The sequence below is a fragment of the Pogoniulus pusillus genome, chromosome 8, assembly GCF_015220805.1.
Source record: "Pogoniulus pusillus isolate bPogPus1 chromosome 8, bPogPus1.pri, whole genome shotgun sequence".
NCBI lineage: Eukaryota > Metazoa > Chordata > Aves > Piciformes > Lybiidae > Pogoniulus > Pogoniulus pusillus.
The window spans coordinates 13,627,826-13,699,348 of NC_087271.1; the positions used below are offsets into that span (position 1 = coordinate 13,627,826).

The window sequence follows — 71,523 nt, forward strand, 5'->3', positions numbered from 1 at the left end:
AGAGGAGGCAGTCCAGAAGATTTCTAGAGCGCATGGAGGACAGCTTCATGACGCAGCTGTTAAGTGAGCCTCCTAGGGGTCAAGCTCCGCTAGACCTGCTGTTCTCCAACAGAGAAGGGCTGGTGGGAGATGCGACAGTGGGAGGCTGCCTGGGGTGTAGTGATCATGAGATAGTGGAGTTTTCAATATGCAGGGAAATAGGGAGGAACTATAACAGAACCCTCACCTTGGACTTCTGGAGGGCAAACTTCAATTTCTTCAAGAAACTTATTTGCAAAGTCCCCTGGGGAGCAGTCCTTGGGAACAAAGGGGTCCGGGATGGTTGGACCTACTTTAAACTGGAGCTCTTGAAGGCACGGGAGCTGGCAGTTCCCATGTGCCGAAAGATGAGCCGGCGGGGAAGGCGACCAGCCCGGATGAGCAAACAGCTCCTGAAGGAATTGGGGGAAAAAAAGAGGGTGTATCACCTTTGGAAGAAGGGGTAGGCTTCTCCTGACATATTTAAGGATGTAGCCAGATTATGCAGGAGAAAAATTAGAGAGGCTAAGGCCCAGCTAGAACTTAGGCTGCCACCTCTGTGAAGGATAATAAAAAGCACTTTTATAAATTTATCAATTCTAAAAAGAAGGGCAAGAAGAGCCTCCACTCCTTACTGGACCAGAAGGGGAGCATTATAACTGATGACAAAGAAAAGGCTGAGGTCCTGAATGCCTTCTTCGCTTCAATTTTCCACAGTAAGGAGGGAGGAGTTCAGGGCAAGTGGCCTCTCGAACTGGGGGATGGGGTCGGGGAGCGGTGTGTTGCCCTGGAAATTCATGAGGAATTAGTTCAGGACCTGCTGAGCCACCTGGACACCCACAAGTCCATGGGACCAGATGGGATCCATCCCAGGGTGCTGAGAGAGCTGGCAGATGAGCTGGCCAAGCCACTCTCCACCATTTTCCAGCAGTCCTGGCTCACCAGAGAGGTCCCAGGAGACTGGAAACTGGTCAACGTGATCCCCATCCACACGAAGGGGAGGATGGAGGAACTCGGGAACTACAGCCCTGTCAGCCTGACCTCAGTGCCAGGGAAACTGATGGAGCAGGTTATCTTGGGGGCAATAACTGTGCACCTGAGGGATGGCCAAGGGCTCAGGTCCAGCCAACATGGATTTAGGAAGGGCAGATCCTGCCTCTCCAACCTGATCTCCTTCTATGATCAGGTGACCTGCTTGGTGGATGTGGGGAGGCCTGTGGATGTGGTCTATCTGGACTTCAGCAAGGCCTTTGACACTGTCCCCCACAGCAAACTGCTGGCTAAGCTGTCAGCCCATGGCTTGGATGGCAACACTCTGTGCTGGGTTAGGAACTGGCTGGAGGGCCGAGCCCACAGAGTGGTGGTGAATGGTGCCACATCTAGCTGGCGGACGGTCACTAGCGGTGTCCCTCAAGGATCAGTGCTGGGCCCCATCCTCTTTAACATCTTCATAGATGATCTGGATGAGGGCATCGAGTCAGTCATCAGCAAGTTTGCAGATGACACTAAGTGGGGGGCAGATGTGGCTGGGTTGGAGGGCAGAAGGGCTCTGCAGCGGGACCTTGACCTCCTGGACAGATGGGCAGAGTCCAATGGGATGGCGTTCAATAGCTCCAAGTGCCGGGTGCTGCACTTTGGCCACAACAACCCCATGCAGAGATACAGGCTGGGGTCGGAGTGGCTGGAGAGCAGCCAAACAGAAAGGGGTCTGGGGGTGCTGACTGATACCCGCCTGAACATGAGCCAGCAGTGTGCCCAGGTGGCCAAGAGAGCCAGTGGCATACTGGCCTGAATCAGGAATGGTGTGGTCAGCAGGAGCAGGGAGGTCATTCTGCCCCTGTACTCTGCACTGGTTAGACCACACCTCGAGAACTGTGTTCTGGGCCCCCTAGTTTAGGAGGGACATTGAGATGTTTGAGCGTGCCCAGAGAATTGCGACGAGGCTGGGGAGAGGCCTTGAGCGCAGCCCTACGAGGAGAGGCTGAGGGAGCTGGGGTTGTTTAGCCTGGAGAAGAGGAGGATCAGGGGAGACCTTATTGTTGTCTGCAACTACCTGAGGGGAGGTTGTAGCCAGGAGGAGGTTGCTCTCTTCTCTCAGGTGGCCAGCACCAGAATGAGAGGACACAGTCTCAAGCTACGCCAGGGGAAATTTAGGCTTGAGGTGAGGAGAAAGTTCTTCACTGAGAGAGTCATTGGACACTGGAATGGGCTGCCCGGGCAGGTGGTGGAGTCGCCGTCCCTGGAGCTGTTCAAGGCAGGATTGGACGTGGCACTTGGTGCCATGGTTTAGCCTTGAGCTCTATGGTAAAGTGTTGGACTTGATGATCTATGAGGTCTCTTCCAACCTTGGTGATACTGTGATTCCCCCGGTCACTACCTGACACTCTAAAAAGTCCCTCCCCAGCTTTCTCATATGCCCCCTTCAGATTCTGGAAGGCCACAAGAAGGTCTCCTTGAAACCTTCTCTTCTCCAAACTAAATAACCCCAACTCTCTCACCCTGTCCCCATAGCAGAGCAGCTCCAGCCCTCTGATCATCTTTGTGGCCCTTCACTGGACATCTTCCAGCACATCCAGATCTTTCCTCTGACAAGGGCTCCAGAATTGAATGCAGTGCTCCAGGTGGAGTCTCACCAGAGTGGATTATTGGTAAAGGTAGGGGATGAGTGCCTTAGCAATCTGCCACTTTGCAGAAACTGCTTGTGACTACTTCGTATCACTCCTCTACTCTATCACTTGTTGGTGTATCCTGTTAAGGACCTTTGAGAAGGTGTAAAAAAAAAGAAAACAGAAAAAAAGAAACATAAATAAAAGAGTTAAGTAACTGCTGCTCTTAGCACCGTAACTGCAGACCAATTAAAAACAAACAAACAAACAAACAAACAAAAAATCCCAACAACAACAAAAAAACAAACCAAACAAAACCCCAAAAAAAACCCCAAAACCCAAAGGCAACAACAACAAATCCAGAATAGACACAGAGAAAGTGTAATACAGTCAGATTTATTTGTTCTTATCCACATTTCCACTCTCCAGGTGACCATCTTTGACAAGTCCTAAAATTTGAGCTTATTACCCATTTCAGACTAGGAGCCATCAAATGTTTAGAGGCTACAAGTCAGCTGATTACTACCATCATGACTCTCTATGAGGTAGTAACTACACTTTCTTGCTTGAAACCAGGAAGGCCAGCAGGACTTGTGGTTGTTTTCTGCTGGTGGATAACTGGAGTCAGTTATACTAGAATGACAACCTGAGCTTTATCTGTTTAGTGATTCAAACCAGGTAAAGACCTTGCAAAAAAAAAGCTATCCTACTGATTTGGATTTAAGGACTTAGTGCTATGAGGCACTTTCTCCTGCCAGGAATTATGTCCTTGAAAAAATCTGACTTGCATGTGAGATTTCCAGGTGCAATTGTACCTTAGAGAAGTCTTAGAGGCCCTTAGCTCCTTCCTCAGGTGAAAATAATTGGTCTGTTGCTTGGTGGGAGCCTTGGACATTTCTGGAGAGCTGTGCCCAGCAGTGGCAACACTTACAGCAGACCTTCTAATGTAGGTGTAGGGTAAGCCATCAACAGCTCAGTATTTCTAATGGGTGGGTTGCACTGATTTTAATACCTTGGGCAATTGAAACCTTTTTGACAGTTGATGTCTCTTGGTGGGTTGGCGTTTCCCTGCTGGACAGGCACAACTGATTTGATAACCAGTTTCCTGGGAAAGCAGGGCTGGCTGAGAAGGCTTGGAGATGGAAGCATGCTTGGGAAGTCAGGCTGTTTGTAGTGTTATGCATAGGATTGCTTTGTGAGGCTGTTGGTGGGCAGCATCTATGTGTCATGTGGAACAGTACACCGTCTGAGGATGGCTGTGCTGTCATGTGTGAATTAGGAGGCTGAGTGGACTGTGGAGCTGTAGAGGTGGTTAGATATCTAAATCCTGGCTTAGCCATTTTTAGTTTGTTTTACTGTCACTACAGAAGGAACACTAAATTTTGGGCAAGTTGGTGTGCTTGGAAACTAGCTTTTATATTTACGTTTGGTTCTGCTCCTCTTTCTCATGTATAGTTTTTATTAACCAGTGCTTTTACCAGAATAATTCTGGATGACATCTTCAATCAATATCAGGTAGACTGTCAGACTTTGAAGTGAAACACTGTTCTGTGAAGTTCCATGGATATGAGTGTTTATCTGGTCTGTTTCTACAGCAACATACTGCTCGTTATGGGGACCAGGTGTGCCTGTGTCTTCATGCTTATGTTCTTAGGGACCTTTCCATTACTCTTAGCAAAGTCCAGAAGGTGTTTTGTGTATTTGTGGCAGCTAGTCAAACCTAAAAGTCTGCTAAAGTCCATTGGCTTATGCAGAGGGCAAAATAACCCAGATGCATAAAAAGAGGAGCAAAGCAAACGTGATCCATGTTGAAGAACTCTTCTCAGCTTTGTTCTGCTTTGAGCAGCAAAATTTATGTCTGTGTCATTACAGCTGTTTAAATCACCTTTTTCCCCAGCTTGGCCATTCTCATCCGTAGAGCTGAAAGAAGAAAACAAAGCAGGCCATTGTGTTTTCTTTCTGATGCAAAATCTTCATCTTTAGGAAAATGAGAAATGCACACACCTCCAGTGGTTAATCCAATAGAATAAGCATTGGTTTAGTGTTATGGAAAGAAATCAGTAGCAGGTATTAGTTGTGTAATTGTGCAACAAGGGAGTAATTAAGAAATTTCATAGTTTATCAGGGCTTGAAAATTAGTACAGCTCTTTCAATTGGTTTGTTTTCACTACTTTCACTAAGGCATTGCAGACAGGTGGACTTGTCCCTAACTAGATACTGGCAGATTAAAAGGATGCATGAATAATTGCACAAAATCTTTGTTTCAGCTCCTAGGTGGGAGCGGTAACTGTTTGGAAGTCTCCTTCTTTTGTGTTAATGTTAACAGAAAGCTTTATTCTCTTCCTGGTGAGTCAGTGTCACGTTCCTGATTGAAGTGTGACAGTAACTTGGTATCTCTATAAACAAAGCACAGCTATTGCCTGTAACTGAGTCTAATGTAAGCACGTTTGAAAGTGACAGCACAGGGCAGATGAAGAAATGTTACAGTTATTTTTAGAATGGAATATAGTGCTGCCGTTTGATATGTAAGAGCTTCCCCCTACCATGTAGCTGATCTGAGAATGCAGTAGGAATAATCTCCAGCCCTCTGACCTCCTAGTTTGAAGACTCAACCGAAATAGCACGTCCTTTCAGCCCTATGCAGGGACAGGGGGTCAGAGCAGCTGTTTACATGATGCTTGATATTAGCAAGATGTCTCACTCGAGTTAGGTTTTGAATGCTGGGGTTCTTGCGAACTGTATAAGCATGTGAAGCTTTGTATCACAGAGCCACTAATACCCAGCATAACTCTCCCAAAGCTTCTACATACTATGTACTTCTATGTACTAAGGACTAGGTACTTCTACGGCCTATGCAGATGAAGGAATTCTGAGGGATTCCAGTCCCAATTGTGGTTGGAGGGAACGATCCTTCTGAAGCTTTGCTTATAGCCAGTGGTCGGGTTTGGCAGGCTATGGTGTAGGACCATCTTGCCTGTATAAGTCCTTCTCTGTTAAAAAGGATTGCTCTCCCTTCCTCTCTTCAACACCGAAGGAGCAGAGCCTTCATTGTGGTTGTGCAGCTTCCAATAGTAAGGACAAAAATCAGATCATCTAGACTAGCTACTTGCCAAGTGCCTTGGACTTCACGTCCCACCAGAGCTTATTCCACACTGTCACTAGATTTTACTGTCTATTAAACTTCAATTTTCTTTCCTTGCTCATCCCACGATGTCTAACCTTTCTTCCCCTGAAGGTCCTTTAATTGCCCTGATAAGTGCTGAACCCTCAAAACATTTGCAGGCTGATTCATTTGACTGAAATTTCAAGGAGAAAACAAGCTCTAGTAATACAAACCCTGCTGGCCTAATTACAGCACTGTCATCCTGCTCTCTAGATGCTTTTTCTCAGATCACATAATTTGAGATATTGGTCCCCCACTGAGCTTATGTGGAAGGGAGAACTGCCTATATGGGGAAAAGAGTTGTGTCTTATGTCTGTTCAGGGGCATGCTGAAAGCTCCTACTTTCATATGGTATTTCTCTATATAGATGAAACAATTCCTCTGCTTTCTACTTGTCCTTCACAATCACCAATCATTGTTTTTGGTGTTGTTTTTTTTTCGGTCACTTGCTCTGAAGATTCAGTTCTTTCCCCAAACCAGATTTTTACATAAGGTACTGTCCCAATGGTCTGTCTTGTGCTTCCCACTTTCCATTCTCTCTGAAAGAGTCCTCGCTGCCTGATTGAGAGGCAATTGCAGCATTTAAACATTAAAAAAAAATCATTTCAGAGAAGACTTTTTTCCCCTGTTGTACTGTTTAGTACTGAATGACGAGGTACTGAAAAATAGTCCCCTCTTTCTCTGGTGGCGTTTAGGGTGAACCTGCGAGGCTGGCCATCAGTGCCTGCTTTAGAACATTTTCTTCTCCTAAGAAACAGCTCCATGTGATACATCGTTCTAGGTTTAAGAGGCTTCCCTGGTTTTGTTTCCTTTTTAGAAGTCACAGTAGGTTTGCTTGGGAAAAATTGAGTCACTTCCTGGCTTTTTCTGCTGATTAAAATGTCCCAGAGAGTGGCAATAAATAAGTGGAGAGGTAAAGACAAATGCGGCTTAGTTCCAAATTTTGCTGGACCCTTAAGACATTTGGAGGCAGTGCTGACTGTTGGAGTGTGTTTCTGAGGCAGCTGCAAATCTGCCTTAATTGGTACAATTTGTTTGGGTTTCTTTCCCCCTTCTACTGACCTTATTGTGACCTTTCAGTATCTTAAGGGGGCCTACAAGAAATCTGGGGAGGGGGTGGAACTGGATGCTCCTCGTGGTCCCTTGCAACCCTGACTGATTCTATGATTTTATTTTCAACTTGGTAGAATACTTTTAAGTAAATGAATGGGACCAAATGCACATTAACAGAATAGATTCTCAAATGTCTTTGCTAGACTTTTATCTCTTCCTCTTCCCTGGCAGTCAGTGTTTTTCACTAATCTCAAAAGAGGAGAGCCCAGATTGATTGGAGAATGCCTATGAGTTGCAGGGAAAAAAGACGACATTTCAGATTCTTCTTTTGGGAGACCAAAGTAAGCCAAGATTGTTACAGATATGTAGCTCACATCTCATGGCCTGTATATGATGCCCCCTGAATGGTACTGCTAGCTTGTAGTTGTTTCTTGGAAACCCCTTTCCCAGGATCTGTTCAGTGACAGCCACGTGGTGGGCTGGAGGATGAGTTAATGGTGGGTAGGTGGGTGAGAGTTTCCTTTCCATTATATACCTAGACACATGGAAGAATTGAGGTATTAGCCTCAAAATATAATAGGCTGGAGCAGCTGCTGGAATGGTTTATCTTGCCTCTACCAGCTACTTCTGCTTTCAGTTTCTGGCAGGAGCCTTTAGTCCTGGAGAACACATGGAAGAGTGCAGATGACAGGATTGGTGCTTGAGAGAAGCAAAGCTCCTATCAAGTGATAGAAAAATGCAGTGGCCTCATTAGTCAGAAAGGCTGGGCAGCGCTGCTGGAATATTGCAAGCTGCTGTGTGTGTGACTGCATGAGATGGACACTCCTGTAAACTGAGAGTATTACTTACTGAACAGCTCTCCCCACTCAGTACATATGGATGATTACTGAATGTCCTGAAGTCCTGTATACCCCAAAATTCCTCTCCCTCTGCAGTTTGAATGGGAGAGGAAAGGCACGAAAAACCCATGTGTGTCCCCCCCCCCAAGCCTGCAGGCATGAAGGGGGGGAGCAAAGGGTCCTTCTGGCACAATGGGTACCCCATGCCAATGTTGGCGCTGGAATCAGGCTGGTGATTGGTTGTGGTCTTTGTGTCTAGGAAGTGGTAACTTGGCTCTTTGTCTAGGAAGAGCATAAATATTGGGGGACTTTCTGCCTTGGGGTTCCTGCCTTTGAGTTCTCTCCTGCCTGCATAGTTCCTGCAGAAGGAGTCCCCTGGTGCTCTGAAGGACAAGCTCCTGCGGGATAGGACTGCCTCTGCTTTGGATGGCTTCCCACCATAAGCACCCCCTTTATGCAGCTTGATAGGCCTTAACTAGCCTCGGAGGTCTTTTGAAAGAGAGTGAGCGGACAAGCATCTGGACCATCCTTTCTCTCAGCCAGCCTGACTCACCTGTGAGTAAACTTTAGGCTCAGACTGATTGATAGTGGGGAATGCTATATTTAGTAGCTTAGCGTTTTCCAACTCCTGACTTCCAAAATAGGCAAATTTACCTATGGTATCCTTGTAAGATCTTCTCAATCTAACTGAATCTGCTAATTAGAACTAAATTAGTTTCTGTATATAGTTTTGGGGGCAAGTTTTCGGGAAAATCAAATAACTCTATTTTTCTGTATGTTCCTGACTCAGCCACATTAATTCCCTGCCTCCACAACACCAACCCCGCACCTTGCTTTACTACTGTTGTGAAGAAGAGCTGAGCTGCCAGTGCAGCTTTAGACAGGGCCCAGAATGCAAAACAGTAGTCTGGAAGAGGACCAAAGAGAGAACGTGGGGTTGGGACTCCAGTCTTCCTGTAATTCAAGCACAGTGTCCGTTACTTGCAGTGGAATGTAGCTGCTGTTTGAAATCTGGTGCTCTGCAAATATACTTGAACTCATACAATTAAAACTTCATGTAAGAGCAGCATGATCACAAAGAGCAGCTGAGTTTCTGGATGATCTTGTTATTGTTCTTTCACCCTTTTTATTATAAAACCTGACTAAAGAGACATTTTGAATGTTACTAGAAATGTAAAAAAAGTTTTAAATAGCAGTGGTCTACAGGCAATAACCACACATAGTGATAAAAACTCTTTCATTGTCTTTCAAAGGTTTTAAAAGGTAAACAAAAAACTGTTAAAATTTGCATAAACATTATCAAGGCAAGATTGGCAATGCTGATTCCAGAAAAAATAGAAAAGTAAAGCTGGATATTAAAGAGCCTTTATGATTTAAGGAGCAATTTGGATTATCTGGGAAGTAGTTAAAATGCAGTGAGGCACAGAAACATTCCAGTGAGGAGACAGTTTTAAGAAGCAATACTTTTAGTTACCTGGTAGAGATAAAAACCCAATTCTGCTAATTTAGGTAGCACTAATGAACTTGAAAGAGAGCTACTTTTAGTCTTTGCAGGTTACAGAAATGGCTTTTGTAAGATTTTTCCAAGTTTTGCTGTGGTAACTAGTGCATTGGTGAAGAAGGAATGATCCTACGGGACCAAAATGCAGATGGGCATTTGGTAACAAAGGGGAGCAAAGACAAGATTAATACTTGCATATTAGTCCATAGTGCAGTCTAAATAGTACAAAGTGAAGCAGTTGCTAGCAGACAAGAGTAGCATCAGTTTGATACGTGAGTGAGCAGCAGTGAAATGATTTTCCTTGTGTGTTACCTGTTAGTGAGGGATCTTCAGTACCATCTCCAGATACCTGTGGGTGAAGATGAGCAGGGCGTGTCGGCAAATTTAAGTGTTCCTCTTGCTCTTGCAAAGAGATGGAGTTTTTGTGGGGTGAGCTGGTCAGGCTTGTATCCAGACTGCTCACAAGGTTTGTCTGTGGGACTTCTGTGACTTTCTTACTTGGTGGCTGATACACCTGACTGTAGTGGCCTATGGGATGATATGCTGGTTTCTCAGATTTGCTGTTGTCTTCCTCATCATCATCAATGATAACTAATTCTGCACGGATAACCCCATCATATCGTGACACATTCTGGTCACCCTCTGGATAATCATCATCATCAATGTGCTGATAACCCATGAAAATCATTGTTACTGGTTCAGAATCATCCACATAACATGGTACAGCTTGGGCAATGCTGTACTGAGTGTCTTCCTTATCTTGAGGTGCAGCTGATGTTTCATGTATATGGGATGGACCCCAAACCCCTGTCTCATTATGTCTTTCTATTGTATTCTGATAGGGTTTTAATTCCTCAAGTGCAGCTTTTCTTTCTTCACTAGGTATCATCCTGATTTCAGGATTAGTGTGCTCTTTATTCTCTGAATGGGGAAGTGCCAGAGAGGGAGATTTTGGCTGTGTTACCTTTGAAGGGCCAAGCCCATTCTCTTCAAGTTGCTGCAGAAAGGGCTGTGTTTTGGAAGAGAATTCTGTCTGATGATTGCTAAATCCATTGATCTCTCTTCTGTGAGTGTCTTCCAGTTTTGGTCCAGAGACTAATTTGTCTTTGTGAGGAGTAACCGGCCTGCAAAATTTGTTTGCAAACACAGGCTCGTGGTACTCTGTGGGAGACTGGGAATTCTTCTCAGTTGCCTGTCGTAGCAGATCTTCCACCTCAACAGGAGCAAGTTCATCCATCTCATTTTGTGTTGTGCTGCCATTTGAGGATACTGCATAGACTGACTTCCTACCATCATCGTAGACTTTAACTCCTGTCTCTTTAAACTCCTTTGAGGGAAGAGGTATTGTTGATAATACTGTATTTCCTCCCGTCTTCATGTCCTTTTCAACTTTAATTTCCATGGCAAACAATGCTGTTAAAATAAATGAGTGCTTAAACTGATAAAGCAGTGGTGGCAAGAAATACAGAAGAGTTCTGACAGTGTTCTGAGTATCAGAGGATGACTGTCAAAATGAATCATCAGATATATGGAATTATCATATAAATACCCAACATATAGGACTTAAGTTTCAGATGCTACCTTCCATCCCATCAACTTCAAGTAGAAAAAAAAAAAAGTTTTCATTTGTATCTAATTCTATGAAGGAAAAAACCCTGTCAAGGAGCATCTTTTCATTATGTGATTGAGGGCCAGATTTAGTCTTGGCTTCTGGTGTGCTGGGCAACAGAAGCTGAAAGAGCTCAATGTGCTGTAAGACTAAAGAGTCTTGAGCACTCAGAAGCATTAGGAGGCTTTGTAGTAGTTGGGAAATAATGAGGTTACTGCTGTCTTCCCAGTAGGTGTGTGGATAGAAGAACTACTTCAGGTTGTGTCAGGTAGAGGAGTGAAGTGCTGGGAAGAAGTGACAGTGCTGAAAACACATACCTTACACCAGTATCCCAGCTTGACTACCTCACTGATAACACAACTTCAATAAGAGCAGCATAGTCCTATACCTGTAATGGGTATCATTCTCTTAAAGTGTGTTAGATTCAGTTTATAGGTTGTCGTGGGAGGTGGTTGGGCCCTATCCTCAGAGATATTCAAGGTGAGGCTGGACATGGCTGTGAGCAATCTGAGGGTCGCTTCTAACCCAGTCCATTCTGTAATTTTTTTGAAGCCTTTGTGCATATTGACACCCTTAGCAGTTTTGATAACCAGTACCTCTTCTCCTTTCTTCCTCCTTGTTGACGGCATGTGCTGCATTTCTCAGTGCAGAAGGCCTGAAATTTTTGGGAAGGTCAGGTATATTGGCATATATGTAGTCTGCTGCCTCTGAGTAAAGAAGAGCCACATAGCATTTAGTACATTTTTACTGACTTCTACAAGAGTCTTCTGAAAAAGTATTTTCTTGTTAAACATACCTTTTTCAACTGCTGCTTTTTCAGTCTTCACAGACTAGGAAAGAGAGCCATTGACAATGAATGCAATTAGTCAGCTTTAAGGTGTTTACTAGAGAGTGCTTTGTCGTACCTAAGAATTTGATTCCAAAGCACACAGGGAAGGACAGCTCATCACTGTTAATCGTGACACCCCCTGGTCACTGTGGCCCAGACTGGTTGGCTTTGAAGATTTTTAAAGTCCTGTTTGGCTTTCTCGTTGTGCTTATCTCCCTGCATCTCTGGAGAGGGAGGGACAGTGCGTTTGAGAACAGCTGGAGAACTGAACTCTAGTTTAATTGCTATGGTTTTTGTAGGCAATTTAAGATGATTTTCTGTTATCAAAATGACAAAAGCTGACAACTGATCATAATTAAGTCACGCTTCACTATAACCTCTCTCAGGCACTTGGGGCAAAACATGATGCAGTTGAGCTGGGCAGGTCGCTGAGAGACTGAACTCAGCAGTCTCTGTACCTGTTACATCTGTCCCTGTCTGAGTCGCTGGTCGTTGGCAGTGGCAGTGGTGATTTTTTTTTTCTTTGAGATGTGCTGCAGATGAGTAATGATAAGAATTGCTTCGCCACCTCTATGAATAAGCAAATGGAGACATTTGGGCACTTGAAGAGAAAAGCATCTTGACCCCTCTTTTATTCAAAGTACCGTCACTTTAAACAAAAGCTAATGACCACTCACAGGGTAATTCCCCTTTCCCTGGTTGCTGTGATGAGCGAGTAATGAATTCTACTTTAGGAGTAATTTGGTGCTAACCTTTATTATGTCTTCAGTTGTTTTCTCAACAGACTTCAGTTTCTTTAAAATTGCTTCTTCCTTAGTTGAGACTTCCATCTCCTCTCTTTCCAGAGCCTCAATTTCCTTCTCCAGTCTGCAATCACAATTCTCTTTTGATTTAATACCATGCAGAGAACAATATTACACATTCAGTACATTCAGTATATTATGCAGATGGACATTAGTGGGCCTGGTTGTACTTACCCTAACAAATTTTGCTCTAATGAGACCAACTCACAACTTTGCAATCCTCAGAAAATACCATGAAACAGTGCTATCAGTTTTCATATTAAGCAAAAAATCATCTGCCATAGATTCCTTCAGAGAAAAACAGTGGCTGAAATTAACTAATTTTTCACAATCACAGGATGTTAGAGGTTGGAAGGGATCTCCAGAGATCATCCAGTCCAACTTCCCTGCCAAGGCAGGGTCATTCAGGATAGTCCAAATAGGAATGCATGCAGGCAGGTTTGGAAAGTCTCCAGAGGAGTCCACAATCTCTCTGGGCAGTCTGCTCCAGGGCTCTGTCATCCTCACTGTAAAGAAATTCCTCATCATGTTGAGGTGAAACTTTCTCGGTTCTGGTTTGTAACCACTGTTCCTCGCCTTATTGCTGCTGACCACCCAAAAAAGCTTAGCCCCCTTCACTTGACCCTCACCCCTCAGATATTTATGGACATTAATCAGATCTCCTCTCAGCCTTTTTTTCTCCAGACTAACAGCCCCAGGGCTCTCAGTCTCTCTTCATACAGGAGATGCAGTGACTGTTAGATTCACATAATAGTTGGAAGGGACTTCTAAGATTGAGTCCAACTGCTGACCTAACACCAATGTGGCCATTAAATTCTGTCCCAGAGTGCTGTGTCTACATATTTTTTGAATGTATCCAGGGACAGTGACTCCATCACCTCTCTGGGCAACCTGTTCCCATGTTTGCCTACTCTTTAAGTAAAGGAATTTTTCCTAATACTCAATTGACACCTCCCCAGATCCAACTTGAGGCCATTTCCTCTCACTGTATCACTTTTCTTGGGAGAAGAGACCAATACCCACCTCACTACAATCTCCTTTCAGGTAGTTGCAGAGAGCAATTAAGTCTTCCCTCATCTTCCTCTTCTCCAAGCTAAATCACCCCAGTTCCCTAAGCTGTTCCTTATAAGACCTGTTCTCCAGAACAAAAGTATCTAGTATAGAGACACTGGGGTTATGACTTCAATTTGGTTTTGTGTGTGTACTTGTTCACATGAGAGAAAGAAGCAAATTCTTTTGTTGTAAGACAGTCAGAAGGATGTTCATGTACCTGGTAGAGCTAGAGTACATTACCTAATACATTGCATTTTATTACATGCAGCCAAATTGCATTTAGGAGAATCTCCTGTGGAGGAAAGGTCTAGTCAATTAAAAACTGGAAGGTACTGTTTGAGAACAACTCTCTCTATCAGTGGAAATCAAATTGCATTGCAGTAGAACTGAAATCACTTTCTAATACAAAATTATGTTGATCTAAAGTACTTTTTGTAGATCAAACAGCACTTAACTAATTTTCCAGTATGACAAATAATACAGCTAGAAGTCACAATAATGATGTAATTTGCAGGTTACTTTGTGTGGGTTTCGAAAACCAAGCAACCAGCATAGTGAGAGGATGCTTAGAGACTAAAGCCTGGAGCTTTGTTTTCAGCCCTGTCTGGGATAGAGAATGAAGAATTTACAAACAGCCTGGATAATGAAGGGGCTTTCTGAGGAGGGACATGTATGCATAACTCCAGAATTCCAAGTTCTTCACAATTTTGCAGATGTGAATGTGGCTTCAAAATTCATTGCTATGATAAAACAGAAGTAATAGCATGTGACTGACAGAGTGAAGCTTGATTCTTCAGTGGAGGAAAACAATGCTGATTAGAAATGCAGGGCATTGCTGATGTGAAGTGAGTGTTGTAAGCATCCCTGATGGGCAAGGCCAGAGCTTGTGTACCTGCAGGCTTAAAAATACTAGTCAATTTTTAGGGCTTGTGTTTGAGGCTGTATACTACATACATGTTTCCTTCTTAAGCACTCGGTGGCATTTCATGTACTTAATACTCTGGGACAAGTGCTGAAATCTTGTTTCTGGAAAGCATTCCCTTATTTTTTCATTTTCACAGAATCACAGAATTAACTAGGTTGGAAAAGACCTCTAAAATTGTTGAGTCCAACCTATCACCTAACCCTTCTAATTAACTAAATCATGGCACTAAGTGCCTCATCCAAGCTCCCTTTAAACACCTCCAGGGATGGTGACTCCTCTACCTCCCTGGGCAGCCCATTCCAATGCCAATCATCTTGCTGTGAAGAATTTCCTAACATCCAGCCTGAACCTACCCTGGCACAGTTTGAGACTATGTCCTCTTGTTCTGTCACTGGGTGCCTGGCAGAAGTGACCAACCCCATCTGGCTACAGCCTCCCTTCAGGTATCTGTAGAGAGCAATGAGGTCTGCCCTGAGCCTCCTCTTCTTCAGGCTGAACATCTCTAGCTCCCTCAGCCTCTCCTCAAAGGGCTGTGCTCCAGGGTGCCCTTCTCTGGACACCTTCAAGCAGCTCAACATCTTTCTTAAACTGAGGGCACCAGAACTGGGTACAGTACTCAAGGTGTGGCCAAAGTGCTGAGTACAGGGGCAGAAGGATTGCCCTGGTCCTGCTGGCCACGCTGTGCCTGATCTAGGCCAGGATGTCATTGGTCTTCTTGCCCACACCACTGGCTTATATTCAGCTGCCAACCAGTACCCCCAGGTCTCTATCTGCCTGGCGTCTCTTCAGGTGGGTGTTGGTCTCTTCTGCCTTCCTCTTCACCAGAAGAGCAGCCATGTGTGATACTGGTTTAATGCACCTAGGGCAAGCAGCTGGGAAGGTTAGTATATGCAGTGTTTGCTCAAGTGGTATCCTCCAAAGTACTACCAAGGGATTTGTCAGAGAAATCTGGGTAGTACTGGGAGGTATGAGGCATGTCCCATTAAATGCTAACAGCAAGTGCTTATTGCAGTTGTAATTAAGGGAGGTTTCCAACATCAGGAAACGATTTTTGAAGAGGATTCTTGATTTGTACTCAGGTCTAGTAAGTGGAAACTTTGTTTCACAAAGACTGCAAGCCTACTTCCTGTGACTACCAAATACACTAACTTCAGATCTTCTGTAAGATGGGAGGACAGTCGGCATTTGGCTTATCTCTGTCAAATCTGAGTACTGCAAATCAGAACTCTTTTGCCAGTTTAGCCTTGGCTGTTGGGCTGTTGTCTATGAAAACCTTCATTCCTGTGCTAAAGGGAGGTTTGGAGCTCAGCAGTCAGAATTTCTTTTGGGTTGCTGACTTTGGTTCTAAGTTTGTACAATATTTAAAAAGGAACTCGATTCCCCACCTTTTTAAAAATGCGTTACATCTATACTATGTGATTTCTTGTGTGTTAAGACCAAATGCAGCATTTAAAGAATGAGAGTTTTATTTTCTTAGTGTTGTATTTGCTGAAATGTTTCTAGACAGCAAGAGGTCTGGGATGAACATATCAGTATGTACGTGAGAGGCAGAAAGTTATGCTCAGGTGAAGCATGCTTCTAAGGTAAAGTATCTCCATCAGACTCCCTCATCTGGTGACTAAGGTAGTGACACAAACATACATTCCATTTTTTTCCTTTTTCTTCCCCCCCTTTCTTTCTAGTCAAGAGTGTTCCTTTCTATATAAGTATGTGTTTGCTAGATTTTTAGATAGAAATTCTTATTAGTCTTCACTTTTTGTGAAGATCTACAATCAAATCATAGAATCATTGAATGATTTAGGTTGGAAGGGACCTCAAAGATCATCCAGCCCCCTGCCAAAGGCAGAGACACCTCCCATTAGAACAGGTAACTCAAGGCCTCATCCAACCTGGCCCTGAACACCTCCAGGGAGGGAGCAGCCACAACCTCCCTGGGCAAGCTGTGTCAATGTCTCACCAACCTCACTGGAAAGAACTTCTTCCTAACATGCAGTTTAAATCTCCCCTCTTCCAGTTTAAACCCATCACTTCTCATGCAGTCATTACTGTAGCCCACTTCAGATACTGGAAAGCCACTCCAAGGTCTCCTGGAAGCCTTATCTTTTCCAGGCTGCAAAGCCCCAACTCTTATAACCTGTCCTTGTAGTTAAATACCAGATTTGACTCTGTAAAGGGTTAACCCTCCTGGGGGAGTGGTCTTGACCCTGACCCCAGGTCCTCCTGACTCCTCCCCAGGCATGGCTCTGAAACTTACTCCAGGTGTAGTGCTTTGCCCACCCCCACTTCCTCTCTAGCCCTCTATAAAAACAGAGGAACTTCATCTTTTACTCTCTTTTGCCTTGCCTCCCTGCCTGACAGGACCAATCTCCTTTTCATGCTGCTCTTTGTTTTACCACATGGCTATCAGTGCACCCGGTGGAAAACCCATTGCCATCAATCTGCTTGTATATTTTTTTTGTATCTTGTTTTCCCTTCCCTATACCTTCTTTGTAACTTCCCTACTCAAATACCTTTTATTTATTGTTAAAGTTTTCTCTTTAAACTTCCAAATCAAAGTGAGACTATTTATTTGGGTGTGTTTTACCCTTTCCTCTCTATAATGTCTTTTCTTTGAAAAAAAAGGGAGAAGAGAGAAAGGCATCCCATAAATTGTTATTGGTTCTATTAACTATATTTAAGTCTTGGAGAAATTTAAACTAGAACTGAGACAGACTCTGAACTGGGGCTTGAGCTGGATCCCTGCTGCTAAAAGTGAGTACCATACTACTTCAGTCTTCTTTCTGAAAAAAATGCATCTGCTGTCACTGGTTGCCAAGACCAGTTAGAGTACTACTAGATGATCCAAGACGAAGCTACAAATAGAGTAATGATGGCCTATAACACTGATGGTTTGTATTTTGACTTATTCTTTAGTATGCTTATTATTTAGTATTTGCAGGCTTCCTAGAGAGGTTGTGGAGTCTCCTTCTCTGGAGCCTTTCCAGCCCTGTTTGGATGTGTTCCTGTGCAAACTGTGATGGATTCTCTGGTCCTGCTCTAGCAGGGGTTGGACTGGAAGATCTCCAGAGCTCCCTTCCAACCCTTACCATCCTGTGAGCCTGTGATGTGTTAGAATCCGTGATATTACACCAAAGTCAACATCAGAAATAGAAACCTGTCATCCTTTTAAAGAAAGCAAGCCAGAAAATTTAAATGAGGGCTGGCATTATTTATCTTCTCCCTTGAGGAGTCTGAATTAACACTGTGGCTCCTGCCCTGTTTAAACTCACACTTGTAGAGCCCACATAAAAGCATTGCTACATGGTCTTTTATCTGTCAGTGAGAATATCCTCCCTCTTGAAAAAGAAAGGTAACACAGATCTGAGAAGAGAGATGTGGTGGGGGGAAATGCATTCAGGATGAAAGTAAAAGCTTAAAAAAAATCCTATTTTAATGCAGGTAAAACTTTGGAACTGAGCTTTTCAAAATGTCCTTAAGGTCCTGCTCAAAGGTACTGATTATAGTGCTAAAACATGAAAATTTCATGAGGGGGTCTGAAAATTTTTGGAGAGCTATAAAAGGAAGCAATGCAATGATCATGTGTGCTTCTCCACTTCTTGCAGATTAGTATTTAATATATTGAAGTGGAGTATTTTTACATAAGACTTGGCTGCAATATTATCATAATGCAATAATTAAGCACAAAAAGCTCACAGAAAGATAGTTAGCTGAAGAATCATTAACTTTCACTATGGGCTTATTTCAGTCTAGGCTCTAAACATGCCTAGACCACAGGGGGGAAAAAGATGAGGAAAAACTAATGGAAAGGTATTAAAAAAAAGGGGGGGGGATGGAGAGAGAGAAAGTGAAAACAGAAGCCCAAACTTATCAAAGATGATAAACCTCATATAGCTATCTGGGAGACAAAGAAAGGCATTGTTTAAGTTTCTATGTAATCTCACACCCATTCCAACACCACGGCATGGGGAAATTAAGAGGACTGATTCAGCAGTCAGTGAGGTTAGGGAAAAGTTCTCATACTCATGTGACAGGAATTGCATCTAGACCTTGGGTATCACTTTTACGCTCATATTTGCACACAAAGATCTTTATGGCTCATTTTCAGAGGATGTTGTGAGTGCACACACAGGAATATGTTGAGAGGAAGCTTAAAAGATGCAATCTGTATAGTTCAAAGAATCACAGAACATCAGCGGTTGGAAGGGACCTCCAGAGATCATCCAGTCCAACTTCCCTGCCAAGGCAGGATCACCCAGGCTAGTCCAAATAAGAATGCATGCAGGCAGGTTTTGAAAGTCCCCTGAGAAGAGTCCACAATCTCTCTAGGCAGCCTGCTCCAGGGCTCTGTCACCCTTACTGTAAAGGAGTTTCTCCTCATGTTGACCTAAAACCTCCTCTCTTCTGATTTGTAGCTGTTGCTCCTTGTTTTATTGCTGCTGACCACCCAAAAGAGCTTGCCCCCCTCCACTTGACCCCCACCCCATAGATATTGATGGACATTGATCAGATCTCCTCTCAGCCTTCTCTTCTCCAGACTAAGCAGCCCCAGAGCTCTCAGTCTCTCTCCACAGGGGAGATGCTCAAGTCCTCCAGTGGCTCCTCGTGGCTCTCTGCTGGACTCTTTCCAGCAGGTCCTTTTGTTTTCATACAGTTGAAAAGTTAGGCCAGGATCTTTCCTGTTTGTTTAGGGCTTTAGAAAATTCCTCATCAATGATGGTATTTGATTTGAAAGGGGCTAGCAGCTACAGTGGCAATCACAAGAATCTGTCCTCTGACGGTGCTGCTGTGTTTTGTAGAGAATAGGAATAGAACATAGTTACAGTATCCAAACAATCCTCTCTGAACCTTTATTAATTGAGTGGAAAATAACTAGTATAAAGGTGCTGATGAAAGAAGAAACCTTAGAAAATTAGATAGTAAATTGGAGGTTCCTCTTCCAAAGCAGTAGTTAAAAATTCCCTAGGGTATACCTCACTATTGCCAGCCACCAGATGATCTATCTGACCGTCTTGGCATCACCGCCAACCCAGCGATTTAAGATTTAATAGCAGATAAGAGGGTACCACCCTGGCGAATACTAGGCTGAGGGGAAAAGGCAGTTTAGCAAGTCTTCACATGTTTCAAGGTGAGTCAAGTACTTGAGCAGCTGTGGAGTCTTCCTAGCCTTAGCCCCTGCCTTCATGTGTCACATTACAAACAATGGAATAAAGCTTCAGTAAGGGCTGCTGTTTGTGCATTTTAAAGTATATCGTTTAGTAACTAATTTCACCAAGAACCGTTTCTATTAGGTGAATATTAAATGCAAATATGGGACTTCTTCATTCAGCTTGTAGGCAGATCAAGGATGTGCTCCCTTGGCCCACTGTGGTTTCTAACAGGCAAAGAGCGTGAACAGGACAGATAATGCAAATGCTGGGTTTTGTATATTACCAGAACTTTGAGCTCCCCGCTTGCAGGGTGGTCCGGACCACTTGCTATTCATTGTTTTGTTGTTGCTACGAAGAATGGAACTCTCCCTTTCATTAAACAAATTGCTCAAATCTGAGCCGATTAGCAGCCACATACTAGCTCTATTTGGCATCAGAGTAAAGAATGCTTCAAAACGGAGGTCCCATTTACGAGAGTGAGGGAAAGATTCATGCTACTACCGTACTTAATCTGTCTACAGCTTTGATTGTCTTCTTGGCAGAAAAACAAAGATCAGCCTAAGGGTATTTAAAAAGTCTTTAAAGTGACTCAGATCTCCTTTTTAACCGAAGATAAAACCCACTCAGAACAACCATCAGAGTGAGCAGAATGTCTCCGAAGAAAGAGAGATTTAATTTTCTGCACCTAGGGGTGCTGATGGATAAGAAGCTGGATGTGAGCAGGAAGTGTGAGCTTGCAGCACAAAAGGCCAATGGCAGCCTGGGCTGCATCCACAGCAGAGTGCATAGAGATGGAGACAGGGGGATCCTGCCCTCTGAGACAGAGCACAGCCACCTACAAGGCCGTGTCTTGCTCTAGAGCCCTCAATATAGGAAGGACATGGTGCTGACGGAGCATGTCCAGAGAACGCCATGAAAATGATCTGAGGTTTGGAGCAGCTCTACTCTAAGAACAGGCTGAGGGAGCTGGGGGTGTTCAGTGTGGACAGAAGGCTTCAGAGAGACCTAATAGCAACCTGCCAGTACGTGGAGTGGGCTAAAGAGGGCAGCAGGAACAAGTTCTGCACCATGAGGGTGCTGGAATAGTGGAGTGGAACAGGTTGCCCAGGGAGGTGGTGGTGGCCCCATCCCTGGAGATATTCAAGGTGAAACTGGACAGGGCTGTGGCAACCAGATCTAGTTAAGGATGTCCCTGCTGAGTATAGAGGGGCTTGGATGACCTTTGGAGGTGCCTTCCAAGCCAGGCCATCCTGTGATTCTATGAATCAGATATCCAGGAGGAAGTATTCTACTCAGCATCTCAATAATCTGTCTTACTGCTACCATGTGAAGTGTTTGTGATCTGTTTAGCAACCTTTGATTTACAGAGCAAAGACCAAGGTGTGACTTCATATACATGTAAATCAAGCTAGCTTTTGTTAGCTTGGGTAGTATCTATGGTACAGCAAAAGCACAGTGCAAGCACTGCAGGTGCCTGATTTGTATTTCTTAGTGGACTCTGTCCAACTGAACTCTGTGATACTTGATTTCTGTATTGCTGCTGCCTGGTTTGAAACTAGGCTGGGTATGCCTAAGCCGAGTAATGGCACCTGAAAAGGAATGTGGGTGTTTCTCTAGAGGTCTTTGTTAGCTGTTGAGGAGTTGTAGGAAGCATAACTCATAGAAAAATATGCTCTATTGGAATAAACCTCCTTAAATTCCTAGTTCAAAGGGAAGTTCCCATACAACTCAAGGGATGTTTTTCTGCCTCCTTTCTCCACCTGTAAAATGAAATGTCCTTGTCTGTGTCCTCTGTGTTACTGTGAAGATAAAAGCTGCTAAAGACTTGAAGGTGTGCAGATTGGTTATGAGAGTAAGGAGATGAGCAACAAAAACATTTATTTCAGTAGCAAGGCCTTACAACCCTGTGAACTGTCTTTTTGACCTTAACAACAGTGAATTAAATCCTTTTCATTAACAGTGGCTCAGGAATGTCATTAGCAGCATTTCTTCACTGATTTTCATTTCTAGGATGCATTATACTTACAAAGTTGTTACTATGAGTGAAGACAGCCTGTCGTTTTTTGTTACACTTTTTGTCAGTTAATCCCTTCAGTTTATGCAAATGAAATTTGTTTGATTTATTGCATTGCAAATACATTTGAGATATTTCACATGTATGTCAAGGAGGAAGCAATTTGGAACTTCCCAGAAGGGCCACAGGCAGGTATTAAGAACAAATGGCTGTGTAAATAAATAGTTCACCATGCAAAATATATTTTTTAAAACAGCAACTACAATCAAACATTTATTGCCATTTTCTCCCACTGTAGTGCCTACAGTGGCAGGTAAATTTGTTTCTTTTCATTTTAATCAGCATCTGAATTGCTGATTTATGGTCAGAATATCTGCTATCTAAATAGACAAGCAACACTTGTGCTCGCAATTAACAAACTGGAGCTATGCAGGAAAAGAATTCCTACCCAATACACAGGTGCATAAAGAAAAACTACAGAAATAAAGCAAAAAAATGCACCTTCCCCAAATCACAGACTAATCTGAATACCAGCACAACAAAACAAATAAAAAAGAAACTCTACAAGACTTTTCTTAGTACATGATGAATGTTAACCAAGTCCCTGATAAAATTCCGATGGGAAGGTAACAGCCACATTGCTATAGTTAGGCTGTTACAGGCTCAGGCAAACAGGAAATGTAGGAGGTGAGGAATCTCTGCCTCCTTTGGTGTAGTGTGTGTGCTCCTGGTCGTGTGATGTAGTACTAAATGTGCTGTCCTCACATTCACAGAGCATCTGCATCTAGTCCTGATAATAAAACAAAATGGAGATGTTACTCCAGGATCCATGCTAAGATTTAATAAAGCAGTCCAAGGACAAATGATGGGTTTTGCGCTTAAAATTTTCCCTCCTTAAAATGCAAAATGAATGTAGAAACCTTCCATTAAATGTCTGTAAGCTTCTAATTCAGATAAACTTTAAATTTTAAAAAACCCTTGTCAACTGTTTGATCCAACCTAGAATTAAAGCAGAGTGAGTATTCCTTTGTTATGCTAATTCCGATACTGGAATTGAAGGGGTTTTTCGTGTCTAAAGCTCCAGTTGGCATTCTAGGCATGCTGAAACAAAAGCAGTTTATATGGCTGTATTCAGAGAAGTTAAGCTCACTCTGTGTATTCAGTTTTGGTCTCAGAGGAAACATTATCAGTAAGTGGCTCAAGGGCTGGTGCTTGCAGCAGAAGTTTGGATTCTTTGACCATGGGGCAACCTTTACTGCACCTGGTCTGCTAGACAGGGTGCAACTATTTAAAAAGGGAAAAAGAATTCTATCCCAAGAATTGGCAGCCCTCATTGAGAGGGCTTTAAATTAGGTGTGAGTGGGGAAAGGAATGAAACCAGGCTCTCTAGAGAGGAAGACGAGGGTGGTATGTCAGTGTCGGAGGTGAAATCAGCAGCCCAGCATGGACACTAAAGCAGGCTGTATGGGCAACAAGCAGGATAAGCTAGAAGCCTTGGTGCAACAGGAAGGATATGATATAGTCACCATCACAGACACGTGGTGGGGTGCATCACACAACTGGAGTGCCACAATGGATAGATACAATTCTTCAGGAGAGACAGGAGAGTGAGAAGGGTTGGAGGGATGGCTCTATATGTTAGGGAAGCTCTTCACTCCATGGAGCTGGAGACTAGTGATGAGCAGATTGAGTGCCTATAGGTGAAAATCAGAGGGCAGCCTAATAAGATCAATACACTGGTTGGAGTCTGTTGCAGGCCACCTAACCAGGCAGAACTTGTAGATGTGTTATTCTATAAACAGCTGCAGGATGTTCAAAACTGCCAGCCCTGTTCTTGTAAGTGCCTTTACCCTGCCAGATATGTCCTGGGAACTTAACACAGCAGAGAGGAGGCAGTCTAGAAGTGCTTTAAAGAGTATGGAGGATAGCTTCTGTCACAGCTGCTGTCTCAGCCTACGAGGGGTGAGGCTCTGCTTGCCCTGCTGCTTACAAATAGAGAAGGGTTGGTGAGAGATGTGGCAGTTGGAGGCTGTCTGGGGTGCAGTGACCATGAAATAATAAAGTGCAGTGAAGCTGGGAGAGGCATCAACATAACATCCACACTGGACTGCCAAGGGCAGATGTATTCAAGAAAGTAACTCGAAGGGTACTTCGGGAAAAAGCCCTTAAAAACAAAGGGGTGTGCAGGCAGATTGGACCCACTGCAAGAAAGAGATCTTGCAGACACAGGAACAGGCTGTGCCAATGTGCCAGATGCAGAGCTGCCAGGGAAGACGAACTGGATGGGTAAGGGGCTTGTGAAAGGATTAACAGAAAAAAAGAGGACACATCACCTTTGGAAAGAGGGGGAGGGAATTCATGAAAAGTTTAAGGATATTGACAAGTCACCTAGGAAAAAGCTAGAAAGGCAAAAGCCCACTTAGAACTGAGACTACCACTGCTGGGAATGATAACAGAAAAAGTTTATATAAGTATATTAATGACAAAAAGGGGGCAAGGAAACCTCCACTTTTTATTGGACAAGGAGGGGAATGTAGTAACTAGAGATGAGGAAAAGGCAGAGGCGCTTAACACATTTTGTACCTCAGTATTCAATAGTCAGATTGTCTTTAGGGCAGCTGCCTCCTGAGCTGGTAGATGGTGTCAGGGAGCAGAGCAGCCTCCCTGCAATCCAGGAGGAAGCAGTTAGGGACTTGCTGAGCCTCTTGGATCCTCACAAATCTATGGGACCAAGTGGGATCCACCCTAGGGTGATGAGAGAGCTGGCATCATTTATCAGCAGTCCTGGCTCACTGAAGAGGTCCCTGAAGACTGGAAGCTGCCAATGTGGTGCCCACCCACAAGAAAGGGCAGAAGGAGGACCCAGGAAAGTCCAGGCCTGTCAGCCTGACCTCAGTGCCAGGCAAGATAATGGAACAGCTTATCCAGCAATCATGGGGCACCTACAGGAATGCCAAGGGATCAGACCCAATCAGCATGGATTTAGGAGGGTCAGGTCCTGATCTCTTTTTATGACCAGGTGACCACCTGGAAGATGTGGGTCAGGCTTTGGATGTGGTCTACCTGGACTTCAGCAAGGCCTTTGACACTGTCTGCCACAGCAAATCCCTGGCCAAGCTGGCAGCCCATGGCAGGGCAGGAGCACTCTGTGCTGGGTTAAGAACTGGCTGGATGGCAGGGCACAGAGAGTGGTGGTGAATGGTGCCACATCCAGCTGGCAGCTGTCACTGGTGGTGTGCCACAGGGATCAGTGCTCGGCACAGTTTTGTTTAATATCTTCACTGATGATCTGGTTGAGGGGATTGCGTCCAGCATCAGTGAGTTTGCAGATGAAACCAAGTTGGGAGCAAGTGTGGATCTGTTAAAGGGCAGGAGGGACCTGGACAGGCTGGGCAGATGGGCACAGTCCAATACCAGGAGCTTCAACAAGTCCAAGTGTCAAGTTCTGCACTTTGCCCACAACAACCCCATGCAGTGCTACAGGTTGAGGACAGAGTGGCTGGAGAGCAGTCAGGCAGAGAGGGACCTGGGAGTACTGATTGGCAGCTGAACATGAGCCAGCAGTGTGCAAGAAGTGGGCAAGAAGGCCAATGACATCCTGGTCTGGATCAGGAATGGTGTGGCCAGCAGGACCAGGGAAGCCCTTCTGCCCACATACACAGCACTGGTTAGACCACACCTTGAGTCCTGTGATCAGTTCTAGGACCCTCAGTTTAAGAAGATGTAGAGGTACTTGAACGTGTGCAGAGAAGGGCACCAAGGCTGGTGAGGGAGCTGGAGCACAGCCCTGTGAGGAGTAGCTGAGGGAGCTGGAGGTGTCCAGCCTGGAGAAGAGGAGGCTCAGGGCAGACCTCATTGCTCTCTACAGCTACCTGAAGGGAAGTTGTAGCCTGGTGGAGTTGGTCACTTCTGACAGGCACCCAGTGACAGAACAAGAGGACACAGTCTCAAGATGTGCCAGGGGAGGTTCAGGCTGGATGTTCATAGAATTATAGAATCAACCAGGTTGGAAAAGACCTCCAAGATCATCCAGTCCAACCTGTCACTCAGCCGTATCCAGTCAGTAATCTAGACCATGGCACTAAGTGCTTTATCCAGTCTTTTCTTGAACACCTCCAGGGACGGTGACTCCACCACCTCCCTGGGCAGCCCATTCCAATGCCAATCACTCTCTCTGGGAAGAACTTCCTCATAACATCCAGCCTATACTTCCCCTGGCACAACTTGAGACTGTGTCCCCTTGTTCTATTGCTGGTTGTCTGGCAGAAGAGACCAACCTCCACCTGGCTACAACCTCCCTTCAGGTAGTTGTAGACAGCAATGAGGTCACCCCTGAGCCTCCTCTTCTGCAGGCTAAACAACCCCAGCTCCCTCAGCCTCTCCTCATAGGATTTGTGTTCCAGCCATTTCACCAGCTTTGTCACTCTTCTCTGGACACATTCCAGCACCTCAACATCTCTCTTGAATTGAAGGCCCCAGAAGGGGACACACTACTCAAGGTGTGGCCTGACCAGTATTGAGTACAGGGGAAGAATAACCTCCCTCGTCCTACTGGCCACACTGTTCCTGATACAGGCCAGGATGCCAGTGGCTCTCTTGGCCACCTGGGCACACTGCTGGCTCATCTTCAGCTACTATCTACCAGTACCCCCAGGGCCCTCCCTTCCTGGCTGCTCCCCAGCCACTCTGGCCCCAGCCTGTAGTGCTGCTTGGGGTTGTTGTGGCCAAAGTGCAGAACCCTGCACTTGGCCTTGTTAAATTTCATCCCACTAGCCTCTGCCCACCCATCCAGCATGGCAAGGTCCCTCTGCAAGGCTCTCCTACCCTCCAACAGATCAACATCTCCTCCTAGCTTGGTGTAATCTGCAAACTTACTGATGCTGGACTCAATCCCCTCATCCAGATCATCAATAAAGACGTTGAACAGGACTGAGGCCCAGCACTGACGCTTGGGGGAACACCACTAGTGACAGCTGCCAACTGGATGTGGCACCATTCACCACCACTCTCTGGGCCCGGCCTTCCAGCCAGTTCTTGACCCATATCAGAGTGAATCTGTCCAAGCCATGAGCTGCCAGCTTTGCCAGGAGCTTATTGTGGCAGACGGTGTCAAAGGCTTTGCTGAAGTCCAGGTAGACTACATCTACAGCCTTCCCCACGTTCACCAGGCAGGTAACCTGATCATAAAAAGAGATCAGGTTGGTGAGACAGGAACTGCCCTTCCTAAACCCATGCTGGCTGGGCCTGATCCCTTGGCTGTTAGGAAGAAGTTCTTCACAGCAAAAGTGATTGGCATTAGAATGGGCTGCCAAGGGATGTGGTGGAGTCACCATCCCTGGAGGTGTTTAAAAGGAGGCTGGATGAGGCACTTAGTGTCATTGTTTAGTTAATTAGAAGGTGTTAGGTGATAGGTTGGACTTGAAAATCTTAGTGGTCTTTTCCAACCTGGTTAATTCTGTGATTCTGTGGAATAATAATTAAGGTGCCCAGTCACTAATGGTGTCCCTCAGGCGCTGGAGCCTGTCCTCTTTAACGTATTTATCAATGATCTGGATGAGGGGATTGAGGCATGCACAGTAAGTCTACAGATGGCACCATGCTGGGAGGCTTTACAAAGGGATCTGGACAGGCAAAAGCCATTGGCCAAGGCTAATTCCATGATATTTAACAAGATCATGTGCCAGGTCCTCCATCTGAGTCACAACAACCCCATGGTGAATTACAGACTTGGGGATGTGTGCTTGGAAAGCAATTCAGAGCAGCACCTGGAGGTCCCCCCAACTGACAGTTGACTAAATATGAATCAGCAGTGCCCAGGTGGCCAAGAAAGCCAATGGCATCCTGGCTTGGATTAGAAACAGGGTAGGCATCAGGGACAGGAGGGGATCATGGACAGGAGGGGATCATCCCTCTGTGCTCAGTTCTGGGGAGCCCACAGCTCAAGTGCTGTGTTCAGTTCTAGGCCCTCACTCCAGGAAGGACACTGAGGGGCTGGAGAAGGGCCTGGAGCACCTGGGCTACAAGGAGGGGCTGAGGGAGCTTAGTGTGTTTGTGTGAGAGAAAAGGAGACTGAGGGCAGAGCTCATTGCTCTCTACAACTACCTGCAGGGAGATTGGAGTGAGGGGGCAGCCTCTGCTCCTTGGTGGCAAGGGACAGGAGCAGAGGAAATGGTTCCAAGATGCCTCAGGGGAGGTTCAGGCTGGATGCTAGGAAATATTTCTTCCCAGAGAGGGTTCTCAGTCATTGGAATGGTCTGCCCAGGGCAGTGCTGGAGTCCCTGTCCCTGGCGGTGTTTAAGCAGCCTGTGAAAGTGATGCTTAGGGACGTGGCTTAGGGTTGACTCTGCAGTGCTGAGTTGAAGGTTGAAATGGATGAGTTTGGAAAGCTCTTCCAACCAGATATTTTCTGTGATTCTGTGTAATCATGTGTGTGAACTATAAAGCCTCTTCATTGAAATCTCAGAATTATTAGAATTGTAATGAGGTTTTAAAGTCCTGAACCTGCATTCCAAGTTCTAGAGACAGGACAGGAGGGTCCTGTTGCCAGTATTACTATGAGACAGCCCAATTATAATGTCTCAGGTACAGAGAACCCTAAAGATGTGTTACAAGGCGACAGACTAGATTTAGAGGCTGGGGCTACAATACACTTCCTTCTAGAATATTTCACTGTTTTCAAGGCAGTCAAAATGTCAGGAGTTCAGTAGCTTTTCTTTCAAGTGCCGTAGGTGTTCACAGACTTATAGTAGCTTTGCCTCTCCTTCACATGGGTGTTTTCAAATGAATTGGCAACAGTGCAGATGTAAGTTATGTAGGGAGAATGAAAGCATCCTTCCTCCAACATAGCCACAGACCAAATCCAGTTATGACTTGGTTCTGAGACTGAAAAAAAAAAGAAAGAATTACTTCTAAAGATCTTCCATCACCAATTTTTTTAGGGCATAAAGGAGATTACGGCTGAACCTAAATCAGCAAGGGATACCAAATGGATTAGGCAGCTTATACTGTTTTTGAGAGCTGTGTTTTATGGTGGAAGTTAAGTTTTAAACGGAGTGCATAACCTAGCAAAATTGAAGACCTGTTAAAACTGGTTACAGCTATTTTGAATTTCTGGTTCAACAATTGCTATGTGAGAGCAAACCCCACATACTTTGCATCTATTGAGGCAGATATAGAATTAGAGAAACGAATACTCTGGAAGGTATTGATTTGTGCATTTTGCTAACATTCACCATACGGATGTTTACATTGTGCATTGTTTAATTCTAGCTGAACTGAAAAACAGTTGCTTTGCTTTGTGTATCAAACTACCTACGATCAGCCCTTGCTGACATTTTAATCCTTTTCAACATAGGAATTTTACAAAGGCAACATTTTAACCCAGACAGAAGGACAGATGTACTACCTGACCTGAAAATGTCTCGTTCCAGCTCATGAGTCTGTTGTTGGTCCTTCCAGTTTTGCTTCTGCATTTCTTCTTGCTCTTTTGGAGTGAGAGAGCTAAGGCCATCCAAGAGCCATTTTTCTCTCATGGCCTTTTTCTGGTGAGGAAGCACAGGCAAGTTAGCATATTTTAAAAGTTAGGCTGCTCAATCAGTTTTCTGCATTTATCTTGATGCCATAAGTACATTCTACACTAAACCACATTTGCCTCTCAAGATTGACCTAAACCCAAAGTCATTAAGAAAAATGCCTCATTTTATTAGTCCATCCAGCAAATGCCTAGGATATGTCACTTGCTACCTACCACATCAATTGTAACATTAACAAGTGGATCCGGTGGTGTGTTTGTCCTCAACGAAGAAAAACAGGTGTATCAAAGTGTACATATGGTATCCAGTGTACATATGGTATCCTGAGGGGAATCAGGATGTGTATCCAGCAGATGGAGGGAGGTTCTCCTCTCCTTCTACTCTGCCCTGGTGAGGCCTCACCTGGAATACTGTATCCAGTTCTGGGCTCCCCAGAGGCACAACCTCTACTCACTTGTGCCCTGGCATAGTACAAGGGATGGAAACTGAAGCCCAGGAAGTTCCAGTTCAACATGAGGAAGAACTTCTTGACTGGGAGGGTCCCAGAGCACTGTCACAGGCTGCCCAGAAAGGTTGTAGAGTCTCCTTCTGTAAAGCCTTTCCAGTCCTGTCTGGATGTGTTCCTGTGGAACCTGTGCTAGATTCTCTGGTCCAGCTGTGGCAAGGGTTGGACTGGAAGATCTCCTAACATCCTGTGATCCTGTGCTATTACAGGCTTGTGCAGAAGCCTCCAGTCAGAAATGCTGTCATTGTATTTTGATAGCCCTGGTGTCAGGGGACATGGCATTACATAAGTTCTGGGAGGGGGTACAAAAGGTGGAAAGTTTCTGTAATGAAGTTTGTTCGGGGAGCTGAGATTTCTAGGGAGTTAGTGATGCAGTGCATAGTGAACTCTTGCTTCATCTGGTGAGCGGGTATGGCGTAAGAGCAGGGCCGTAAAGAGGCAGTGTGGGTTTTTTGTCTGGCTAGCATTCCAGCAGACCTGTTATGTGTTTAGAACGGCTGTCCTAGGAGTGAGCCAGGGCTTGCCTACTTAGACCTTGACCTGTTTGTTACCTGTGGAGTTTTTTCCGTACAGTAGTGGCTTGGAAATGAGTGCATTGACTGTGTACAGGTGAGTGGATCTCCCAGCTAGGTTTTAATATTTCACAAAATATATTGCTCTGTAGATAATCCAAAAGCCACCTGGATGTGTTCCTGTGTGATCTGGTCTAGGTGATCCTGCTCTGGGTGGGGAGCTGGACTGGATGAGCTTTTGAGGTCCCTTCCAGCCCTTGACATTCTGTGGTTCTTTGAAAATATGGCAGTATGCATTGATTGCTTCCTACTGATGCATTACCATATGAAAGAGGGCATCTGAAATTCAGTAGAGCTCTCGAAAATACTTGTGTATGAAAAAAAAAGTGAAAGTCATTGAGCAAAGCTCTTATTTGTAGTCTAGAGGTTGTAAACCATGCAAATTGTCTTGCGTTGCCTTTAAACCCTTCCATCTAGCTCAGAAATATAAATTCAGCTGCTGCCTTAGAAGAAGCAAGAGTTACGGTTTCTTAACCTCTTTGAAACAGAGGGGGAAAATACACATATAAGGTTTATAATTAACTCTGCATTTTTTGTTTGTAATTTAAATTCCTTGTGCTGTCTTCATGACATATTTTGGAGGGGGGGTAGAGGAGGGTGGGCAGGAGGGGAGTGGGTTTTGTTTGTTTGTTTTGTTTTCTATTTTTTGTTTGTTTGTTGGTTTTGGTTTTTTTTCAGTAGAATTGTGTTAACTTCAAGATGTGGATGAAGGTGAAATTGGCATTTGAGTACTGCACAAGGCAGATCTGTGCACAGCACTGGCTGAGAAGGCTGTATTAATCTCAGTGCTGTTTGCTGTGGCTGTTGGAATCCCAGCCTGCATTCTGTGAGTCACTCAAACTGTTGCTTCCTATACGTTTGGTTTCCTTTATAATTTGCATAAGGTGACTGAAAATGCAGTTTCTCCACTTGCTTGTCACGGATGTGATATGACAGTGTGGGGCAGAGTGCTCAAACTCCCTTTTGCTTTCCCCCAGCCCCTTACTCGTTTGAATGGCGAAGAGGCAGCAGGGCGTGAAAAGGAGCCGTGCGGGCGCTCTTTTCTCACAGTGGACCCTGCACATGGAACTCGTCCGCTCCACCTGAGTTTCTCCCGCTTGGATTCTATAGGCTGGGTAGTTGCTGCTCACTATTTAATGCCAATGGACACATTGGTTTGGAGAGGTTCTAAATGGAGCCATTCAGAACCCTGTGCGGTACTCCTCCGCAGATCCTGCTGCCCGGAGCCTGCCTGCAGGCCGGACAGCGGTGCCGCTCCCTGTTACACGCAGGCAGGCTGCTGTGGGCTGGGGCGCAGCTTTGCTGCATACCTGCAGTGCCCTCGCAGGCTTGTGGTGTTGCGCTGCTGCTGCTCGCTTCATCTCCTCGTTCGTGCCTCTGCATGTGGACTGTATTTGCGGTTTGTGGCCGATTCCTGGACTTCAGACCATAAGAAGTTCTCCACTCACACACTGTCTTCCTAAGTAAATTCGCTTTTTGGCTTATCTTTCCTAGATTTCCTGGGATCTTGCCTGCTGTCTTTATAGTGGGGAAAAGCTGCTTGTGACTTCTTTCTTTTCCAACTTTCTGAATGTTCTAAATTGATTGTTAATATTATTATCTCCTTATTGAGGTCAGTATTCTCAATCAAATACCTAGAACCTGTCAATTTTGTATGTATTTTTGGGGTGGAAAATAGATTTTTTTTCTGATCAATTAATTTCTTTTTTGCCTCAAATACTAATATTCCTAATAATGATAGATAGAAGCTGTGGCTAAAGCAGGCTTGTTGGGAATTCCATGGTGCTCTGTTACTGGGGTTGCTTTATTTTGGTGGGGTTTGTTGAGTGTTGGGTTTTTTTTTTTCCCCAGTGGAACATCAGAGCACCGTTTACAGTTGCCTTAGTGTCGTGAGGCAGTGCTCTGTCTGTCAGTGCCTGATCCCTGGAAATCTGGGGAAATCCGGGGAAAGCCCTTCTGTCTTGAGCCTTGACTCCAGCTGTAGATCACCTAGCAGCACTTCATGGTGGTTGTCTTAGTGTCAGGTGAAATAAATACAGATTTTAATAGAATAGTTTTGCTTGACCTTGTGGGTGTCTGCAGTCCTGTGTTGGCACAGCTGTGAAATGCTGCTTTTCCAACGTAGAGGGAACACAGTTATTAGTTACCTTTCAATCAAGCTGTTCAAGTTTCAATAAGCAGACCTCCTAGAAAAGTGAGATTCTAATCCTGTCTGGAATTGAATTATTCTAGCACTGTTGTTTCCAAAGGTAAGTCTATAATTTCTTGGGAGACTTGCAGCCAGGCTGGCACTGCAGCTGTCAGGAGCTGCTAACACTCATTGAGATCAGCAAACGTTTCATGTACCTATGGGGTTAGGCCCAAGACATTCCCTAAAGACAATAGTGCTAGTTTTGCCTTTTCCTAGAAAGGTTTGTGGCTACTCCCAACTAAATGCCATGTAATCTTGTTAATTTAATTAACTACTTTGTTATTCTTCCCCTGTACTCAATACTGGTCAGGCCACACCTTGAGGACTGTGTCCAGTTCTGGGCTCCTCAATTCAAGAGAAATGTTGAGATACTGGAACATATCCAGAGAAGGGTGAAAAAGCTGGTGAGAGGCCTGGAACACAGCCCTGTAAGGGGAGGCTGAGGGAGCTGGGATTGTTTGGCTTGGAGAAGAGGAGGCTCAGGGGTGATCTCATTGCTGTCTACAACTACCTGAAGGGAGGCTGTAGCCAGGTGGGGGTTGGTCTCTTCTGCCAGGCAACCAGCAACAGAAGGAGGGGACACAGTCTCAAGTTGTGCCAGGAGAGGTATAGGCTGAATGTTAGGAGGAAGTTCTTCCCAGAGAGAGTGATTTGGTGATTTGCCACTGGAATGGGCTGCCCAGAGAGGTGGTTGAGTCACTGTCCCTGGAGGTATCTCAGTATCACAGTATCACCAAGGTTGGAAGAGACCTCATAGATGATCAAGTCCAACCCTTTACCACAGAGCCCAAGGCTAGACCATGGCACCAAGTGCCACGTCCAATCCTGCCTTGAACAGCTCCAGGGACGGCGACTCCACCCACCTGCCCGGGCAGCCCATTCCAGTGTCCAATGACTCTCTCAGTGAAGAACTTTCTCCTCACCTCAAGCCTAAATTTCCCCTGGCGTAGCTTGAGACTGTGTCCTCTCATTCTGGTGCTGGCCACCTGAGAGAAGAGAGCAACCTCCTCCTGGCTACAACCTCCCCTCAGGTAGTTGCAGACAGCAATAAGGTCTCCCCTGAGCCTCCTCTTCTCCAGGCTAAACAATCCCAGCTCCCTCAGCCTCTCCTCGTAGGGCTTGTGCTCAAGGCCTCTCCCCAGCCTCGTCGCACTTCTCTGGGCACGCTCAAACATCTCAATGTCCCTCCTAAACTAGGGGGCCCAGAACACAGTTCTCGAGGTGTGGTCTAACCAGTGCAGAGTACAGGGGCAGAATGACCTCCCTGCTCCTGCTGACCACACCATTCCTGATTCAGGCCAGGATGCCACTGGCTCTCTTGGCCACCTGGGCACACTGTTGGCTCATGTTCAGGAGGGTATCAGTCAGCACCCCCAGACCCCTTTCTGTTTGGCTGCTCTCCAGCCACTCCGACCCCAGCCTGTATCTCTGCATGGGGTTGTGTGGGAAGCTTTCTCCTGCAACGAGGTATGGAATGTAAACATCAGGCCCCGTGATGGGAAGTGTCCTTGGAGTCTTACTGATTCCCAGGGGCCTGAGCTGAGAACCATGAGCAACCCACGTACAGCTGTCAGGGGGTGGAATCTGCCGGCCCCCGGGGCGGACACAGCCCCAAGGGGGCTGACCCTGGCCAGCCCCCCTGGGTGGTACTCACAGGTTGTTTACCACAGGTAACCTATCTCTGCCTTACACATAACTTGGGGCCAATCGGTACTGTCCACTTGTGCCAGCCCCAGGCTGGCTGGAAACACCTCCTCTGAGCACTATATAAGACGCTGCACTACCCTAATAAAGTTGTACTGACGTACTGATGCACAGATGCCTAGAAGCTGCTGTCTCGAGTCGTCAGTACCCCGATCTCGCCTCTCGCCAGCCTCCGTACCCCAACAGGGTTGTTGTGGTCAATGTGCAGCACCCGGCACTTGGAGCTATTGAATGCCATCCCATTAGACTCTGCCCATCTGTCCAGGTGGTCAAGGTCCCGCTGCAGAGCCCTTCTGCCCTCCAAACCAGCCACATCTGCCCCCAGCTTGGTGTCATCTGCAAACTTGCTGATGACTGACTCCATGCCCTCATCCAGATCATCTATGAAGATGTTAAAGAGGATGGGGCCCAGCACTGATCCTTGAGGGACACCGCTAGTGACCGTCCGCCAGCTGGATGTGGCACCATTCACCACCACTCTCTGGGCTCGGCCCTCCAGCCAGTTCCTAACCCAGCACAGAGTGTTGCCATTCAAGCCATGGGCTGACAGCTTAGCCAGCAGTTTGCTGTGGGGGACAGTGTCAAAGGCCTTGCTGAAGTCCAGATAGACCACATCCACAGGCCTCCCCACATCCACCAAGCGGGTCACCTGATCATAGAAGGAGAGGCAGGATCTGCCCTTCCTAAGTCCATGTTGGCTGGACCTGAGCCCTTGGCCATTCCTCAGGTGCACAGTTATTGCCCCCAAGATAACCTGCTCCATCAGTTTCCCTGGCACTGAGGTCAGGCTGACAGGGCTGTAGTTCCCGAGTTCCTCCATCCTCCCCTTCGTGTGGATGGGGATCACGTTGACCAGTTTCCAGTCTCCTGGGACCTCTCTGGTGAGCCAGGACTGCTGGAAAATGGTGGAGAGCGGCTTGGCCAGCTCATCTGCCAGCTCTCTCAGCACCCTAGGATGGATCCCTTCTGGTCCCATGGACTTGTGGGTGTCCAGGTGGCTCAGCAGGTCCTGAACTAATTCCTCATGAATTTCCAGGGCAACACACCGCGCCCTGACCCCATCCCCCAGTTCAAGGCCACTTGCCTTGAACTCCTCCCTCCTTACTGTTGAAAATTGAGGCAAAGAAGGCATTCAGGACCTCAACCTTTTCCTCGTCGCCAGTTATAATGCTCCCCTTCTGGTCCAGTAAGGAGTGGAGGCTCTTCTTGTCCTTCTTTTTAGAATTGATAAATTTATAAAAGTGCTTTTTATTATCCTTCACAGAGGTGGCCAGCCTAAGTTCTAGCTGGGCCTTAGCCTCTCTAATTTTTCTCCTGCATAATCTGGCTACATCCTTAAACATGTCAGGAGAAGCCTACCCCTTCTTCCAAAGGTGATACACCCTCTTTTTTTCCCCCAATTCCTTCAGGAGCTCTTTACTCATCCAGGCTTGTCGCCTTCCCCGCCGGCTCATCTTTCGGCACATGGGAACTGCCAGCTCTCGTGCCTTCAAGAGCTCCGGTTTAAAGTAGGTCCAACCATCCCGGACCCCTTTGTTCCCAAGGACTGCTCCCCAGGGGACTTTGCAAATAAGTTTCTTAAAGAAATTGAAGTTTGCCCTCCGGAAGTCCAAGGTGAGAGTTCTGTTATAGTTCCTCCCTATTTCCCTGCATATTGAAAACTCCACTATCTCATGATCACTACACCCCAGGCAGCCTCCCACTGTTGCATCTCCCACCAGCCCTTCTCTGTTGGAGAACAGCAGGTCAAGCGGAGCTTGACCCCTAGTAGGCTCACTTAACAGCTGCGTCATGAAGCTGTCCTCCATGCACTCTAGAAATCTTCTGGACTGCCTCCTCTCTGCTGAATTGAGTTCCCAGGAGATATCTGGCAGGTTAAAGGCACCCACAAGAACAAGATCTGATGATCTTGAGACAGCCTCCAATTGTTTGTAAAATACCTCATCTGTTTCCTCATCCTGGTTGGGTGGTCTATAACAGACTCCAACCAGGATGTCAGTTTTGTTAGTCCTCCCTCTGATTTTAACCCACAAGCTCTCAATCCCTTCGTCCTTCACGTCAAGTTCAGTGGCAAGGAGTGACTCCCTAATATACAGAGCCACCCCTCCTCCTCTTCTCCCTTGCCTGTCTCTCCTGAAGAGTCTGTATCCCCCCAGTATAGCACTCCAATCGTGCCTGCCACCCCACCAAGTTTCTGAACTTGTTACCCAAGCTGCGTGCATTGGTGTAGATGCACTTCAGCTGGGCTCTCAATTCCTCAATTGACTCTAGTTTCCGTCCCACTCTCCTCCTCAGAGAGAGTAATTGCCTCACCCACCCCCCTCAGATCTGGTTTAAAGCCCACCTAATGAGCCCTGCCAACTCCAGTGCCAAGACTCTCCTGCCCCTCCTAAACAATTGCACCCCATCTGGATCGAGCAGGTCTGGCTCAGTAAAAGTTCCCCCATGGTCAAAGAACCCAAAGTGCCGCCGCTCGCACCATCCCTTGAGCCAGTTGTTGATGGCATAGGTTCTGCTGTTCCTCTCTGTGAACTCCCTTGCCACAGAGGGAACTGAGTAGAACACCACCTGTGCTCCCACCCCATCTATCAATTTTCCCAGGGCCTTAAATTCCTTTTTAATTGCCCTGGTGCCCTTCTTCTCAATCTCATCTCTGCCAGCCTGTATTACCAGCAAAGGGTAATAATCAGAGGGCTGGATTAGGTTAGGGAGTCTCCTGGTGATGTCCCTAACCCGGGCACCAGGAAGGGAGCAGACCACCCTCTGGAATGGGTTGGGACGACAAATGAGTCCCTCTGTCCCTCTCAAGACCGAGTCCCCAACAACTATAACCCTTCTCTTTTTCTTGGTTTTTGTGGAGCTAGTCACCACAGTTGGTGGGAACTGCTCCACCCTAGGCATAATCCCAGATGCTCCTCAGCCCTCTCATCCTCCCTGCCCTCTGCATGCAGGGCCTCATACTTGTTGTGCAAGGGCAGTGGAAGAGGAGAGGGCTGGGGTGGATTTCCCTTGCTGCCTCTGACTGGGATCTGTACCCATCCCTCCCTGTTTCCAGGGGCAGTTCCCTTAGCAGGGGCGATCTGCAGGGCCTGCTCACACAGATCCAGCTCCCTTTCATTCTCCCTTATTGACCTGAGCCTGGATAGTTCATCCTTCATCTCAGCCACTTCATCTTTCAATTCTGCCACCAAGGTGAGGAGAAAGTTCACCTGCTCACACCTGGCGCAATTATTCACCACTTCTCCTTCTACGGCAAGTGACAGGCTCCAGCACTCCCTGCAGCCAGTAGCCTGGACTCCTGTGTATTGGTGAGTGAAATCTGTCTGGGTGCACATGCTTTTTCTGCCCTTCATTGTGCGAGTGACAGGCATGGTGCACAGTGTTCTTGACATTATAAACAGGAAGAGAAAAAAAAAAAAATCTCAGCCACGGGCAGGCTAGCTCTCTATCAGCTCTGCAGCCAAAATGGCGTCGTGCGTAGCACCCGGCAGGGTTTTAAACTTCCTGCGGCAGACGTCACGAGCCCACATCACAGCCCCGCTCAATCCCACAAGATCACAGCCCTGCCAACCCCCCCTGCCTACCTGGAGGTCACCCCGAACCGTGGAACAGCAGAACAGAGCAGAAAGTCAGAGTTAAGCAGCAGTGTCCGCTGTGCTCTCTATCGGCTCTGCAGCCAAAATGGCGTCATGCGCAGTGCCCAGCGGGGTTTTAAACTTCCCACGGCAGATGTCACGAGCCCGCGTCAGAGCCCCACTTAATCCCACGAGATAACAGCCCTGCTGACTCCCCCTGCCTACCTGGAGGTCCCGCCGAACTGTGGAACAGCAGAACAGAGCAGAAAGTCAGAGTTAAGCAGCAGTGTCCTCTGTGTCCTCTACTGGCTCTGCAGCCAAAATGGCTGTGTTCAGGAAAAAACTGCATAAGGCACTGTGCTAGTTTGAAGCAGGGTAGAATGTTTTGGTGAAAAGAACTAGATCATAGGTTGTGAAAGGAAAACAATGGTGATGTCTATTCCCCTCAGAGTCTTGCTGAAGAAATGAAAACATTCGATAACACTCTCACCATTTTGTCACTCTCTGGCTGGGCACTGACTGAGCTGCATCTCCCTAACCTCACCTTCCACTCACCTTTGCTTCTTAACTGTGGGAGAATTCTCTCGCAGAGGGACATGAGCTGTAAACATGAGAACTTGTGATGGGAGATGTCCTTGAGCTGGAAGCTACAGTGAGCAACCCACGCACACCTGCAGGGAGCTGGACCAGCCGGCCCCTGAGGTGGGAACCACAGGTTGTTTTGGCACAGGGCAACCTATCTGCACCTTGCATGTGGCTTTGGGCCAATCTGTACTGTCCACTTGTGCCAGCCCTAGGCTGACTGTATACACCTCCTCTGAGCACTATATAAGAGGCTTCGCTACCCTAATAAAGCTGTACTGATGCATAGAAGCTGCTGAGTTGAGTTGTCAGTACCCCGATCTCACCTCTCACCAGCCTCTGGACTCCGACAAAAGGTGCCCGAACAGGCTAATTGAACCATCGTATCACTGCGGCCACATGTGGAGGCCTGCATCCTGGACCATTGAGAGACTTCCAGTCCGTGATCGACAAAGCTCTAAGCCCGGCCGTTAGGCTGTTGGGGCCCCGGCAAGGGGCTGAAATGTTACTTCACCTCCACAGGGTAAGGAGCTGGCAGAGACGGGAGGGATCGAATGTTAGGATGCCCCCTGGTGGGGAAAGCCATTTTTATTCCTTTTTTATTCCTCTTTCTTTATCAGGCACCCTTTCCTATAGAGGGAAAGCTGTTTTCAGGCACCCCTTGCTGGTGGTGGGTAGCTTGCAGGTGGCCTGGAGTTTTTTCCAGGAGAAGCCGTTTTTTTTTGTTTTCAGGCAACCGGTATTAGATCGGGAAAGCCGTAAATCCAGCAAAATAGGACTATTAAATATTCATTTTTATTTCTCTTTCCTTCTCAGGCACCCTCTACTATAGAGGGAAAGCCATTTTCAGGTGCCCCTTGCTGGTTGGGGTAGCTGGCAGGCAGCCTGGAGTTTTTTCCAGGAGAAGCCATTTTTTTTGTTTTCAGGCAACCGATATTAGATTGGGAAAGCCATAAATCCAGCAAAAATAGGACTATTAAACACGGGGGGCAGTTGCCGTAAAGCAGCAGCCCCCCCCCCCCCACTTTTGGAGCAAAGGCGGCTGGCAGAAGCAACAAGTTCTTCAGTTCAAACTCTCTCTTAGAACTCCTGCAGCTTTGCGTATGAACTGACTTGCTGGGTGCCGCTAATAACCCACTCAGGTACTCTGCTGAGAACCCTGATGGTCCAGTTCACCGTCCGGAGGTGCAGCCCCCCCATGCCCCACTGATTGCATCCACAGGAAAAGGAAAACACCAAACAGAGGGATGAACGGCAGAGACTGTACGGTATGGGGGCTGGGAGAGCGGGCAGTCTGGACAAGCTGCGGAGCTCAGAGGAGCCCCCCTCGCCCCCCCTCACTTTTGGACTCTCGTAGATCGGCGAAGCAGTCACCCCCCGCCCCTTGCTTGCTGAGTTGAGTTGTCAGTACCCCGATCTCGCCTCTCGCCAGCCTCCAGACTCCGACACTTAACCTCTTGGCTGAACCTCTGTTCTTCTTTAGGACTGGGGTAAGGTTAAGAGGGGCAGGGGGAAGGTGCAGGGGTGGTTGAGAGCCCCTCCTGGGGATTCAGGTTTCTGGGAGGGGAGTTGTGTTTCTGTATTACTTTTACCTTGTATATTTCTGTATATAACTGTATATATTGTAAATATCTGCTTGTATATTGTGCTAGCTGTAAATAAATAGCTTCATTTATGTTCCCAGAGCCGGCTGAGACTAGTTGGGTATTTCTAAAGTGTAGGGGGTGGGGTAAAACCAAACCGTCACATATCTTTTATTTGCCACCCAACGTGGAGTGACTGTTAATTAACTCTGGGAATCAGAATGAAGCTAATGAAGCAGCTATTTTACTTGGTGGGGGCTATTGCGTGGCCTGTTTTCTGTTTTCTTGCATACAATTGGATTAAAGCCCAAATTGTTTATTACATTCATAATGTAGCTTATACAAAGGCTAAAGCTAAACTCACAACCATTTTCTGGAGCTGGGGCAACCTCATTCTTGGGTATGCTGGTTTTAATGTCACTGAAAATCTTACCAGTAACATTACAGGGGTATTTACCAATACTATTACAGACCATGAAAATGCTTCTGCTTTATCCACTGCACTCATGAAAATAATATTACCTACAAGTCAGGCAGACCCTTCTTCAGATTTTTATTCACGGCAGACTGTGGTATTTTTGTCAGGTACCAATTTATGTCTTGTAATTTTGATTTTCATATTAATTCTGGCATTATGTAAGAAAAATTTGAGTGCCATGCCTGTAAGAACTAGGAAGTTCTCTGTGTCTAAACCAAAAGGGACAATGTTGCAAAAAGAAAGTGATCCAAACCAAAACAAAGATAACTCAGGGGCACAACAAGGCACAGCTACCACTTCAGCTCCCTCTCCAGATCCTGGGAACGCTGCCAACACTCCTAGCGGGAATGATAACAAAGTAGGATTGGCAGGCGTCCCAGGAACACAGGCAAATATTCAAAGCCAGAATGTTCCTAATAATACCGAAAATACTAGTAACACTAACTCAGCCAGTTCGAATCCACAGCCAGCAGACCAGAACCCTGTTAGTTCTATGGCAGATCTGAACTCACAGACCTCAGGCCAGACCCCCAATGATTCAAACCCTCCAGTAGACACGTCAAAGTCTGTTGCTGAGCAGGACTTTTTAGCACCTGCTAAAGCAAAAGCCAAGACACAGCATTTGACAAAGTGTGATTCAAAAGAGGATGTAAGAGAGGGGACCTCTGGTGAGCAAGAGGAGGAAGAGGAGGCATTTAGCCTTCGGGACCTGGTGAATATGCGCAGATCCCAGTACTCTGATGAGAAGAGCACTGTGAGATTGGCTGCCAAGAAAGAGGATGGTTCCAATGAGTTTAAGAGTGCTATGAGGAAGGTTCTGTTTCTAGGCCAGGGACAACCAGATCAACAAGAAGAAGAGGAGGAGGTTGACATCCAGGACTCCAACGATCCTCTCAGAGAGGTCAGGGAAGTTAGAAAGGAATACTCAAGCGAATCAGGTGAATCAATCCTAAGCTGGCTAGTGAGATGCCGTAGCATTGGTGCCAGTGCCCTGCAGGTAGGCGACAAGTCTGCCAAGCAGCTGGGACCACTCACCAAGGAGAGTGATGTGGACAAATACCTAGCAAGTCCTCTTGGTAAGGTTAGATTGTGGACACACCTTCTGTTGGCTGTGGCTATGAGATATCCTTCCCGAGATGATCTGCCATGGGCTGCCAAGAAGTGGAACGCCATTGAGCAGGGAATTAAGCGTCTGAAGGAGTTTGCTGTGAAGGAAGTGCTTTATGGAGATCATGGCACACATGAGCCTGATGACATTCCTCTTGGAACAGGTCTCATGAAGAAGCTTATTAAGCTTGCTCCTTCATCCTATGCTAACATCTTGGCCAGTAAGTTTCTATCAAGGAGTGATAATGGAAGATCTTTCACTGTTGGTGAATTCACTGACCAGCTCAGGCAGGTAGAGGACAGCTTGTCACATTCTGCCCTAGTCTCTGCCATAAATACTATGACTACAGAGATAAAGGGGATGAAAGACAGCATGGAAGAACTGAAGGAGGATCTTAAAACCTCAATTTCCAATTTGGTAAAGGGTGCCATTCCTGCATCATCTGAATGGGTGCATGTTTCTGCAATCAGGAACAGACGCCCACCTCCTGCAAGGCAATTCCAGCCCAGGAGGAGACAAATTCCACCTAGACATCAGCAATCATGTGCATCACTGTGGACAATTCTGCGTGACCAATATGGTGAGAATATGAACAAGTGAGACGGTAAACCTACTTCAGCTCTTTCAAAGAGAGTCAGGGAACTGCAGAATGGCAGAAACAGAGGCAGCAATGCCAGAAAAGTAGCTGTCACTTCTTCAGCTCTCCAAAGCAACTGCTGTTACTCCAATAAATGCAATTTCTCTCACAACAACACCAATCACTGTGTGCACCCCACATGCCATGTTCAGCATTAGGGGTGACCTGCCTCCAGCCAGGAGGAGGAAAAGGATAGTGGAGAAAACCGAATCTATTGGAATGTATTCATTAGGTGGCCTGGCAGTTCAAAAGTTCAGAAATACAGGGCTTTAGTTGACACAGGTGCTCAGTGTACTTTACTCCCATCCAATTGCAGAGGGACAGAGTCTATCACTATTTCTGGAATCACTGGTGGATCTCAAGAGTTAACAAGGTTGCAGGCTGAGATAAGTTTAACTGGTAAAGAGTGGAAGAAGCATACTATTGTAAGTGGTCCTGATGCACCTTGCATTTTGGGAATTGACTTTTTGAGACAAGGTTGTTTCAAAGATCCTAAGGGTCACAAATGGGCTTTTGGAATAGCATCTGTAGAGATTGAGGATGGTAAATCGAAATTGTCCATTAGACCTGAACTTTCTGATGAATCTGCAGTTGTGGGACATCATGACATAGAGGATCTGGAAGTGCCAATTGCTACTCAAACTCTTCACCACAGGCAGTGTAGAACTAACCATGACTCTTTGTTGCCCATTCATCAGCTGATTCGTCAGTTGGAGAGTCAGGCTGTCATCAAGAAAGTTCATTCACCTTTCAACAGTCCCATCTGGCCTGTGCATAAACCTAACGGAGACTGACAGCTGATTTTTGTGCCCTCAATGAGGTGACTCTACCCATGAGTGCAGCTGTGCCGGACATGCTGGAACTCCAGTATGAGCTGGAATCGAAGGAGACTAAATGCTACCATAGACATTGTGTGCTAGTTTGAAGCAAGCTGGAATGTTTTGGTAAAAGAACTAGATAACGGGCAGTGAAATGAAAACAATTGATGTCAACTTCTCTCGCGGTCTCGCTGAGAACTCTGGGAAGAAGAAAGACTTTTTCTCCATTTTGTTTCTCACTCTTGCTTTTGCCTTAGACCTAGTCACATCTCATTAACCCTGCTCCTACTAACTTTGCTCCCTAACCTCTTGGCCGCACCTCTCTTCTTCCTGAGAACTGGGGTAAGGTTGAGAGGGCTGGGGGGAGGTGTTGGGGTGGTTTGAAAGCCCCTCCTGGGGACCTAGGTTTCTGGGAGGGGAGTTGTGCTTTTGTATTGTTTATCCTTTGTATATTTCTGTATATAATTGTATATAACTGTATATATTGTAAATAGCTGCTTGTAAATTTTGCTAGCTGTAAATAAATTGCTTCATCTTAATCCCAGGGTCCGTCTGAGTTAGCTGGGGCAAATACAAAAGTGTGGGGGGGCGGGGTAACCCCCAAACCATCACACATTGTTAATGCTTTATTCTCTATTCCCATAGCAAAGGAGTGCAGGCCTCAGTTTGCATTCACCTGGAGAGGAATCCAGTACCAGTTCAACCGTTTGCCTCAGGGGTGGAAACACAGCTCAACGATCTGTCACTCAGTCATCCATAATGCACTGGAGAAAGGTAAAACTCCAGAGCACATACAATTCATCAACGACATCATTTTGTGTGGGGCCAAACTGCTGAGGAAGTCTTCGAGAAAGGTGACAAAATCAATGACATTCTGTTGAAAGCAGGTTTTGCCATTAAGAGAGACAAGGTCAAAGGACCTGCCAGAGAAATTCAGTTTCTGGGAGTGTGGTGGCAGGATGGTTTCATCACATTCCTCAGGATGTGATCAACAAAGTCTCCACCATGGCAGTTCCCACCAATAAGAAGGACACTCTATCTTTCTTGGGTGCAGTGGGATTTTGGAGACTACACATTCCTGGTTTCAGTCAAATTGTCAAACCTCTGCATGATGTGACTCGTAAGAGAAACAATTTTGAGTGGGGACCTGAACAGCAAGCAGCCTTTGATCAGATCAAGCAAGAAGTAGTCCATGCAGTGGGCTTGGAACCTGTGCGATATGGTCCGGACATTAAAAACATTCTGTACACAGCTGCCAGTGACAATGGTCCAACTTGGAGCCTTTGGCAGAGAGCTCCAAATGAGACACGTGGTCGTCCACTTGGTTTCTGGGGTCGTATCTACAGAGGTTCAGAGGCAAATTAAACCCCAACAGGGAAAGAGATACTAGCAGCCTGTGAGGGAGTGAAAGCAGCTTCTGAAGTAATTGGAACTGAGTCACAATTGCTTTTAGCTCCTAGATTGCCAGTTCTAAACTGGATGTTCAAAGTCAAAGGTTCATCACCACATCATGGCACAGATGCAACTTGGTCTAAATGGGTGGCTTTGGTAACCCAACAAGCACAAATAGGTAATCTTGATTGACCTGGTCTGGTGGAGGTGATCACCAACTGGCCGGAAGGCACAGACTGTACCAAACCTCCAGAGGAGAAAATAACTCTTACTGAGGAAGTTCCTCCCTATGGTGATCTCTCTGATCAGGAAAAGAACTATGCTTTGTTTACAGATGGTTTACAAATGGTTCCTGTCGTCTTGTTTGGAACAAGCAAAAGTGGAAGTCAGCAGTCTGGAGTCCTACCAGTAGAGTTACCGAAGCGAGAGATGGCAAAGGAGAATCCAGTCAGTTTGCTGAGGTAAAAGCTGTCCAACTTGCTCTTGATGTGGCTGAACGTGAGAATTGGCCTATCCTTTACCTCTACACCAACTCATGGATGGTAGCCAATGCTCTATGGGGTTGGCTAAAGGACTGGAAGAAGAATGGTTGGCAGAGGAAAGGAAAGCCTACTTGGTGAGCTGATCTATGGCAGGACATTGATGCATGGCTGAAGAGAACTCCAGTGAAGGTGCGGCACGTAGATGCACACATGCCTAGGAATAGAGCCACTGAGGAGCACCAACACAACCAGCAAGTGGACCAAGCTGGTAAGATTTCTCAAGTTGATACCAACTCTGATCTTGACCTTGACTGGAAACACCAAGGTGAACTGTTCTTAGCTCAGTGGGCCCATGATTCATCTGGACATCAAGGCAGAGATGCAACATACCGATGGGCACGCGATAGGTCAATTGACTTGTCCATGGACGCTATCACCCAAGTCATACATGACTGTGACATTTGTGTTGCTATTAAGCAGGCTAAGTGGATCAAGCCCTTATGGTATGGTGAAAGATGGTCAAAGTACAAGTATGGTGAAGCCTGGCAGATTGACTACATCACTTTTCCTCGATCTCATTCTGGCAAGCAGTATGTGCTAATGATGGTAGAGGCCAGCACAGGATGGCTGGAAACCTATCCGGTTCCACATGCTACTGTGTGTAACACCATTGTTGGCTTGGAGAGACAGATCATGTGGAGACATGGAACTCCAGAGAGAATCGAGTCAGACAATGGCACTCATTTCAAGAACAATCTTGTGAGAAACTGGGCCAAAGAGCACGTTACTGAGTGGATCTGCCACATACCCTACTATGCACCAGCTTCAGGGAAGATTGAATGCTACAATGGTTTGCTGAAAACCACCCTGAAAAGCTATGGTGGGTGGAACTCTGAAAAACTGAGACAAACATTTAGCACAAGCAACCTGGTTGGTACATAGTAGAGGTTCAGTAAACAGAGCAGGACCTGCACAATCAGACTTGGTCCAAACAGTAGACGGTGATAAAGTTCCTGTTGTACGTGAAAAGAATCTGTTAGAGAAAACTGTTTGGCTATTTTCTCCTTTGGGCAAAGGGAAACCTGTCGGAGGGGTGGTGTCTTCTGAAGGTCCTGGTCATACCTACTGGGTAATGCAGGAGAATGGTGAAATCCAGTGTATTCCACAGAGAAATCTGACTTTAGCTGAGAGAGTTTAAAATCAGAGTGTATAATACAAACTGTTAGGAGTTTTCTGCTCTAGGTACCAACACAGAAAGAATCTACGAGAGAATCTACAGTACATGAGTACAAACCCAACGTCACCTGGGAGTCCCTGTTCTCGTCTCATCTGTGAGGAGACAAACTGTTCTGAGCTTTTGAATCACCTACATCTGAGATAACTGGAATGAAGTGTGAACTGAACTTGTAATATTCATTAGTGTAAATATTGTTTTAGATTAGATCAGATAATTCTCAGCGATACTCTGATCGAAGTAGACAGGGGTGGATTGTGCTAGTTTGAAGAAGGGTAGAATGTTTTGGTGAAAAGAACTAGATCACAGGCTGTGAAAGGAAAACAATGGTGATGTCTACTCCCCTCAGAGTCTTGCTGAAGAAAGTAAACATTCAATAATACTCTCGCCATTTTGTCACTCTCTGGCTGGGCACTGACTGAGCTGCATCTCCCTAACCTCACTTTCCACTCGCCTTTGCTTCTTAACCTCTTGGCTGAACCTCTTTTCTTCCTTAGGACTGGGGTAAGGTTGAGAGGGGCAGGGGGAAGGTGCAGGGGTGGTTGAGAGCCTCTCCTGGGGCCTCAGGTTTCTGGGAGGGGAGTTGTGTTTCTGTATTACTTTTACCTTGTATATTTCTGTATGTAACTGTATATACTGTAAATAGCTGCTTGTATATTGTGCTAGCTGTAAATAAATAGCTTCATTTATATTCCCAGAGCCGGCTGAGACTAGTTGGGTATTTCTAAAGTGTAGGGGGTGGGGTAAACCCAAACCATCACAGGCACTTAGTGCCATGGTCTAGTTAAGTGCCATGGTCTAGTTGATTGGATAGAGTTGGGTGATAGGTTGGACTGGATGATCTTGGAGGTCTCTTCCAACCTGGTTGATTCTATGATTCTATTATAGCTAAGTACCATAACCATGAGGAAGAACTTCTTGACTGTAAGGGTCCCAGAGTACAGGCACAGGCTGCCCAGTGAGGTTGTGGAGTCTCCTTCTCTGGACCCTTTCCAGCCCTGTCTGAATGTGTTCATGTGTGATCTGCACTGGATTCTCCAGTCCTACTCTGGCAAGTGGGTTGGACTGGAAGATCTCCAGAGGTCCCTTTTAACCCCTAACATTCTGTGATCCTGTGATCAGACTCAGTACACTACTGGAAAGAGATGTTTAGGCATTGTGATGTGTTAAGAAGCTGAGAATGGGCAGAGTCTTCACACACGTACAATGATAGGGGTTGTGAGTGACCTCTGGAGATCGTTGAGTCCAACCCCCCTGCAAGACAGGGTCACCTAGAGAAGGCCACACAGGAATGCATCCAGGTAGGTTTTGGATGTCTCCAGAGATGGAGTCTTCACCACCTTTCTGGAAACCTGCTCGAAAGCAGTCGCTTTCTTTTGTAGTTCAAGGTCACATCAGTAGACCTGCAACAACACTCTGCAAATTCAATGAGTAACAGCCAATGGGTGTGCTCCAGGCATAACTCCCCTATCATCCTTAACAAGGCTGGACTAACATTGAAAGATACATCTCTTGCTGGCAGGTGGAGGTGGTGTGAGTTTGTGGGTCTTGCTCTCCCAGCACTGTGGCACTTGACCTTCTGTTGAAGGAGGCATAAAGGAGGTGTAGTTCAACACTGTCAACTCCTGGAATAAGAGGCTGCATGACCAGCACCTACAGGGGAGCACTAACAGAGTTTGGGTGTGTCAGAAGACAAACATTTAATAAACTAAACTAGAAAAGTTCTTGGACAGTACACACAAACCAGTGCTGACTATGTTTTTCAAGTAACTCTCTCTCGTCCTTTCCCTTGTTGTGTCAGTGAGGGTAGGAGAAGAATTAGTTGCTGGTGCATCTAGAATTACGTGAGGATTACATTTCCCTAATACTTTTACTTGCAGTCCTCATTAACCCTTGCAGTTCTCTGAAGGCCTGTCCACACAGGTGTCTATTGCATGTGCTCAACTTCCTGCAGGAGGATCAGATATGCAGGTAATACATACTCCTTCTCCAGCATAGTTCTATTAGATAATTAAGACCAATTATGGTAGCTCATCTGCCTCATTCTTGTAATAAGTTAACTTGGAGATACTAAACAAAGTCATTGGGATGCTGGGGTTTCAACCAAAAAAATAAAATGAGCCTACAAAATATAACAAACCTGGGCCAAAGGGTTATAGATAGGAGGGAAGGACAAAATGAGGAACAGGATCACAGAATTACAGAAATTTAGAGATTGGCAGGGACCTTCAGAGATTGAGTCCAACCCCCTGCCAAGGCAGGATCACACAGGGTAATTTACACAGGAATGCATCCAGGCAGTTTTTTAAAGTCTCCACAGAAGGAGACTCCACAACCTCTGTCACCCTCACTGTAAATAAGTTTCTCCTCGTGTTGACCTGAAACCTATGTTCCACTTTGTAACTGTTGCTCCTTTGCTTATTACTGCTGACCAGCAAAAAGAGTGTGGCTCCCTCCAGTTGACACCCACCCCTCAAATATTGATAGACATTGATCAGATCTCCTCTCAGCTTTCTCTTCTCCAGACTAAGCAGCCCCAGGGCTCTCGGTCTCTCTCCATAGGACAGATGCTCAAGTCCACTTATCAATCCTCATGGCTCTCCACTGGACTCTCTCCAGCAGGTCTCTGTCTCTTTAGAACTGGGGAGCCCAAAACTGGACAGAGTATTCCAGGAGTGGTCTCACTAGGGCAGAGTAGAGAGGGAGAAGTACCTCATTAGCCCCGCTGATCACACTTTTCCTGATGCACCGCAGGATGCCATTGTCCGTCTTGGCCACAAGGGCACAGTGCTGGCCCATGCAGAACTTGCTGCCCACCAGCACTCCAAGGTCTTTCTGCACGGAGCTGTTTTCCAGCAGGGCAGCCCCGACCTGTGCTGGTGCCTGTTATTCCTCCCCAGATTCAGGACCCTGCACTTGTCTTTATTGAACTTCATGTGGTTAGGCTTTGGACCAGCACTCCACCTGTCAAGATCTCACTGGATGGCTGCACAGCCTGATGGGCTTTCAGCCACCCCAGCCCCAGTTTTGGCTAGTAATAGCTAACTAACATGAACATCTGCATGACAGTGAGAGTTACTCACCTGCCATCGTTTGCTAAGGGACAGGTATGAGTTATGTTGAACAGATCATGGAGCTCTAGATTTTACTATGCACAGCTGGTAGTAGTATGAGTGGAATTGCCCTGACTTGCTAGGGAAAGGAGCCCACAATAAAAATCACTGAAGTACCAAAGCATTTTAGATTTCTGCACTAGGTGCTTGTGTTGTTTGAGTCTATGGAAATACCTGAGTTAGAAAGAAGCAAGAATATTTGTTAAGGACAAGGACATAAAGCAGAGGATATTGATATAGTAATACTGCATCTGATATTAGGTGCCTGCCTTGGTTCTGAGTTAGGCAAAGTAACTCAATCTTGGGTGCTTCAAACAGCTAATCACATGTATGCATTTAAATATATATGTATGTATAACGTATGTTTGGTCCCTCTTTGCCAAGTGAATGATTTCCTCTACAGCTACTTTAATCTGTATCTGTAGATCTGTATGACACAGACTTATTTTTCAATTAAAACCTTTACAGGATGGTATCTGTATGATTTGTCATAGAACAGCCAAATGAGTCACACTCTCTGCTCTCTTTCAATACTTTAGCAGGTTTGTGTTTGGTTTTTTTTTTCCCTTTTTCTTTTTTCTTTCTGGAAATACTTTAGCTTCTGCAAAAATCCAGAAAACACTCAGAACAAATGCAGGGTGATTTTCTGCCTTAACTTTTTTAGGTCTATTTTACTGCTTTAATGTCAGCTGAAGGTGTGCAGTAAATCTGTGAGGGAACTGCAATAGTACTCTGTAGTACTCTGTACTCAGCAGTAGTGAGGATTAGCTGGCTGTCTAGGACAGCCTTTAAAAGAAGGGCAAAAGAGTCATTCTGAATCTACAGACATGGACACTCGAGGCATAAATGCACTACTCCATGCAACCGTGTACTGGGATGGAGGAAGACAGTCCCATGTCTGCTGCTTGCTTATTACTTTCAGGACTTGGAAAAGATATTCCCGTCTCTTTTAGGTGAGATGTTAGCAACACAGTTGGTCAATCTTGTTCTTAAGGACTCAGCTACCTAAGTGTGGGTGACTTTTGCACTGGCTTGTGTGGCCCAGCAAATTAATTATTTATAAATTATCTGGGGCTTTTTGTGGCTACACACTTGTCGAGAAGAGATGAAATCCAGGATGTGTTTTTGAAGAGGGGATTTTAAGTGTTCTCCCACATTTGCTCAAGTGAGACACTCCACACTCCTGATACTGCATTCAACATGTGTTTCTTGAAATTATCCACTCACAGAATTAAAAGGGTATCTAAAATGCCAATTCTTGAAGTACAGATAATTCCCTAAATGATGTCTGCTGCCAGATTACAATAGACATTTAAAGAATGGTGGTACTGGGTAGAAATTGCTGCAGTTTTAAGTGTCTGCAAAGGTGGATCTTTTGGTTTGTTAGTAATTTGGATTTTGTAATCTCAAGATTACTAGGCCACATTTCAGGACAATATTTGCAACATTTAATGTTTTTTTAAATATATACAAAGAAAGGGCACTATTCCACTGAGGAGTTATTAAGGAAGCTGACAAAAGGTTGTAGTCTAATAAAGATAGGCTGATTTTTTCCCCCAGTAAAATAGTGTAATTAGCAAGTCCAGAGGAGAGCTACAGAGATGAGGCTATAGTAGCTTCTGTGAGGATAGGCTACAAGAGTTGGAGCTCTGCAGCCTGGAGAAGAGAAGGCTTCCATGAGACCTTGGAGTGGCCTTCCAGTATCTGAAGGGGGCCTACAGGAGGGCTGAGGAGGGACTATTTACAAGTTCTTGTAGTGACAGGACAAGGAGTAATGGATTTAAAGTGGCAGAAGGGAGATTTAAACTAGATGTTAGGAAGAAGTTCTTTCCAGTGAGGTTGGTGAGGCACTGGCACAGATTGCCCAGGAAGATTGTGGCTGCTCCCTCCATGGAGTTAAGTCCAGGCTGAGTGAGGCCTTTGGCAACATGTTCTAGTGGGAAGTGTCCCTGCCTATGGTGGGAGGTTGGAAGTGGATGACCTTTGAAGTCCCTTCCAACCTAAACCATTCTATGATCCTTAGTTAAATAAACCAAACATTTTACCTTTAAATGTTGGTGTTTCATTTTTTCCTCTTCCACTTTTAGACGTTTCTGTGTAATTTCTTCTTGCAGTTTTCTTTTGTCCTGCAAATTAAGAGAGTAATAAAACTGTATTTAGACATATTTTTTTGCTGCTAAACAAACAATATTTTAAGCCTTCAGTAGAGTGAAATTAATCTATGTAAATGAAGTCTTATTTTGAAGCTTATATGGCACACAGGCAGTCCATAATTCCCAGCAGCAGCTCCTGTGTCCTATGCAGGTATGTTTTTTATTAGTTGTTCTCTGAATATTATTAATTATGCTAATGACCATAAATCAGGAATATGCTCAGGTGACCAAGAAGGCCAATGCTATCCTATCCTGGGGTGTATTAGAAGGGCTGTGGTTAGTAGGTTGAGAGGGGTTCTCCTCCCCCTCTACTCTGCCCTGGTGTGGCAGCATCTGGAATACTGCTTCCGGTTCTGGGCCCCTCAGTTCAAGAAGGACCTTAGGCAATTGCTTGAGAGAGTCCAGCACAGAGCCACAACAATGCTGAAAGCATTCATCTTCCGTAGGAGGAAAGCCTGAGGTAGCTGAGGCTGCACTGATAGAAGAGAAGACTGTGGTGGAACTTCATCAACATTTATAAATATGTAAAACTGAGCACCAGAAGGCTGAAGCCAGGCTCTGCTGGGTGATGCCCAGTGATAGAACAAGGAGCAATGGTGGAAACTGAGGAATAGGAAGTTCCATGAAAACACGAGGGAAATATTTTTTCCCTGTGAGGGTGACAGAGCCCTGGAACAGATTGTCCAAGGGCGTTGTGGAGTTTCCCTCTCTGGACCCCTGGATGCAAAACCCACCTGGATGCATTCCTGTGTGATCTGCTCTAGGTAATCCTGCTCTGGCAGGGGAATTGGACTGGATGAGCTTTTGAGATCCCTTTTAGCCTCTGACATTCTGTGATTCAATGATGACCCAAATTAAAAATAATTTATTGTTGGAAAGGTCAAGGAAAGAAAACAGGAAGAAATAACATTTGAGCACAATTGCATATGTGGAATGAGATTAGAAATAGGTGCTGACCAAAATTCCTAACACAGCCCACACATTTAGGGCAAGAAAAAGTCTGCATCATCTACACTGTGCAGCTGTGATGCATCACTGTGGTGAGTTTGGAAATCACTCCCCATATTAAAATTTACCAGTCCAGCTCAGATGGCTTGGCAGTAAGCTAAATCTGTGTTTTACAGCAAGCTAATTTCCAAGTATATATACACAATGTATTTACAATTATATACAATTGAGAAATAATACAGAAATCCAACCCTTCCCCCTAAAAAGATAAAAAGCCCAGAAGGGGCCAACACCACCTTCTCTCCCCTAGATGGAAAACCAGCTAGGCTCAGGTCTTACCTCGAAAAGGTTACCACACGGTGTGGAGGAGGCAGAGAGGTGAAGGAATAGCAACAGAGACAGTGCCCAAAAGCCAAGAGGGTGAAATGGTTTATGCATTGTTTTATCCCTCTTAACAAACCAATGAATGATACAAACTTTAGTGTTATTATTCTTTCATATCCAGTGCTCTAATTTATTAAGATTCTGCACTGTATTTCCAGGAAAGTCCTGAATTCTCCAGTAAGCCTTAAACTACTCCAATGCCCTTAAGAAATGGGATGTTGGTGTATCCAGCACTGAGTTTATATATCTCATGGCTTATAACTGAAATAAACAGGAATAAGCTGAGATAAATTGATTTTATTATTCAGGTAGTGATACAGATGACCACAGAGAATTTATTTTGTTACCTCTCAGTCTGAGGGAAAAAAATAAAGCTGTTTTCATAGCTGCTCAAGTTTAGAAGGAAAAAACCTCTAGGAATACTGATCTGTCACGGTGTCACTTTCATCCTTTTTGCTACAGATCATAGGAAAAAGGAAATGGGTGAAAAGTCTCTACAGCCTGGCAACACTTGCACCTCTTTTTTCTTTGAATAGCTGCTGTCATGTGGAGTATCCTTTGGCTCCTCCATAAGAAGCCAAACACTGATTTAGTACTTGGTGTTCTCAGAAGCCAGTGTGAAAGAAATCATGCCAAAGGAAACTAACTTTTACGAGCTGTATTAATAGACTATTCCCATGGCCAGTCTTAATGGTATAAAATCCTGTTACTGGATGTGGCAACTTTGACACTTGTTTGCTGGCATGTTTTAGGGACGCAAATGAAATAATCTGCTGTCCTATATGGAAGTGTGCTGTTTGGTTTGGTTTGTGTATTTTCAGTTGATTGGTTTGGTTTGGTGTTTGTTCTGTTCTTTGGGTTTTCTCACAGTCTTTTTCAGACAGGTATGGTTTAGGACACAGTTAACTAAGTTCCTCACAGATAGGAGGAACCAGCTGTAAGTAAGCAGTGTAGAAGGTGAGGAAGGAAGTGCTTGAAATAGGGCCTGAGATTTGCTCTCCACCATTATCCTAGGATCTGCTATTTTAAAGAACCACAGTGTGCTTGGCTGAGTCACTTCACTGTTACTGGAAATTGGAAATTAACAATGGGGCCGCAGGCTGTATGGATTCTTTGTTGATGGATAGAAGGTAGAATCACAGAATGTCAGAGGCTGGAAGGGACCTCAAAAGCTCATCCAGTCCAACCCCTACTAGAGCAGCATCACCTAGTGGAGATCACATAGGAACACATACAGGCAGGCCTTCAATATCTCCAGAGAGGGAGACTCCACTACCCGCCCTAGGCAGCCTGTACCAGGGCTCTGTCACCCTCACAGGGAAAAAAATTCCTCTTCATGTTTCCATGGAAATTCCTATGCCTCCACTTCCACCATTGCTCCTTGTACTGTCATTGGGCACCACTCAGCAGTGCCTGGCTCCAGCCTCCTGGCCCTTGCCTTTAGATCTTTGTAAACATTGATGAGGTCACCACTTGGTCTCTTCTTCTCCAAGCAGCAGAACTCCATCTCTCTCAGGCTCTCTTCATTAGAGAGATGTTCAATTCCCTTCATCATCTTTGTGGCTCTGTGCTGGACTCTCTCAAGCAGAAGAAAAAACTTAGCCTTGTAGAGATCAAGGGTAGGACTACAGGCTGGCCTAGCATAGCTGATACTCTGCTGAACTTCAGTAGGTGCGGAGGGTCACTGGCCTCTCTTTCAGTCTATAGGGTGCAGTAGCCATATATAAACACCATCTGTACTTCACAGTTTGTCCTTGATGGTGTTAGTCTGCCTCTTTACACTGAACAGAGCAAGTAGGGATCTAGCCCCAAGATAACATGCAGCTTTCGTCTGTGTAGTAGTTTTGTGTTTTGCCAATGCTCTTTACTTAACAAAACTCTCTGTGAAGATTGCTGCCATATGTATTTTTTCCTGCAGTCTCCCTTTTTAGAGACTTTAACCCAGAGCTGCTATGCTGGATTATACTCAGCTTGTCCTGATTTTGGTGACATCTGCTCTTTGACATTCACACCTTTCCTCAATTAGGAAATATTCCTGATCTCATTGTAAAAATGGCCTTTAAATAACCCAGTGTAAGAGAAGCAAAGTATGGCAAGAGCTTGTGGTTACAGATTGCTGCAATTCCTAAGGAAATGACTTTTTCTCTTTACTGAAGCTCTAGACCAGCTCCTTTTCAGAGCTGTGGGAGCTTCAACATCTTTATAATCGGGTTTCCATTTTTGCTTTGTTATATATAAAGGAGGTATGCGATGGATTTGGAAACCTTTAGTGGTGCTGTGAGTGCCACAGGCTCTAAAGGAGACAGGAATTTGACCACAGAAACTAGTGAGGTTTTAATGCAGGTATAGTTGTTCACTGCTTTGAGTGCCCCTTGCTGTCCTCTGTTAGATTCTTTATAACGTTCACAGCACTTGAAATCCTCAGGTGTGTTGCTTTGCACAAGCACTGCGTAGCTCACAATTGTAATCCTAAGTGTTGTTGTCTTGAATAACTTGTACTGCAGATTCTTAAACCCCATGCATGGTAAGTTCACCGCGTTGAGTCACCTTCATTTCTGCACAGCATTGCAACAAATAGAGTGTTTCAATTAAGTTCTCTCAGCTGATGGAAGTAGAGAGCATATAGCTTGTTTATGCAACAAGTGTAATAAATGAAGTCACGGCCAGAATCCAGATACGAATCCCTGCCTCCTGTAAGTGCAACACACTGAAGGTTGTCACAGTTTTTTTAAAAAATACTTCTCTAGTGCCTCAATAGAAGCAAAGATGGAGCTAGAGGATGCTAACACTAGGATGTGCACAGGAGTCCTCCTCAGGCAAGTGTGCTGCCCGGGTCCTCATGCTGCATACGGATTTCATTGGCTTGGAAGGAAGCCTCAAAGGTTATCTTGCCTAGCCTCCCTCCAGTGAGCAGGGACACTTCCAACTAGATCAGGCTGTCCAGGGCCACATTCAGTTTGATCTCAAATGTCTCCAGGGACAGACCCCGCCAAGCACAGCCCAGGGCAGCCTGTTCCAGTATTTTACCGCTCTTGTTGTAACAACTTCCTTATGTCTAACCTCAATCTGTCGTGCTCCAGTTTGCAACCATCGTCCTATTGTTACAGGCCCTTCTAAACAGTCCTTCCCTTGTAGGCCCCCTTCAGACATTGAAATGTAGCTATCAGGTCTCTCATTCCCGGAAGTACAAAGCATTGTAGGGCCCTGGCTTGTGTAGAGCAGCAAAACAAGCACACTAGAGACAAAGTCCAGGTTGCTGGTCTGATTCCAACACCATCACAGTGAAACAAACAAATGAGTTCTAAACCCTGTAGAACTTCTTAAACAACCCTGTCAGGGGCTTGAGTCATGTCTCCAGTAGCTATGACGAGTGGGCCTGTCGGCTCTTTATCGCCCTGCCTCCTCAACTTCTGTAGGCTTCCAGTTATGCTTTGGTTTCAGTAAGTGCCCACCAGTTAGCCAGCAGTGCTTGTTTCACAAATAAGCTGTCATGCCAAGACTGGGAAACAGCTTTGCTTCCCTTATTTATTTTTTTTAAAGATTGCCTATGAGAGTAAGTGATCCTGCTGCAGATTTCCTTTCATCCCAAAGGGTCAAATTTTATTTAATTCTTTTGTAACTGAATAGGTTTCAGTGAGGATAAAGCAGAGGAGAATTTGGATTTGTACATTTTTGTTATTTCAGGTTATATTGCTTTAAAAATAGAGCTCAGTAATTCCTTTAAGGGACACATCTTATGAATCAGATTTCCCTTGAGAAGAGAAACTGAAAATGTTTTCTCATGTCTTCAATATAAGCTTAAATCTTTTTATTTTTTAATTTTCTCTGAAAATTGACAGGTAAGAATTTGCTTTCTCCAAGCTTGTCCTCTTTTTTACACTTCAGAGAGCAGCATTTATGAGGAATCATCAATAATTCAGAAGTTGTATTTAATTCCACAATGCAAAATGAAAAATCTTTCAGTTTTCTTGTGAAACAGGAAAATTGATTTGTTCTGGAATTCTCCAGCTGCCTTTTGACCTGCTGTCCTTCAGGCAAACATTCAGCTGTGGTGACAGTGATGTGTATTTTAGACTGTCCAGTAGTGGTTTGCACATGAACTTTCACTGCTTTGAATTTAATTTTCAAGTAAAATACAACCCATAATAAAAGCAATACAGGCATCTCTACTGTCTTAAAGCCACAGTTTATGAATCAGAACTGAAAAGTAACAATTTCAAGCAGATATAAGTCTCTTTCTGATCCAGACTAAATAACTATTCAGAAAACACACAGTAGCCCTGCAATACAATACTACTTCTAAGCATTTCATTAGTTTTATAGCGAGTTAAAACTCTAAGCACACTTACTGTTATGGCCTGGAATCTTTCTTTCAGCAGTTCAGCCTCCTCCATTCTAGAAATCAAAAACAGACGAATAGTTAAGGAAAACGGCGAGAGACCATAAGCAAAAAGCCTTTTGGTAGGGTTACAAAAGAAGCTGAGGTGATCTGATCCAATTCCAGAGCAGAGAGAAGGCAACTTTTTTTACTTGTTAGGAGAGTCTCTGAGCAGAGTAGATCAGTCCAGACAGACACATGTAATGAGAGTGTGTGGAAGAGGCAGACGTGGAGAGTGCTGGCATGAGTTGACTGACAAGTTGGAACAGTGCAGCACAAGCCCTTTTCCTTCAAAAGCTGCCAACTCTTTGTTTTAATGTACTCAGTTAGCTGTGCCATTCCTTCTTTAACTCTTTGGTGTCCAAATCTGCATCTTCCAGGACCCTGGCAGAAGTAAGCTTTTATTATGCCCCTATTTCTCTTTCTTCCTTCTGTGCCCGCTTCTGGTGATAAACTAGTTCTGAAAATCTTTTAAGTAATCCTGTTTCTTATGAAACTTACTTCACCTGTGTTTTAACCTGTCATAATCTTGGCTTTGCAGATGACATGGTTTTATTCTGCGTTATTTTTTGTTGTTGTTTTGAAATGGCAGTTCTCATTTAGTTTCCTGGATTAAATTCTTAGATAAGCTGTAATGACAGTTGGAAGAATGTTTTAGAACTGCTGACCCAAATTGAAATAAACTGTGAGCAGTCAGGTAGGTCTGTCACTGAATGCAAGTGTTAATCTGGGCAATAACTTGTCAGCTGTCTTGGACTCAGAAAAAGCTTTGTCCCAGTAAGGATTTCAGGATCATCATTTCAGTGTTACCAAGATGAGTCTCATGCTGGATTTCCATTCATCTGACTTGAAGGATTTTTTTGCTGTGGGCTTCTGTTGAGAACAGCACTATGCTCCTTAAGGGATGGCATACATTTTGACCTTTCCAATTACACAAGTGGGAGTCAGCCTTCCAAATCTAGGAAAGCTGCAAAACAAGTGGCAGTGCATCTAGTAAAATCCAGTTGGGGGTGGGGGGAACATATAAGCAAGATAAAGATTAATTAAACCAGAAAAAAAAGATGTAGTATGCATCTGGGATCCCTTTGCTACCCTCAATATCACATAACTTTATAAGGACACCAACAGCATAGTTAGCATCTTTGCTCCTTCTCCTGCTAAATCAGCAGGATTTGCTGAGGGCTTTTATTTACACATCAGTACAGTAGCAAATCAGGCTCAATATTAGTAAATTCTAAAATGTTATGTGATTGAGCACTTGATGGTGAAGTAACATTATCATTCAATATAAGTCAATATTTAATGGCATTTTCCACCTTTCTAGTACATTGTCACTCATCCACATACACATGCAGACTATCCTGCTCCACACTGGGGTAGAGGATGCACTAATATTTTGTTTGTCCCTCCATGGAGGTGTTCAAGGCCAGGCTAGATGAGGCCTTGAGTGACCGGTTCTAGTGGGAGGTCTCCCTGCCTATAGTGAGGGGGTTGGAACTGGATGAGCTTTGAGGTCTCTTCCAACCTAAGCCATTCTATGATCTGAGGCTTTATTCAAACTTGCAAAGCCCCCTGTGTTTTATTCTCGAGTGAAGGTTATTTGTTGTTAATATTAATACATGCCTCATTTGGACAGCACCAGAAAATTAAAAGAATTGCCATGTAAAACCAAAGGTGAAGTCCATAGGCAAAGAGAGGCAGATTACATGGGAATTTAAGTGCATTCAGTTTATAGACTTGAGTATAAGTTCAGGCAACCCACTGAATTAAATATATTCTTTCTGCTGAAGCCAATAGAGAAAGTATCTCTGTTTAATCTTTCATTAGTCAGTGTAGTTTTGTGTAAAACCAACCCACCAAACTTACTTGGTCATCTGCAAATTTAGGTGCATACATAGGCTACAAAATGTTCAATAATATTTTAGGTGGCAAATGATTACATCAAAAATAAAAAAGGCTGTTTGGGGTCATGATCTGTGCTCTGACTGAAATGATTCTATTCCCAGTGAGTGGGGGAATGAAATCAGCATAGCCAGTTCAAATTAGAATGTGGGATTGCATTGCTTTGAATCTTTATGATCTAAAATGTTTGAACATTATACTCCAACATTATTTAAATGCTTTTAAAAAGCTTACTTGGGGATGCTACAGACCGGAAAAATACTTAACCTATATCTCTCTAACCTAAGTCCTTGGTAAATTGAAGTAACATGAAGAGTTTCTAAAATGTTGCTTCCCGTTATTAGAAAGTATTTATAGTTCCATTTATATGATTGAAACAATTTAAAATGTTTCTACCACCTTGCTAGGCAGGGTTTATTGTTCAGTCAATAGGTTGTTTTCCAGTGATCTTAATCCCATTTTAAATGACATTTATGTGCAAGAGAAGAAATCAACCATCTGTCACTTTGTCTGCCCCTTAAGCCTGCTTCACCAGCAGGAGTATCTGTGGTGTTATAGGTTAGAGCAGTGCATCGCAACAGCTGTGTGTTCACTCTGCACCATTTTTGGAATGAGGATTTTCAGAGCTTGCCTGCCAGGAATATATCCAGATGCAAAAAATCACTTCATAGAATCACAGAATGTCAGGGACTGGATGGGAGCTCGAAAGCTCATCCAGTCCAAAGCCCTCTGCCAGAGCCTGTATTTCTGTAACCACAAACTGGTTTGTTTTGTTTTCTTTTTTTTGTTTGTTTTGGGTGGGGTTTTTTGTTTGTTGTTGCGGTTTGGATTTGTTGGGTTTTTTTTGGTTGTTTTTCTAGAACAGATTCTGTGAGTTATGCGAAAGGTGTTTATTGTATCACATAATGAGCCATGTAGGTTGGATTTTTTTGGTTTTTTTTTTTCGCTTCACTTCTTCCCTTGTTCATTTCTGTTTGGCACTGATGTAGAAGTAATAGTGAGAATCTAAAGCACAAGGTGAAAGAGTTGCATTATGAATTCTTACAGAAAAGTGGATGGGAGTTTAGAAGAATGACATATCCTGAACCAATATCTGGAAAGAGTACCACAGAAGTACTTTCACAGCTAGACATAGAGGTTCTGTTGCCCGTTTCTAGAGCAGAGTAAGTACTGACATAGAGAAATCCTGTCATCAGAAGCATAGCATCTATCCCTGACCTTACTCTACAAACAAAGCCATCCTCTTACTGATCACACTGTCATTTCTTTTGAAACGAGTCATTAAGCTAAGGTAGCACACATGTTAGTGTAGGTACAAACAGTGGTTTCTGAGAAGCATCATCTCATTAAAGGTAAAGATCAAGAAGCTTCCAGTGTTTAAAACAGTGAGTTTGAAATGAATGGAGACTGTTATCAGCTGAAAGCATAGCCTCTACTTTCTGGGAAGAGTGCTTACAGAGTTCATGAATTACCATTTTATCATCTTAACTCATCTGATTATTTTGCTTCAAGATGAGCTGTTTTCTGTAGCTGTTTGAAACAGGAAAAGGGCATTATGGACCTGATATCAAAATTAATTTTATACTTTTATAGTGAGCTAATTTTCTGCCACAATGTGTCTGTCTGTATGCAACCTTGAATTTCTGACAGCTGAGGAATGGAGAGAATCACAGAATTGTCAGGATTGGAAGGGACCTCAAAGATCATTCAGTTCTAACTCTTCCACTAGATCAGATTGTCCAGAGCCACATCCAGCCTGGCACTAAAAACGTCCAGGGATGAGGCTTCCACCACCTCCCTGGGCAACCTGTGCCACTGCCTTACCACCCTCCTGTTGAAGAACTTCCTCCTCTAGCTTTGTCCCATGCCCCCCAGTCCTATCACTACCTGACAGCCTAAAAAGTCCCTCCTCATCTTTCTTGTAGCCCCCTTCAGATCCTAGAAGGCCACAAGAAGATCTCCTGGGAGCCTTCTCTTCTCCAGACTGACCAGCCCCAACTCTCTTAGCCTGTCCTCACGGCAGAGGAGCTCTAGCCCTCTGAGAATCCTTGTGGCCCTTCTCTGGACACATTCCAGCACCTCCACATCTTTCTTGTAATAGGGGTCCCTCAGTATCCTGCAGCATCTTGTCAACTGATGCAAAAGTGTTGTGTCTGGGATGCCTCAGCTGACAGAGAAATGGTCTCTTCTCCAGCAAAACCCAAGATTTTTTTTTTTAAAGGTCAAAATTAAGCCAAGAAGAAATCCAAATTTGGTGATCTGTTATTTCCAGATGAAATGGCCTCCTGAGCTGGCAGGTGGAGTTGGGGACCAGTATAGTCCCCCTGTAATCCAGGAGGAAGCGGTAAGGGACCTGCTGAGCCCCTCGGATCCTCACAAGTCCATGGGACCAGATGGGATCCATCCTAGGGTGATGAGAGAACTGGCAGATGAGCTGGCCAAGTCATTCTCCATCATTTATCAACAGTCCTGGCTCACTGGAGAGGTCCCCAAAGACTGGAAACTGGTCAATATGATGCTGTATAGGGTTAACACTCCAGGGGGAGTAACTCTGAACCTGACCCTAGGTGGTCTTGACCACTCCCCAGGGGTGGGTCTGAATACCACCAGGTGATGGTTAGCCCACTCCCCCTTTCTGTCCCATAAAGCAGGGGGAATTTCTGTTTCACCCTTTTTCTTTGCATCTCCCTGCTCCCTGCATACCAGCATTACCATCTCTTCCTGGTTTCTCTTTGTTTCACCACGTGGCCACCACCCACAAGGCGGACAAAGCCATCACAGTCGGGTTGTATTTATACATTTTGTATTTGCTATTGTTCCCTTCCCTAACCTTTGTAACTTCCCTACTTTGGATACCTTTTTAAGTTATTGTTAAACTTTTCTTTTTAACTTCCAAATTGAGTGAGATGGATTTATTTGAGTGTGCTTACTTCTCTCTCTCCATCTAATCCCTTTCTTTTGGGAAATAAGGGGAAGAAGGAAGGGCACTTTATAAAATTGTTATTGGTTCTATCAAATTTATCTGAGTCTCTGGAAATTTAAATTAGAACCAAGACAGATGCCCATCCACAAGAAGGATTGGAAGGAGGAACAGGAAAATTCTAGACCTGTCAGCCTGACTTCAGTGCCAAGGAAGGTCATGGAACAGGTCATCTTGAGTGCCATCGCAAAGCACCTACAGGATGGCAAAGGGATCAGGCCCAGCCAGCATAGGTTTAGGAAGGGTAGGTCCTGTCTCACCAACCTGATCTCTTTTTATGATCAGGTTACCCACCTGGTGAATGTGGGGAAGGCTGTGGATGTAGTCTACTTAGACTTCAGCAAAGCCTTTGACACCATCTGCCACAACAAGCTCCTGGCAAAGCTGGCAGCTTGTGGCTTGGACAGATTCACTCTGATATGGGTCAAGAACTGGCTGGAAGGCTGGGCCCAGAGAGTGGTGGTGAATGGTGCCACATCCAGTTGGTATCCAGTCACTAGTGGTGTTCCCCAAGCATCATCGCTGGGCCCAGTCCTGTTCGACATCTTTATTGATGATCTGGACCAGGGGATTGAGTCCAGCATTGGTAAGTTTGCAGATGACACCAAGCTAGGAGGAGATGTTGATCTGTTGGAGGGTAGGAGAGCCCTGCAGAGGGACCTTGCCAAGCTGAATGGGCGGGCAGAGGCCAATGGGATGTGATTTAACAAGGCCAAGTGCAGGGTTATGTACTTGGTCCACAACAACCCCAAGCAGCACTACAGGCTGGGGACAGAGTGGCTGGGGAGCAGCCAGGAAGGGTGGGCCCTGGGGGTACTGGTAGATAGTAGGCTGAAGATGAGCCAGCAGTGTGCCCAGGTGGACAGGCATCCTGGAGTCCTATATATCCCTAAATACCTCTCCCTCTGTTGTTTGAATGGTGGAGGAAAAGGCGTGAGAAGACCTGTTTCTGCCCCTGCCCTGCAGGCGTGAGGAGGGGGGATGACGGGCCCTTCCAGCACGAGGGTGCCTGCGCAGTGCCCGCACTGGAATTGGGCTGGGGATTGGCTGTGGACTTTGCGCCTAGGAAGTGGTAACTCTGCTCTTTGTCTAGGAAGGGTATAAATATTGGGGGAGTTCCCGCTTGGTTGTAGAATCAACCTGGTTGACTCTATAATTCTATGAAATAGACAACTGACATCCTTTGAGCAATCCCAATTTATTTTTTTTAGAGACACATTTTCTCTAACTATATGTTATTTCCCGAAAAAAACAAGGTTCTCAGAAATCAGCTTCCACCATTAGTCTTGCAAAGCCCTTCCAGCAGTTTCAGTCAACAATGCATTGATATTACACAGCAGCAAACGACTTATGTCTATGCATGTTTTTTTTTTTTTTTTTTTTTTTTTTTTGGTGGCCGGGGGCATGTTTGCTTTTCTTTTTTTTTAAAGCTTAAGATAGTTGCACTTCTTAGTGATGTAAAACTTAGCCCTCAGTAAATAAAAGGCTTGAAGTCCAGGGAAAGAATACTAGGGAGAAGCATCACCTATCACATTAAATTTGTTTTGGCTGAGCTTAATTTATTTAATTATATAATTACCATTTGTACGTATCTATCAAGTTGTAAATTCCAAGCTGAACTGGAAGGCCTTTCTTGAAAAATGTGGGTTAATAACAGGGGAAAAATCTTTTGAGTGATGGTAACCTAAAAAAGACTAATCTGCTCCCAGAATCTAATTTTATACAAATGTGTGTACTTTATATATAAAAAAATTATTAACAATTAGTAAAGGTTTTAGGTATCTTTATGGATCCTTGTACATGTTTAATACTGCATCTAGGGGTATGTACAACTACCAGAACAGCCATGTCTCTGGCAGAGTTTCTTATTGCCTTTTTTTCCTTCTGTGGCTCATACACTTATAGCTTTCTAGCCTCTAAATTTTTAATCTAATGAACTGTTTAGCATGTGGGATTGCCTGGTGTTTATCAGGTGAATAAAATGTAAGATTTTTTATACTTTAATGTCTAAATTATATTTGCTAAGATGTTGAAAGATATATAGTGAGTTAGGGGGAGAGAAACTGTCCCATGTCCCTCCCTCAACTTATACAATGTTAGAAATGGTTTTAAAATGTGTACACTTGAAAGCTCTTAGAGGAAGTTCATAATGAAACTCATGACAGTTCTCAGGAAGGATTAGAGTTTTTATTTGTAAACCAGTTTAGAAGTAATTCCCTATTAGGTAGGTCCTTTAGTGTAATGAATTTCTTGGGTCCTCTCACTGAAGCCAACTAATCTCAGTTTTATACAATTTTCTAAAGTTAAACTTTGTCTTCTCTACTTGGTGGAGCAGACACACCCACTGAATCTCTGGGAGGAAAAGCCTTGAACTATTACATTTCTGTTGGTACAACTCCCTTCCTGTTGCTATTCATAACTATGAATGTAATAACTCTTACAGAACCAGTCTAAAGAACCAGCTGTTGGGCATTGCTTTCAGGTGGGTGTGCTTTTTTTTTTTTTAAAGGACTCATTATTTTAATAATATTTTACAATTGAGCCTTTGCTGACTGTATTGTGCCATGGTCTAGTTGATTGGGTGATAGGTTGGACTGGATGATCTTGGAGGTCTTTTCCAACCTGGTTGATTCTATGATTCTTGATAGGTATCTTTCAATATTCTAGTGAAAGTTTACAATGCAGCACAGGCTCCAATGTTTCCTCCATGGTAGATGTGCATTATGTACACAGTGGAGGCTACCCATAGCTGCTATTCTGCTGAGTACAGATCATCTCACCCTTATAGTCTGAAATTACACAGTGAATAGTCTACTAATTATTTTTTTAACAGTTAAACATGAGTTTTAGAGCCTTTTTCATGTTCCCAGACACTTGTCAGTTCTTGGCTTCATGTATTTTGGAAGTGTTTTATGAAACTCTGCATGCAGGAGATTTTCCAAAGCAGATTTAACAAACTTTGTTGTGTCTTATTTAAAAATCACACCTCAGGGAATAGTTTAAGTGTAATTACTATGGTGGTATTAAACATGAGATTCCTAACAGAACATGTTCAAAGTGTCAGGATTGTGTTTGCTGGGGGGTTGTGTTGGTAGGTTGGTTGGGTTTTTGTTTTAAAAATGAAACATGAGCCTGAAATGCACAAGATCAGTGCCTTAAACATGTTGTGGAAAGCATTGCTTGTAACTCCAGCATTTTCCAGCTGCTGCAGATAGACCCGTCTAAGAATAGTGTAGTGTTTTAAATCCTACCCAGCCAACTGCATGGAGAATTTTTAGCAGGGCTCCGAGAACCAGCTTTAGTTGTGTCGTTTGGTTGTGTTTCATTAAGTGAAACCAAATACCCCACAACCAGGGCCAAACACTGTGGAATGTAACAAGCCCACATGGGTACTGTGCTGTCCATATTAACATAAACTGTATGACATGTTCTGCTTTTTTGGTGCTACTGGAGCAAACAGAAAGAACGGTAGTGGTGTCTGGATTCGATAGGCCTCAGCAGGATTGCAGAGACAAATTAAGGCCTTGCAGACTAATGACCTAGCATCAGGTATGATTTCTCTAAGTACAAGTTTTGCTTGTGGAAGACTTGAAAATATGGATGATTTCGTCTGGAAGACAGAGCTGAAGAAAGAATTCCTTAGATGAAAACCTTTCATCTGGAGCTGGCAGGGGGTACCAGGACAAGACTGGAGGCAGTGAAGCCACCCTTTTGTTGGTAGACTAGAATGGAAGCTTGTGTACCTTACACAAGTTGATTCCTATCTCCTGAGGCGTGGGCAGAGCGCTCACCCTTCTCCCTGTGAAGCTGCCTAACCAGCCTGTGCCTGTAATGAGGTCTGTCTTAGGCACTGGAGCTCATGGGATGAGCCTTATCTGATAGCTGTCAGCAGAACAAAGAGGAGTGACTGCCTTCTCCACCTACACTTTCCAACAATTTTCCTTCCCACACCTACTCTATCAACCAGTTGAATTTGCTAATATTGCAGGAAAATAATTGGCCCCTCCCTCTAAAATCAAACCTAAACCTCCAGATCCATGCGTGTCTGCTATGTTACTGAGATGAAAAGGCTCAGTAGGAGAAAGAGGAGGAAATGTGACTTTCCTGGCAGGAGTGAGTCACTACATGAGCTCAGCAGGTCTCAGGCTTACCTTACTGCAGTGACTCAGGGACCATGAGAGAGACTACACTGATCTTGATATTTTAGGGGTTGGAAGGCACCTCTGGATATCTTCCAGTCAAAATCCCCTGTCAGAGCAGGACCATAGGATCTAGTGCAGGTCACACAGGAACACATCTAGACAGAGCTGGAAAGGCTCTAGAGAAGGAGACTCCACAACCTCTCTGGGTAGCTTCTGCCAGTGCTCTGGGACCCTTCTAGTCACAAAGTTCTTGCTCATGTTGAGCTGGAACTTCCTGTGCTGCAGTTTCTATGCCTTGCCCCTTGTCCTATGCCAGGGCACAAGTGAGCAGAGGCTGTCCCTGACCCCCAACCCTCAGATATTTACAGATATTACTCAGATCCCCTCTCAGCCTTCTCCACACTAAGCAGCCCTAGGGCTCTCAGCCTCTCCTCATCAGGCAGTGCTGCAGTCTCTTCAGCATCCTTGGACTCTCTCCAGTAGATCCCTGTCCATCTTGAGCCGGGGAGCCCAGAACTGGATGAAGTATTCCAGGTGGGGCCTCACCAGGGCAGAGTAGAAGGGGAGGAGAACCTCCCTCCTTCTGCTGGACACATTCCTCTGCCCCCCAGCACCCCACTGGCCTTCTTGGCCACCAAGGCACATTGCTGTCCATGCAGAACTTGCTGTCCACCAGCATTACCAGATCCTTCTCCACAAGGCTGCTCTCCAGCAGATCCTCTCCCAACCTGTATTGCTGCAGTTTATTGTTCCTTCCCAGGTGCATGATATGTGTAATAAACATGCTTATCTCATACTTGAAACTGCCATGAAAACAATGACCTCAGACTCTGGCAATCCTTCCTGTGCTTCCACATAATCTTTATTCTGCACTGGGGGTGGACAAAAAATATCCCACATACAATTTGTTTTGCGTAAGCCTTTCCAAGTCTTAATGGAAAAAATACATTATAAGATTATGCAAAACTTTGTTGTTAGGAGAGCTGATAAGATTATTTATGGCAGGTAGCATGTTGCAAATGCAGGCCTATTTTCTTCAGTGAAGAAGACCTTTCTTAAAAAAAATTATTAAGAGTTAGCTGTTTGGAAGCAGTATCTAAGAAAGAGCTCTCAATTTGTCAGTTGTTCACAGCGTTAATTTCAGCTGTCCCCTGTTTGTTTTCAGTGTCGGGTAGGTCATCTGAATAACAGGGGGACTCTAAGTGAAGGGCTGATGCCTGCTGTGGGGAGTGCCAAGCTATGTAGTGCAAGCAGCTGAAGCCGAATCGTCATCTGGATGCCTGTGAGAGTATGTCACCAATTCATCTTTTAAAACAGACTCGGATATCTCACTTCTGCCTCTCACAGCACTGAATATTTACTTAAACCCTTGCCTTAAGAGAAGACGTTGCTATAATATGGTTTCCTTTAAAATTTGTTTTGGTTGTCAGGATTTCAGACTTGCTTCACAGTTATATTTTCTTACCAGAAAGGCAATATTATCTTCCTTCTTTTTACCTGAGTCTGGAGTGGATACTCAGATATTATACTGAGTGGTATTATACTGTTTACATGAGAAATCTGGTCTGATGTAATGGCTGTGGTACTAAGAGAAGCCGTCCTGCTTCTCTCTGTCCCTGACTTGTGCTTCCATGCCTTACTCAGCTGTTTGAATCATAGAATCAACCAGGTTGGAAAAGACCTCCAAGATCATCCAGTCCAACCTATCACTCAGCCCTATCCAATCAACTAGACCATGGCACTAAGTGCCCATCCAGTCTGTTCTTTAACACCTCCAGGGATGGGACTCCACCACCTCCCTGGGCAGCCCATTCCAATGCCAATCACTCTCTCTGGGAAGAACTTCCTCCTAACATCCAGCCTACACCTCGCCCGGCACAACCTGAGACTGTGTCCCCTTGTACTGTTGCTGGTTGTCTGGAAGAGACCAACCCCCACTTGGCTACAACCTCCCTTCAGGTAGTTGTAGACAGCAAAGAGGTCACCCCTGAGCCTCCTCTTCTCCAGGCTAACAACCCCAGCTCCCTCAGCCTCTCCTCATAGTGTTTGTGTTCCAGGCCTTTCACCAGCTTTGTTGCCCTTCTCTGGACACATTCCAGTATCTCAACATTTCTCTTGAACTGAGGAGCCCAGATCTGGACACAGTACTCAAGGTGTAGCCTGGCCAGTGCTGAGTACAGGAGATGAATAACCTTCCTTTTGTTACTGGCCGCACCTCTCCTGATACAGGACAGGATGCCATTGGCTCTCCTGCCCACTTGGGCACACTGCTGGCTCATGTTTAGCCTACTATATACCAGTACCCCAATGTCTCTTTCTTCCTGGCTGTTCTCCAGCCACTCTGTGCTGTCAGGAAACTAACAAAGCAAAGAGGTGGCTATTGCTGAGCTAGTGAGTCAAATCATTAGGAGAGGAAAAATGTGTTAGAGGAAGAAGGTGAAACTGCGACTGCTGGAAAATCCAAAGAAGGGATAAAGAGCAGGGGAAGAGAGGGAAGGAATAGGAAGAAAAGGAAGAGATAGCAAACTTATATAAACTACATCATGAAATGTACCTTTGCAGCCTATTTAATAAAATGTGGGGAAACTTTCTTTTTCTGCCTGAAGGCCTAATAAGCCTTTTCAAGACTGTTGGCAGATCAAAGGTTACTAGCCTTTGACCATAGATAATGAAAAAATTTGGCTGCAAGTCCTGTGAAATAATAATTTGGCAATTAAGAAGAAAGCTCTATTACTGTCATATCTTCACAGATGTGAACAAGTTCTTTCTCCATTGACATCAGGAAAGCCAAACTAATCTGCAGTTCATGGTGCTGCTTAGATGTAATTTCTGAGGAGTGTCCTGGAAAATTTCTCTTTGGCCTAGCAAGCAGGAGCCTTGGTTGGTTGGGAGATCCACAATGGTCTTTATAGTCTGTCCAAATACACTTGGAGACTGGTAGCCTGTAAAGGCTGAAGCTGGATGCCCTTTTAATTATCTATTGTGTCAAACCAATTTTAAATTTGAAACTACGACCTTTGCATTTTGCCTGTAGGTGTAATGGCCTTTTGAGAAGGTGTTGTTGCATACTGTTGATCTGGAAGGTATGCAGTGGCTTGCTGTGAAAGGGGATCTATCCATACTCTCAGACTTCAGCTGATACAGTTAGGAGTCCTAAAGATGTTGGTCCTTGGGGTTTGGATTAGAAACTCGACCCACATTTCTTATAATTTTCACTGGATTGGACACAATTAATTTGGATGTTTGAAGGGAAAGTCAGGTGCACTGCATACATCCTTTAATTTAGTTGGTCTGTTCTCTTATTTTGCCTAATGCAACTCAGGACTGCAATCAAAAACTATTCACTTGTGGCTGCTGAGTGCTTGCATGACCACTTTTATATTCTCAGTTTTCAGTGACTGTCATCACTGACAGAAGTAAGGAATAAGTAGCAAGCACAGAAAGCTGTGCTCTCACTGAAGGAACACCACCACTTCAGTGTAAGTCATCTTTTCACACAGTTTACACTTCAAACACCAGTAATAGTTGTCTACATTATACATGTAGATTTTTTTTTTGACACTCAAGAATGTTCTTTCTTTAAATACCTTTTCTTCAATTGTGTGAAGTCTATGTTAATATAGGTAGGTTTGTGTTAATATCTGATTCTCTCTGGAAATGGCCACTTTTGGTAGTATTGCTTGGAATTTGTTGTAGCTCAGAAATGGAAGAATTAATGTTGTGTAGATCATGCAACTTCCATAACACCAATCTGCACCTTCAGCTGGCAGAGGAAGGCACTTTTAGGGACCTAAAGGTCTATCTGAAGGAAATGAAGGCTTAAACACAGCTGAAGGATCTTTAATCCCAAGAAATGCCCTACATCAACATACTACTAAAAATGATGATTTTTGATGGAATTTATTTCATAGTTGCCAGTTTAATTTCATGTGTGTGTAGGTCACACCTAGAGACCTTCATGCCTTTCAAGCATATAGGTATAGTCCTTGTATTATCTTTTGGCCTCTGCTTTGAAGGATACCTGTTCTGGACAGGGTCAGCAAGTGGCTTTTGTAGTAATCGTTTGGCTTGGCATCAGAGAAGTTCAGAAATAAAATCCCCTTATTGGGTTAGCTGATTGCTACTTTCTGAAGCTAATGTAAACAAATTTTTAAGCTATGTTCATAAATTCTTAAGAAGCGCAGTACAGATCAGAGAAGGCACAGTTCCTATGCACTGACCACAGCTCTTAGCTACGTGTAGGTTAGTGTGGTTATGTCCAAATAGTGATGTGGGAATGTGGAAAACAGGTGTGTAGGTCATTTCCAGAGTTGTGTGAGTGTCCTGTGCTTTAGCCAGCTGGGTTGTCCAGATCTGATCTAATACTGCCATTTGTGTACTACAAGATGCAATGTTGCAATTGTAGCCATTAGAATTCACAGTGCTTGTAATGGAATATTTAGTGGCTTCTGCAAAGGGTGCTGCAAGCCACTCTTCTTCCAAGTCCTTGTTCCTTTAATTGCAGCCTTTTGTCTTCATTACCTTACTGCTATGACCTCTTCAGCACCACCTGTAAACTTTCACCAACCTGGTCGTGTCTGCTTTCCAAAACTCTTTCTGTGAGCCTCAGCTTCTTCCACCTCCTCCTACTTTTGCTAGATATTGTTCTCATCCTCAGTCTTTTCCCTATCTTATATGAATCCTAAAAATCCTGAGCAAATCTGTCTACCTCTGCCAGTGTTTGGAAGGGAAGGTCCAGGCTGACCGCTCTGTGTGCATAGTCTGCACTGATGGGCTGCAGTCCAAATTGATCACAGTTTGAACCCTCCAGTTTAACTGTTCCTAACCTAAGCAATTATGAAAAGTTCAAAGCAGCTTAAGTGCTCATAGGACGCTCTGAATGGTCCCTTGTGTATAATGCTCACTCTGTAGGACGGTCTTTCAGCGAGTGAAATGTAAATACCAGTTCTGAAAGCATCAAGGAAACTTTGAAAGATCATGAGCATGACTGAAGCAATTGGAATTTTATTCTGGTTACACAGACCTTTGAAAGAGGAATGAGAATCAGCTAAGCATCTTGGATCTTGATTCTTGTTTCTCTGCTAGAAAATTATTTTAAATTCTCTAATGAACCTGTCTGTGCAAGTACTGCTTCACTTGTGATTTTTTTTAGTTCCTGTAGGTAAAACTATCAGTAGTACAGCTGTCAAAAACATTTGCTATAAAAGGCAAATATACCGCAGACTGCCACAGATCCTCCTGTGCTAAACTGACCTTTTTGAATCCACTTTCTGTTAAGTTCCCCCCAGCCATATCCCACTATGTACACCACGTGAGTCTTACAATTATTAGATTCTACGATCTATTATCCTAGGTTATCTTAATTTGTTTTTTTTTTGTTTGTTTGTTTGCTTTAATCTAGTTTCGCCCTCATTTTTTAACTTTTGAATCATTAGTCAGTGAACTTTTTGGTCTGATTTACAGGAACATTCCTAGCTAGCAAGAATGATCGCTAATCTCTCTAATTTATAGTTACCTCTATTATCTACTTACCCTCATTTTCAGACATGAGAGTGGGATAAGAATTATTT

The 71,523-nt window shown here is 44.8% G+C and overlaps 1 protein-coding gene and 1 long non-coding RNA gene across 2 annotated transcripts; one reads left to right on the forward strand and one right to left on the reverse strand.

Moving 5' to 3' along the window:
- Positions 1 to 3,004: 3,004 nt before the first annotated feature.
- On the reverse strand, positions 3,005 to 57,133 carry PALMD (palmdelphin). Its single transcript, XM_064147320.1, has 8 exons — positions 56,901 to 57,133; positions 51,112 to 51,192; positions 28,971 to 29,101; positions 12,371 to 12,485; positions 11,586 to 11,619; positions 11,386 to 11,496; positions 9,493 to 10,593; positions 3,005 to 4,544 (listed from the first exon to the last, which is right to left on the reverse strand). The coding sequence occupies exons 1-8, from the start codon at positions 56,943 to 56,945 to the stop codon at positions 4,501 to 4,503; spliced, it is 1,662 nt and encodes a 553-aa protein (XP_064003390.1). The 5' UTR covers positions 56,946 to 57,133; the 3' UTR covers positions 3,005 to 4,500.
- On the forward strand, positions 17,031 to 32,191 carry LOC135177403 (uncharacterized). The gene is made up of 3 exons (XR_010303052.1): positions 17,031 to 17,150; positions 30,851 to 30,995; positions 31,664 to 32,191. It is a non-coding gene; the product is annotated as an uncharacterized LOC135177403 (long non-coding RNA).
- Positions 57,134 to 71,523: the final 14,390 nt, after the last annotated feature.

Coding starts and splice junctions, on each gene's coding strand:
- PALMD (XM_064147320.1), bottom strand. CDS start 56,945: ATGGAGGAGGCTGAACTGCTGAAAGAAAGATTCCAGGCCATAACA. Junction 29,102..51,111: donor TGAAACACCAACATTTAAAG/GTAAAATGTTTG, acceptor CTTCCTCACCAG/AAAAAGGCCATGAGAGAAAA. Junction 11,620..12,370: donor CAACTGAAGACATAATAAAG/GTTAGCACCAAA, acceptor TCTCTTTCCTAG/TCTGTGAAGACTGAAAAAGC.